Here is a 72,089-nt window from a genome sequence, read left to right as displayed (position 1 = left end):
CTCCCCGCTCACCTTTCCACAACCAGGGTACTCCCCGCTCACCTTTCCACAACCAGAGTACTTCCGTCACCTTTCCACAACCAGGGTACTCCCCGCTCACCTTCCACAACCAGGGTACTCCCGCTCACCTTTCCACAACCAGGGTACTTCCCGCTCACCTTTCCACAACCAGGGTACTCCCCGCTCACTTTTCCACAACCAGGGTACTCCCCGCTCACCTTTCCACAACCAGGGTACTTCCCGCTCACCTTTCCACAACCAGGGTACTTCCCGCTCACCTTTCCACAACCAGGGTACGTCCGCTCACCTTTCCACAACCAGGTACTCCCCGCTCACCTTTCCACAACCAGTACTTCCGCTCACTTTCCAAACCAGGTACTCCCCGCCACGTTCCAACATGGTACTCCCCGCTCACTTTCACAACCAGGGTACTTCCGCTCACCTTCCAAACCAGTACTCCCCGCTCACCTTCCACCACCAGGGACTCCCGCTCACCTTTCACAACAGGGTACTCCCGCTCACCTTTCACAACAGGGACTCCCGCTCACAACCAGGGTTGTGGAAAGTTTATTCTATATCTCTTCAACATACCATGATCCTCCTCATATCAGATCACTCATCTGTGAATAGCTTTGGAGGCAATTATCCAGAGATGTGACTATTTTATAAATCTATTGACCTGGACCATAATGGCCTATTTGATGGATAGAGAGAGGCTTGAAATGGACCTTAGAACTCATCCAGCTGATGCATCAGGATACCATAATCTTCCATCAACCCATAAAGAACATCAATAGCTATAAACAGCCATAATAAGGGTGAAATTAGCCATAGCCAGCGAATCAGGGCTAAGTCTGACACATCACAATACAGCCAGTCAGGAATAAGTGAGCAACGTAAATATCCAATCAAGGCCTAAATGTATACAATTAATAGCCAATGTCATTGTCAAAATCACAAATGTTAGTGATAGCTCATCAAAGCAGTATTGAGAGAGAGCAGTACACACAGACCCAATAGCAAAGACAAACAATATCAACACATAAGACAACACAGTACAGATAGCAGCCTGAGTCACACAGCTCTCCAAGCCAAGCTCAGAACTTAGCGCCGCTAAGCGCTGTGTGAAAAGCGCAGACTGTACTGTAGCAGACTGTGACAGTCTGACTGTCTAACTACAGTTGAAGTCGGAAGTTTACATACACCTTAGCCAAATAGCTTTAAACTCAGTTTTCACAATTCCTGACATTTAATCCAGGTCAAAATTCCCTGTCATAGGTCATTTAGGATGACCACTTTATTTTAAGAATGTGAAATGAGATATAGGAGAGAGAATTATTTATTTCAGCTTTTATTTCGTTCATCACATTCCCAGGGGGTCAGAAGTTTACATTACACTCAACTAGTATTTGGTAGCATTGCCTTTAAATTGTTTAACTTGGGTCAAACATTTTGGGTAGCCTTCCACAAGCTTCCACAAATAAGTTGTGGTGAATTTTGGCCCATACCTCCTGACAGAGCTGATGTACTGAGTCAGGTTTTGTAGCCTCCTTGCTAACACACACTTTTTCAGTTCGCCCACCAAATTTTCTAATAGGATTGAGGTCAGGGCTTTGTGATGGCCCACCCAATACCTTGACTTTTGTTGTCCTTGTGCCATTTGCTACAACTTTGGAAGTATGCTTGGGGTCATTGTCCATTTGGAAGACCCATTTGCGACCAAGCTTTAACTTCCTGACTGATGTCTTGAGATGTGTGTTCAAATATCCACACAATTTTCCATCCTGCATGATGCATCTATATTGTGAAGTGCAACCAGGTCCCTCCTGCAGCAAAGCACGCCCCACAATATGATGCTGCACCCCGTTGCTTCACGGATTGGAGGCTTGTTCTTCGCTTTGCAAGCATCCCCCTCTTCGTCCAAGCATATGGCCAAACAGTTCTAGTTTTGTTTCAGCAGACCAGAAGGAACATGTTTTCTCAAAAAGGACGATCTTTGTTCCCCATTGTGCAGTTGCTGGGTATTTTATGACGGTTTTGGAGCAGTGGCTTCTGCCTTTGCTGAGCGGCCTTTCAGGTTATGTCGATATAGGACTCGTTTACTGTGGATGTGATACATTTTTACTGTTTCCTCCAGCACTTCACAAGATCCTTTGCTGTTGGACGAGCTGTCGTGGTCCCATTGGTGTTTATACGTTGCGTAGTGTTTGTACAGTATGAAGCTGGTGAACTTTCAGGCGTTTGAATTCCAACAAAGGATGAACCAACTTTGTGGAGGGTCTACAATTAGTTTTTGAGGTTTTGCTGAATTTCTTTTGATTTTCCTATGATGTCAAGCAAAGAGGCACTGAGTTTTGAGTAGGCTTGAAATACATCCCAGAGTAAACCCCAATTGACTCAAAGTATGTCAATTAGGCTATCAGAAGCTTCTAAAGCCCTGACATCCATTTCTGGAATTTTTACAAGCTGTTAAAGGCATGAGTCAACTAAGTGTACGTAAATTACTGACCACTGGAAATTGTATACACGTGGAATTTAAGTGAAATAATCTGTTCTGATTAACAACTGTTGGAAAAATGACTTGTGTCATGCACAAAGTAAATGTCCTAAACTGACTTGCCAAAACTATAGTTTGTTAGAAGAAATTTGTGGAGTGGTTGAAAAACGAGTTTTAATGACTCCAACCTAAGTGTATGTAAACTTCTGACTTCAGCTGTATATGAGAGTCATCTGAAATGCCCAGCTTGTCTGAGCAAATCAAATCAAATGTATTTATATAGCCCTTCTTACATCAGCTGATATATCAAAGTGCTGTACAGAAACCCGCCTAAAACTCCAAACAGCAGTAGTTGTCGAGGGTGCAACAATGTCAGCACCTCAGGAGTAAATGTCATTTGGCTTTTCATAGCCGATCATTGAGGTATCTCGACTGTCCTGTGTCTCTAGAGAGTTGAAAACAGCAGGTCTGGGACAGGTAGCACGTCCGGTGACAGGTCAGGGTTCATAGCCGCAGGCAGAACAGTTGAAACTGGAGGCAGCAGCCGGCAGGTGGACTGGGACAGCAAGAGTCATCGTGCCAGGTAGTCCTGAGGCATGGTCCTAGGGCTCAGGTCCTCCGAAGAGAGAAGAAAGAAAGAGAGAAAGAGAGAAATTAGAGAGAGCATACTTAAATCACACCAGGAACACCGGATAAGAAAGGAGAAATACTCCAGATATAACAGACTGACCCTAGCCCCCCGACACATAAACTACTGCATCATAAATACTGGAGGCTGAGACAGGAGGGGTCAGGAGACACTGTGGCCCCATCTGATGATACCCCCGGACAGGGCCAAACAGGCAGGATATAACCCCACCCACTTTGCCAAAGCACAGCCCCCACACCACTAGAGGGATATCTTCAACCACCAACTTACCATCCTGAGACAAGGCCCACAAAGATCTCTGCCACGGCACAACCCAAGGGGGGGCACCAACCCAGACAGGAAGACCACGTCAGTGACTCAACCCACTCAAGTGACGCACCCCTCCTACTTTGAAATCAGCCCTTGCCTTAACAGGAAGCCAGCGTAGGGAGGCTAGCACTGGAGTAATATGATCCATTTTTTTGGTTCTAGCTAGATTTTTGCAATGTTACGTAGATGGAAAAAAGCTGTACTTGAAACAGTCTTGATATGTTCGTCAAAAGAGAGATCAGGGTCCAGAGTAACGCCGAGGTCTATCACAGTTTTATTTGAGACGACTGTACAACCATCAAGATGAATTGTCAGATTCAACAGAAGATCTCTTTGTTTCTTGGGACCTAGAACAAGCATCTCTGTTTTGTGCGAGTTTAAAAGTAGAACATTTGCAGCCATCCACTTCCTTATGTCTGAAACACAGGCTTCTAGCGAGGGCAATTTTGGGGCTTCACCATGTTCATTGAAATGTACAGCTGTGTGTCATCCGCATAGCAGTGAAAGTTAACATTATGTTTTCGAATGACATCCCCAAGAGGTAAAATATATAGTGAAAACAATAGTGGTCCTAAAACGGAACCTTGAGGAACACCGAAATTTACAGTTGATTTGTCAGAGGACAAACCATTCACAGAGACAAATTGATATCTTTCCGACAGATAATATCTAAACCAGGCCAGAACTTGTCCGTGTAGACCAATTTGGGTTTCCAATCTCTCCAAAAGAATGTGGTGATCGATGGTATCAAAAGCAGCACTAACGTCTAGGAACACGAGGACAGATGCAGAGCCACGGTCTGACGCCATTAAAAGGTAATTTACCACCTTCACAAGTGCAGTCTCAGTGCTATGATKGGGTCTGAAACCAGACTGAAGCATTTCGTATACATTGTTTGTCTTCAGGAAGGCAGTGAGTTGCTGCGCAACAGCTTTTCCTAAAATTTTAGAGAGGAATGGAAGATTCGATATAGGCCGATAGTTTTTTATATTTTCTGGGTCAAGGTTTGGCTTTTTCAAGAGAGGCTTTATTACTGCCACTTTTAGTGAGTTTGGTACACATCTGGTGGATAGAGAGCCGTTTATTATGTTCAACATGGGAGGGCCAAGCACAGGAAGTAGCTCTTTCAGTATTTTAGTTTGAATAGGGTCCAGTATGCAGCTTGAAGTTTTAGAGGCCATGATTATTTTAATCATTGTGTCAAGAGATATAGTACTAAAACACTTGAGTGTCTCCCTTGATCCTAGGTCCTGGCAGAGTTGTGCAGACTCAGGACAACTGAGCTTTGGAGGAATACGCAGATTTAAAGAGGAGTCCGTAATTTGCTTTCTAATGATCATGATCTTTTCCTCAAAGAAGTTCATGAATGTATTACTGCTGAAGTGAAAGCCATCCTCTCTTGGGGAATGCTGCCTTTTAGTTAGCTTTGCGACCGTATCAAAAATACATTTCGGATTGTTCTTATTTTCCTCAAATAAGTTGGAAAAATAGGATGATCGAGCAGCAGTGAGGGCTCTTCGATACTGCACGGTACTGTCTTTCCAAGCTAGACTTCCAGTTTGGTGTGGCGCCATTTCCGTTCCAATTTTCTGGAAGCTTGCTTTAGAGCTCGGGTATTTTCTGTATACCAGGGAGCTAGTTTCTTATGACAAATGTTTTTAGTTTTTAGGGGTGCAACTGCATCTACAGTATTGCGTAAGGTTAAATTGAGTTCCTCAGTTAGGTGGTTAACTGATTTTTGTCCTGTGACATCCTTGGGTAGGCAGAGGGAGTCTGGATGGGCATCAAGGAATCAAAGATAATGAATACAAGGTAAGATGATTACCACAAACACTCAGGCTTGGTTCCAATACTCCTTACCTTGTATCCTTTACTTTCATGGCCACCTAGAGTTAAGAAGGCTAGAGGGGTTTTAAACTATAGTGATATCACACATCATGTCAATTTGTATTTGTGATGACGTGGGAGAGCACACAATGAGAGATATACTGTAGCTTTTAAAATCCATTGAGACACAAACCAAGCTCAGATAGAGATTGTCAATGATCACTTAAAACCCAAGTACCTTTAGTTAAGAAGAAGTATTGATTCATGAGTGAGTGCTATCCATACTTCAAATGTAGTGCAACACGGGTGCATCTGAACATATTAGAGTGGGCCACAGACTCCCGACATGACCAGTGAGTGTAGCCAGCAGAGGTACACCTGAACGTTGGTCACATCAACTACCCACGGTCCAAAATCATAGTATGGAAATATGGTAATTATGTGTTGAAAAATAGTAATGTGGTTTCACTAAATATAAGCACTAATGCATACACATTCACACCTGCAGACTAATGAATATATGTGGGGAAAATGACCGATTTGAAGCCTTGTGTACGGTGAAAAATAAAACAAGTCAGCTTTGAGGATGTGGAGTGAGAGAAAGATAGAGGGGGAAGAGAGAGGAGTGAGAGGAGGGCTCAATTCACACAGAGCATTGATTATTGGATTTCTCTTAAGGAGAAGGGGACAGCGGGCAATTATATMTTTTGTCAGTTTAAGCACAAATGGGATTTTCAATAAATCCTTTTGAATTGAACCAGAGACAATATCTGTGAAATTTTCCCAAACAGATAATACAAGATTAGGCCTATGCACCTGACATAGACTACAAGATAATACTTACTAAGTCAGGGTTGTTCAAATAGACCAGAAAGAGAGCCAATAACCATATCTGGGGGGACAACACCATAACTGTGCCTGTTTTTCAAGCACAATGCAAAAACAAAACATTTTGACAGGTATGCCTGTGCAGGCTCTTAGAGACCATGAGAGATAAAGGGTGTGAAGTTAGTGAAGCTGAGTTATGTGCAGAATGATTAAGAAACACACACATCCTCCCAGATGTGAACCTGTCTTACTCCATCACTAACCATTAAGACCAGCTGGCCATAGACATAAACAGAAAATACATATATGACAGAATGTCAAAATGAAGTGTTAGGGCGATAACCTCTGATTAAGTAATGTACTTTGGCCTACATTAGCCCTCCATAACATAGAACATGCAATGAATAGATAGAAACCAATGTTGAATAAGTAATGTGACCTTTTACCCAGCATTACTGAAGGAGGAGGGAGGAACACAGCACATCCTAACTGATACTGTAGGATTTTGTGCCTTTGATGGACACAGTAGACGCCACAGAGAAGGATACAGGCAAGGCAGAAAGACCAGTACGAGGATGCAATTCAGCTCTTCAAAGGGATGAAGAACACAAAATAACTTTCATACTATACATTTTTCAGATAACGAACCTGTCTTTGAGTCTGTGCGTTCTCACGTGGGTTCGAACTCCAGCACGCTAGAATTGTGAGCGCCCGTCTTTATTATAACCCCACACGAGTTAGTTCAGTTTGGCACATCCAAACTGAAGTGCATTTGCCACGCAGCCGCTCGCCAGTGTAAGCACATCATCTGAAAGGGACCTATGCGTTCTTCCCCGGGCACTATGTTTGGAAAGAACTGGACGGATTTCTTGGAACCATGTGTTCCTCTCCGATCTCCCGCTATGGTTTCACGCACCATTAAATGGTAACGCAGCGTACTGACAAATATTTAAGTGGGAGATTATAAACTGAACCAAGACGAGAGGAGAGAGTAAGAAGACTTTTATGTGGGAAGTACGCCTCCCCAAAACCATGTGGAGAATTGCGACCCTTGATGCACCGAGCTCTCATCACGGAGAGAGGAGAATTTAAAACAGTAAGATATTTAGGCCTACATTTGGAAATCTCTGCCGATGAGGAACTGCAAGAAAAGGACATTTGGTAGAGAAGAAGTAAGTGCGATACCCACTCATTTTGAAATTCAGACGCATGATAAGTAGCCTAGGCTAGACTACTGTAGCCTACCGTGGGCTGATATTCAAATCGCATGTTGCGTGACTCACTCCCACCAGCTGGCCAGTCTACGGTGCCTTTCTCAGATCGTTTAGTATTATTCAGAAAACCGTTGCTTTGGAGGAAAAGACCATGCCCAGGTACAGTGAAACAATTGGTGGTGTCCTTTCGCGTGTCCAGTGTTTGGTGTTGTTCTATTGTTTAGTTTTGTTTTGGCAGACAATTATTTGACAATGAGAAAATCTGGGTTATTCAATGCGTAGCCTATTATTATATTCAATGGACCTATTCGATTTTAACCATATGCAATAGAGACAGTTAACCGATTAAAAACGACTCAAACTCAAAACATCAAGTGGATAGTTAGTTGTGCACAACGGACGTCATTGGGTGCTTTTCTAAAATCTTAAACGCATCAAGCTACCATATGCATGAGTGGGAAACCATTATGACAAGTAGATAATTCATTTTATTCACGAGATAATAGCCTACAGTATAGGCTACAATCGCCAAGAGACGTTTTCCTTGTTCCTTTGAAAAACCTTGTCGTTATGTATTAATACAGACTCGTAACGCTTGTTATCGGGTTGTCTGCCTTGTGTGAAATTGAGGATGTTTAATTTAACAMGAGATTAAAAATGCATGGGCGTATTTGTTAATAATGGCGAAACCACATTTGATGCACAATACAGATGATGCCCTTGTTTCAATCTTTGCTTTTCATTTTTTTTCTTCTAATGTTACATTTTTTGACATTACAGTGGGCCTAGGTCCTTTTCTGTCACGAATTACAGAGAGATAATCCTTCTTCTTCAGAAATAGAGCAAGTTTATCTTTGGTAATGTMCTTCTGATACATTTTATAATATGGTAAATGCATTTGTTTATGTAAATTGTTCAATTTAAATTGAATGGGGCGATCTTTAGTTGCTACAACCATTTTTGGACGTATAAATTAATTATATACTCATTGAGTCTTGAAGAATATAAGGCATACATGCCTCATGAGCCTAGTCCAACTGTCATACCCCGTCAGAACCCAAAATATAGGCCTAAACCTGTTTTACTCAAATGTTTGTAAACAATCTAAATCCAAACAACCACTGTATGGCCTAAAAACATAGTTACAACTATAATKTTGATATAATGGGTGGTCAATCCTTGCATCCATAGCATAGTCTATAGATTTGAGAGTGGTTGCATTTCTCCAGCCCCATCCCTCAGTTTTTTACTGAAACTGTGCCGAGGTGTGAATGTTAACGTTTCGATTAAGGGTTGACACTTTCAGGGATGGGGAATGGCATAGATGTAAATAACCTGGAAAGTATACTAATTGTAAGTCACTCTGGATAAAAGCGTCTGCTAAATGACAAAACATTTAAAGTAAAATGTACTCCTAGCAAACCAATGCCATTAGATAGCAAAGCAATGCCATTAGAACATTGATTTGTTTTGTCATTAATTAAGGATCGGCCCCCTTTTTAAATGTTTTGCCTAAAATGACATACCCAAATCTAAATGCCTGTAGCTCAAGCCATGAAGCAAGGATAGGCATTTTCTTTGTATCATTTGAAAGGAAACACTGAAGTTTGTGGAAATGTGAAAGGAATGTAGGAGAATATAACACATTASATCTGGTAAAAGATAATACCATCATTTTTTAATTGCAAGAGAAAGTCCATAATGTATTATTCCAGCCCAGGTGCAATTTAGATATTGGCCACTAGATGGCAGCAGTGTATGTGCAAAGTTTTAGTGTGATCCAATGAACCATTGTATTTCTGTTCAAACTTTTGTATCAAGACTGCCCAAATGTGCCTAATTTGTTTATTAATAACTTTTCATGTTCAAAACTGTGCACTCTCCTCAAACAATAGCATGGTATTCGTTCACTGTAATAGCTACTGTAAATTGGACAGTGCAGTTAGATTAACAAGAATTTAAGCTTTCTGACCATATCAGATATGTCTATGTCCTGGGAAACGTTCTTGTTACTTACAACCTTATGCTAATCGCATTAGCCTACGTTAGCTCAACCGTCCCGCAGGGGACACACCAATCCTGAAGAAGTTTTAAGAACCAACAATCCTTACCTTGGAGAAACTTCCGGCGCCGAAAAGAGATGGCCGCCTCGCTTCGCGTTCCTTGGAAAATATGCAGTATTTTGTTCTTTTATGTGTTATTTCTTACATCGGTACCCCAGGTAATCTTAGGTTTCATTACATACAGTCGGGAGGAACTACTGAATATACGATTAACGTCAACTCATCATCGTTCCTACCAGGAATATGACCTTTCCCGAAACGCATCCAGTGTTTTGCCTTCCACCCAATACAATGGATCTGATCCCAGCCGGCGACCCTGTGCGACGCCGAAAAAGGGGAAAACGAGGCGGTCTCGTGGTCAGGCTTCGAGACGGGCACATCGCGCCCCACTCCCTAGCATACTACTCGCCAATGTCCAGTCTCTTGACATAAGGTTGACGAAATCCCAGCACGGGTAGCATTCCAGAGAGACATCAGGGATTGCAACGTGCTCTGCTTCACGGAACATGGCTAACTCAAGAGACGCTAACGGAGTCGGTGCAGCCAGCTGGTTTCTTCATGCATCGCGCCGACAGAAACAAACATCTTTCCGGTAAGAAGGGGCGGGGGGTATGCCTTATGATTAACGAGACGGGTGTGATCATCATAACAACACACAGGAACTCAAGTCATTCTGTTCACCTGATCTAGAACTCCTCACAATCAAATGTCGACCGCATTATCTACCAAGGGAATTCTCTTCAATCATAATCACAGCCGTATATATTCCCCCCAAGCAGACACATCGATGGCCCTGAACGAACTTTATCTGACTCTTTGTAAACTGGAAACCACACACCCTGAGGCTGCATTCATCGTAGCTGGGATTTTAACAAGGCTAATCTAAAAACAAAACTCCCTAAATTCTATCAGCATATCGATTGTGCTACCAGGGCTGGAAAAACCCTAGATCATTGTTATACTAATTTCCGCGACGCATATAAGGCCCTCCCCCGCCCCCTTTCGGAAAAGCTGACCACGACTCAATTGTTGATTCCAGCCTACAAACAGAAACTCAAACAACAAGTCCCGGCTCAGGTCTTCAACGCTGTCCGACCAATCTGAATCCACGCTTCAAGACTGCTTCGATCCGGATTGGAATATGTTCCGCATTGCGTCCAACAACAATATTGACGAATATGCTGATTCGGTGGAGCGAGTTCATTAGGAAGTCTGTGACGATGTCGTACCCACAGCAACGATTAAAACATTCCCAAACCAGAAACCGTGGATTGACGGCAGCATTCGCGTGAAACTGAAAGCGCGAACCACTGCTTTTAACCAGGGCAAGGTGACCGGAAGCATGACCGAATACAAACAGTGTAGCTATTCTCTCCGCAAGGCAATCAAACAGGCTAAGTCCCAGTACAGAGACAAAATCGAGTCGCAATTCAACAGCTCAGACACAAGAGGTATGTGGCAGGGTCTACAGTCAATCACGGATTACAAAAAGAAAACCAGCCCCGTCGCGGACCAGGATGTCTTGCTCCCAGACAGGCTAAACAACTTTTTTGCCCGCTTTGAGGACAATACAGTGCCACTGACACGGCCCCCTACCAAAACCTGCGGGCTCTCCTTCACTGCAGCCGAGGTGAGTAAAACATTTAAACGTGTTAACCCTCGCAAGGCTGCAGCCCAGACGGCATTCCCAGCCGCGTCCTCAGAGCATGCGCAGACCAGCTGGCTGGTGTGTTACGGACATATTCAATCAATCCTTATCCCAGTCTGCTGTTCCCACATGCTTCAAGAGGGCCACCATTGTTCCTGTTCCCAAGAAAGCTAAGGTAACTGAGCTAAACGACTACCGCCCCGTAGCACTCATTCCGTCATCATGAAGTGCTTTGAGAGACTAGTCAAGGACCATTCACCTCCACCCTACCGGACACCCTAGAACCCACTCCAATTTGCTTACCGACCCAATAGGTCCACAGACGACGCAATCGCAACCACACTGCACACTGCCCTAACCCATCTGGACAAGGGAATACCCATGTGAGAATGCTGTTCATCGATTACAGCTCAGCATTTAACACCATAGTACCCTCCAAACTCGTCATCAAGCTCGAGACCCTGGGTCTCGACCCCGCCCTGTGCAACTGGGTCCTGGACTTCCTGACGGGCCGCCCCCAGGTGGTGAGGGTAGGTAACAACATCTCCACCCCGCTGATCCTCAACACTGGGCCCCACAAGGGTGCGTTCTGAGCCCTCTCCTGTACTCCCTGTTCACCCACGACTGCGTGGCCATGCACGCCTCCAACTCAATCATCAAGTTTGCGGATGACACTACAGTGGTAGGCTTGATTACCAACAACGACGAGACGGCCTACAGGGAGGAGGTGAGGGCCCTCGGGAGTGTGGTGTCAGGAAAATAACCTCACACTCAACGTCAACAAAACAAAGGAGATGATTGTGACTTCAGGAAACAGCAGAGGGAGCACCCCCCTATCCACATCGACGGGTCAGTAGTGAGAAGGTGGAAAGTTTAAGTTCCTCGGTGTACACATCACGGACAAACTGAATTGGTCCACCCACACAGACAGCGTTGTGAGAAGGCGCAGCAGCGCCTCTTCAACCTCAGGAGGCTGAAGAAATTCGGCTTGTCACCAAAAGCACTCACAAACTTCTACAGATGCACAATCGAGAGCATCCTGTCGGGCTGTATCACCGCCTGGTACGGCAACTGCTCCGCCCACAACCGTAAGGCTCTCCAGAGGGTAGTGAGGTCTGCAGAACGCATCACCGGGGGCAAACTACTGCCCTCCAGGACACCTACACCACCCGATGTCACAGGAAGGCCATAAAGATCATCAAGGACAACAACCACCCAAGCCACTGCCTGTTCACCCCGCTATCATCCAGAAGGCAGAGGTCAGTACAGGTGCATCAAAGCAGGGACCGAGAGACTGAAAAACAGCTTCTATCTCAAGGCCATCAGACTGTTAAACAGCCACCACTAACATTTAGCGGGCCGCTGCCAACATACTGACTCAACTCCAGCCACTTTAAAAATGGGAATTGATGGAATATATGTAAAATGTACCACTAGCCACTTTAAACAATGCCACTTAATATAATGTTTACATACCCTACATTACCCATCTCATATGTATATACTGTACTCTATATCATCTACTGCATCTTTCCATCTTTATGTAATACATGTACCACTAGCCACTTTAAACTATGCCACTTTATGTTTACATACCCTACAGTACTCATCTCATATGTATATTACCGTACTCTATACCATCTACTGCATCTTGCCATGCCGTTCTGTACCACCACTCATTCATATATCTTTATGTACATATTCTTTATCCCTTTACACTGTGTGTGTGTTATAAGGTAGTAGTTGTGGAATTGTTAGTTAGATTACTTGTTGTTATTACTGCATTGTCGGAACTAGAAGCACAAGCATTTCGCTACACTCGCATTAACATCTGCTAACCATGTGTATGTGACTAATAAAATTTGATTTGATTTGATTTGATTTACCAGTTGTAGCTGCTTTTAGCAACACTTATATTTACACACTAGCATTGCTAGGAATTAGCTTGCAAAAAAACAAGATGGTCAGCTAGAAGTTAAAGGTAGACTCAGTGAAATGACATTGCCATGAGTAGCACCATGAGATGCAAGACTTCAGTCTCACACAGTCACACAGTATCTGCGCATGGGCACAGGTTTGCTTCATGCTGTTCACAATGTGGTAGCCAGGGCACCAAAACATTGGAGAAGTTGAGCCTAGCGCTTCAACGCTCTTAATTGCTGCAGAAATGTATCCACTATGTTGTGTACTTTCTGCATCTATGGGGTTTCCTCTGACACGTTGGTGCGGCTGTGTGTCAAAAAGCATTGCGGCTTGACAGGGTCGTGTTTCGGAGGACGCATGGCTCTCGAACTTTGCTTCTCCCAAGTYTGTAGGGGAGTTGGAGCAATGGGACAATACTGTAACTACCAATTGGATATCACGAAATTGGGGAGAAGAAGGGTAAAAGTTGAAAAMCACATAAGAAAACACACAAAGCACATAGGCTTCATTATTTATAAAGGTCATGTTAACTGACTGATATTATCTAATAAGCCTGTGTTATTTTCAGACCTTATTTTCGGCGTTTATCCCAAAACCATATTCTTTCCCCATTCATTTTCCCCATAGGAATGGCTGAACCATCCAGAGGTAACACATTTTTTTGGTTTGAGGATTACAAGCTGGCGAGCTCTATTAAACAGACTTTCCAAATGTGGGTCTGTTGTAGACCCACTTCCTCTCTGCTTAGCTAATGTCAAAATACAATAACTGCATGTGTACCATACCTGCACAAAAAAAACAAGAACTTGTGTGGGACTTTTATTTTGATATGAGGTAAGCAGAGAGGAACTGGCCTCACTGAGGAACAGCATGGGTCTACAACAGACACGTTTGTACATTTTGTTTAATTATACGTTCCATTAGATGTTTTTTTTCTCAAATTCCCCCCTGCATAAGTACCAAACCTACAGACAATCGACAGAGCAAGTTTAAACTGAATTTTTGTTAACTTCTGGCYTCCAGCGGACTATTACTTTTTATGCAAGCTAATTTCCAGCAACGCTAGTGTGTAAATACTAGCGTTGCTAAAAGCAGCTATACCAATTGATGTACTAGCTGGATATCGATAACACAAATGGGATTATCTTCGTTGACAGGTCAAATGTTCTAAGGTGCAACTCACAGGTAGTCTAGTAGATCAGGATGCAGGAAAGAGTGTAACCTAGCCTAAAAAGCTACAAGTTCTAAAATCTGATGTAAGATAGTGCAATAATAAAACTGGTGTGTAACCGGACTTTGTTACTAGGATTGTTGAAACAATTGAGAGAAAATAGAAATGGGAGGCGTAAAATAATTATTTTATCAAGGTCGTGAACATCTAACAACAAGCAGTTGTCCTTCAACCGGAATTTACGTGATTCACATCACCTATCTTGGGAGATGTCCTCCTGCACCTGCATTCATGTCTGAGTACATTTACATTACATTTAAGTCATTTAGCAGACGCTCTTATCCAGAGCGACTTACAAATTACTGCTAAGGCCATAGATGATTGCAATTTGCAATTGCAAATATGGTTTAAGTAGCCTACATAATCACTTTTATCTTATGATTAGTTCCATCACCATAATGTAATAATGCTGTTGTTGCATCTTTAGCTAAGGCTTAACACAAAATATTGAACTTATCAGGTATCAAGGTAAGACCCAAGTGCAAACTGTGTGAAGTAACAGTGTTTATTGTAACATCAGGGGCAGGCAAACGACCAGTCAAGGCAGGCGGGGGTTGATAATCCAGAGTAGGAGCAAAGGTACAGGACGGCAGGCAGGCTCAGGGTCAGGGACAGGCAGAGTGGTCAGGCGGGCAGGTACAGGGTCAGGACAGGCAAGGGTCAAAAACCAGGAGGATGAGAAAAGACTGGAGCTGACAGGACAAATACTGGTAAGCTTGACAAACAAGACAAACTGGAACAGACAGACAGAAAACACAGGTATAAATCCACAGAGGGGAAGATGGGCGACACCTGGAGGGAGTGGAGACAAGCACAATTACAGGTGAAACAGATCAGGGCGTGACAGAACTTTAATTTACCAGTTTATCAGTTAAATGAAGTAAACCTTTTCATTAGAGAGATGGGTTTACAAGAGATGCCACAACAAAGTCATCAATGACCAATGATTATTGACATCCCAGTTAACTGCCAATGGTAATGATTCCGCTCCTACAGTGGCCCCACCTGATCTCCTTGACCCAAAGTCTGCCGCTCACAACTCCAAGCCACGCCTCTCCTTCTCGGCTGCCAAGCCGGTGGTCCTGAACTCCCCCGAGGACGAGTACGACACCATGCGCTTCACCGTCATGAGGTGGAAGACGGTATCAGTCATCTTCTTCCTGGTGGTGCTCTACCTTATTGTGGGAGCCCTGGTGTTCCGGGCGCTGGAGCAACCCCACGAGAGCCAACAGAAGCTGGCCATCCTGGCCGAGAAACTGGACTTCCTGTCGCTGCACGCCTGTGTCAACTCCTCCGAACTGGAGGACCTCGTCAAGGTGGGTCAAGACTCTACATCCTGTCCACAGAGCTACTGTGTAGACTAAAGTTATAGTACGAAAAACACTGGATTATTTCGTGGGGAAAATGCCCCTAGCTGATGTGCTAGTGTTTACATACAGTAATGAATGATAATGGTTTCAATTTATGTTCCTTTTTGCTGGAGTGTGATTGAGGGAAAAGCCTTACCCTTTTAGAGGAACACCCTAGCCGAAGTGATCACTTGCTATTGTCTATCCATAATAGAGATCACTGACAAAATCTCCCACTACTACCAATGCTGTGGCACCCACCTGGCTGGCTACCATGGCTTATCAATCTGGGGTAATAGACACTTTGCTGATGTGAACACCTGCTAATGTTTGAGTAGAGTAATAATGCCATTAATGTTTGAGCCTGCGCTGTGTTTCCTGATAGATTTTGTTTTGTAGACGGAGCATAAAAGCACACTGAACACAACAGCTGGGGGCTTGTGACACCAAAATAACTTTCAACTGAACTTTATTGAAGCCAAACTGTTTGAGGCTTGAATGGGGGTGGGAAGTTAGCCTCATACGAACCATCCTGATCTCGCAAGCTTTCATTCTGTTTCGCTAAACAGAATGTAAGCTTGCGAGATCAGGATGGTTTTATGAGGGGAGTAGGAGGTAAGGAACATGACTTCGCTCTCGCTAAGCCTCCCTAAGTGGGAAACTCCACAGCGATGGTGGCTCCTTCCATTAGTAGACATTAGTTAGCTGTTGCACCACTCCAGTAGGGCCTTCAGTGGGGTTAGTGCCAGGCACTACCTGGCTACTCGGATGATTTATTAATACACAAACACTCTTTTCTATCACAAACACATAGTCCCTCCACTTTCCCACACCTCTCTTTAATATGCACTGCTTTCATACACACATCGTGACTCTCTCACTCTCTCTCTCTCTCTCTCTCTCTCTCTCTCTCTCTCTCTCTCTCTCTCTCTCTCTCTCTCTCTCTCTCTCTCTCTCTCTCTCACTCACACCTTTTACCAAGCTCTCAGTATTCCAGAGCCCCTGGCTCTCCACCTCGCCAGATGAATGAACAGAGACATTCCCTCGAAGGGAGTAATTAAAAGCGTGTGTGTTATTGAAAGCCCGGCCGAGGGGGGATTCCAGCGTAGCGGCGACGAGGAGGAAGACACATTTGTTAATGCCAACAGAAAAGCATTCCATTGTGGGCCTCTTCTTATCCCCATTGTATGACTCCACAGGGTTAGAGTGAGAACAACTGGAAGTGAATGCTAAAACACTGCATTAATATGTGCATTAATATCTCTGCATGCCTTTGCTGGGAGACAAAGAGGAGACAGACATCCAGAGAGATGGAGCCAGCAGGCATATCAGAGTGGATGCTATGCTAAATGGAACCCAGAACAGTTCTACCTGGATCAAAAAAGGTTCTTACTTGAACCAAAAAGGGTTCTCCTATGGGGACAACCAAAGAACCCTTTTTTCTAAGAGTGTAGATAATGTCTACCCACCGTAGTCACAGCACTATCCTCCCTTATCTCTCACCTGTCACATGCKCCTGCTCCTCCACTCCATCAACCATGCCACAACCCCGCCCTCCCTCCCTACATTAATATGCCATCTCAGCTCTTTTAACATCACACTATAACACCGCTCTAATCACATTCAGCAGTAACAGTTTGGGTTAGCCAGAATTTAATTGAAAGTTTTGTCTCCCCTTCATTCACAGTGATGAATTGAAGCGGACAGCTCCTTGACTTTGCACCAACCCAGTTGCTACTCTACTGAAAGTCACTGGGGTAGTAGTAGCTGGGTTGTTCCACCAGTTTGGTGCCTTTAGAGATGTGTAACTTGGTGAAAAAAAACGTCTGATTTCACCTAATTTTAACATTCTGTCATAAATAGCACATGTTGAACTAAAAAACAAGTTTTCCCATATCAAAATGTTAATTTAAAAAATACTATAGTAAGCAAGCTAGTCAACTTTAGCCAGTTAGCTTGGGTGCTTGGTTGGGACAAGCATGCATTGGCTGCAAGCTGCAGAAGGATAAGTAGGCTACAATTCCCCATCGTTTTTCAGTGCAATTTTGACTGCCACCAAGCTGAAAAAGTTTGAGGGGGCTTATCTAATGTTCCTTCAATAGATTTTAGTTCATCTTGTTCTGGCTAGCATTAGTTGTTGGTCTTGTTGTTGTTGATGTGCATAAGAGATAAACCTACCATTTCATAGGACTGTAAAGTTCCCAAATATAAGAGTACTCCAGTTGTATTTACATATTTGCAGAATTCCATCCAGGTGTATTTTGTGACTTTTGGCGAATGTGTTTTAATGGTCTAAAATCACGCTGTTGCTACTGCCTGTAAACACACAGTTCAGTTCAAAGTGAGTGATGGCAAATGGCTTGTCTGCATAAAGGCCTATTGTAGCTCTGATTGGCTATGGCGCACCGGTCTGCGTAGACTCCGGTCCTGGACAAGACAGATGTTTTTTTAGGTTTTATTTACTGCAGTGTCTATTAATTGTCCAAACTCACGTCCGATTTCCCACTATATATTGCTGTAGAATTTTCACAAATGCCTTAGTATACTAATTCACCAAACATTCTTAGAATTTATGAAAACGTGAAAATCACCACATCTATGTGCGCGCTTGTCAGAAAATGTAAAATACAACTAAAGTGTTATATTCTTCCTGGGGATGTATATGAACAGATTTTAATAAGTTTTCATGTTGCTAAAACGCTGTCAGTTCCACTTTAAAATATCAAAGGAATGCAAAAGGCACACATTTCGTGGAACGACCTCAGTCCCGACACCCGAGACTCCAGCAAATATCAGATTTTCATTTATCTGCATGTCCAGCCCTTATATTTAGCCTCACAATGAAGTGTTTTACCATTTTATTTTCAGGACAATCAGGGCTTCAAGTAGAACACAAAACTATTTGACATGAATAGCATTCATGAGATTTATTGTAAAATGTATTTATTARTTTATGTGAATACTGTAAGTGCAGAAATTGTTTGCTCACCAGGAAATTAATATCCAACTAGTCAGTGACAACTGTGTGGAGTTTGGAGTTTGAGACAGCAACTATGTGAGCTTATTACAGTATTATAGATACTATGTCCTGGGATTTCTTATGATCTTCTATGTAGAAGAACCCCTTAGCTTCTAACGCCTCTTGTGTAGCTTGTGAGCCCTTCCCGGATCTGCCCTTGTCTCACAAACACCACTGTAGCTCAGCCCCCATTACTTACACAGACTAATATCTGATATATATGGATGCAGAAGAAATATACAAATCCAATGGTACAACCCATAAGTCTGTCGCTCAAACACACAATGTTTAAAATGGGTTAGAAGTCAGTGAGACTCGTTGGGTTAAACTCCTGTTACAAAGTGTTTGTGTGTGGTGTGTAGCCTAGCATGCAGCCTAGCCTGTGTAGGTGCTGATTGTGAAGGATCAGGACCATGGACAGTGCTCTGTGCTGTTTCCTATGCTGGGGTGTGTGGCCTGGCTTTAATGCTACAGTACATAATAATAGCAATGGAACACAGAGTCCCTGGTCTAGCTGCATGCTTCCTGCCTGCTTTGCAGTTTTGTCACCTTAATTTATTTATTCAAGTGCACATCTCAGATAAAATCAGATTTGAGATGAATGTGATATGATTGCAAGCAGGCAATCATAGAATGTGGGAGATGAAAGAAACCTCCCAATGTGCCTGTGAAGGACTTAAATCAGATCAAACATTTCATCTGAAGTCCTAATGATTTCCACCAGCTCACCAAATTGTCTCCTTTTTCTTTCTTTTGTCTTTCTGCTATGACTCTTTCTGCAGGACAGTGCCTTAGTACAACTAAGTTTGAGAATACCCGCTCTAGGACACATAATGACAAAATCCATTTAATCCAACAAAAGCAGCATTTAAGGCTCCAACTCTCAAAAGACTCAGATTGATGTTTATTTAAGTTATTGATTGGTTAACGGGACTGGTATGGAAGCAGTAGAGCTGTGTTTAGACTCCACTTGTCTTTCTATGTTTGCTCTGGGACACATGGATGCCCATGGATTATCAGTGACTGGGCGTTCGTTAATCCCTCTGGTTTCCTCTGTGTTTGTTACAGTGGTATTTCCCTCCTGGACACACACAAGGATGTCCAGACATGTTTGTTAGAGCAGGGCTAAACCCACTAATGAGATATGTTAGGATTACAGAGTATTGTCGCCATCTAACATTTCGAGCTGTTTTAGGGGGATTATAGGGTATGAAGCATGCTCTGACTCCACTGGCGCTGGCTGAAACGTTATGGACGTCTGAAGGAGTTGTGAGTGTGCTTGACAAAGCTTTGACTTTAGCTCAACCTATGCATGACCACAATTTCTCACCCGACAGCACATTCTCCTTAGATCCTCAAAATTTCTGTCTGTCTGTCTGTCTTCGTCTGCTCTGTGTGTGTGTGTGTGGTGTGTGTGTGTGTGTGTTGTGTGTGTGTGTGTGTGTGTGTGTGTGTGTGTGTGTGTGTGTGTGTGTGTGTGTGTGTGTGTGTGTGTGTGTGGTGTGTGGTGTGTGTGTGTGTGTGTTCTGTCTCCATCAGATGACTTCCCTCTCTATCTCTCCTGAGATAAGACTAGTGTTCTGAGTGAGTTTCCGCTCTGCTGCTCTATTCCTTATGCAACAGGCTGGGATCTGACAGGACAGTCACGCACAAAAACTACTGGGAGTTTCCAGTCACAGCTAACACACACACACACACACACACACACACACACACACACACACACACACACACACACTAGCGGCTGCGGGGCCATATGCGCAGCGTGTAGTCTGAGTGCAGGAAGAGGCGGCTCTGGTAGTGATTGAATGCAGAATGAAAAGGCTTGTTTCCCAGCATGTGGTGCATCTACCATAAGAGCAGACTCATGCACACACGTGCACACCAGATCCTGCACACACATGTGCTCTACTGTACACATACACAAACGCAATAATGCATGCAGACACACACACACACACACACACACATTAGGAGGTATTATCCTACTTGAGTGGAGTGTGTTTATATTAATGTTTGTGTTTGTGTAAGTATGTGTGTGACCCTTAACCCTAAGCTGCTGTTCTCTGTCTCCTCAGCAAGTGATCTCTGCCATCAGAGCGGGCGTCAACCCATCAGCAAACTCATCCAATCAGACAAGTCTGTGGGACCTAAGCTCCTCCTTTTTCTTCGCTGGCACTGTCATCACCACTATTGGTGAGTTTGATCAATAATCAGTACTCTCTGATCCATAATCAACCATCAGCCAGACTTATATGTTATCAATGCTGTGTCAACGCTATATACATTTTTCGACTGGTAACCTTCAGCCAGGCTGTTAAAGCAGTGGTACTTTCATAATAAATCAATCAGAATATCCAAATAAAATAAAATTGTATTGGTTGCATACACATATTGAGCAGATGTTATTGCGGGTGTAACAAAATGTTTGTGTTCCTAGCTCTAACAGTGCAGTTATACACTGTATATACTGTATATGTATACTCCGGACTCCGACATTGCTCATCCTAATATTTCTTAATTCCATTATTTTAATTTTTAGATTTGTGTGTATATATACAGTACATATATATATATATATATATATATTTACTGTATACAGTGGCTTGCAAAAGTATTCACCTCCCTTGGCGTTTTTCCTATTTTGTTGCCTTACAACCTGGAATTAAAATGGATTTTGGGGGGGTTTGTATCATTTGATTTACACAACATGTATACCACTTTGAAGATGCAAAATATTTTTTATTGTGGAACAAACAAGAAATACGACAAAAAAAAACTGAAAACTTGAGCGTGCATAACTATTCACCCCACCAAAGACAATACTTTGTAGAGCTATTACAGCTGCAAGTCTCTTGTAGTATCTCTCTATAAGCTTAGCACATCTAGCCACTGGGATTTTTGCCCATTCTTCAAGGCAAAACTGCTCCAGCTCCTTCAAGTTGGATGGGTTCCGCTGGTGTACAGCAATCTTTAAGTCATACATTTACATTACATTTAAGTCATTTAGCAGACGCTCTTATCCAGAGCGACTTACAAATTGGTGCATTCACCTTATGATATCCAGATTCTCAATTGGATTGAGGTCTGGGCTTTGACTAGGCCATTCCAAGACATTTAAATGTTTCCCCTTAAACCACTTGAGTGTTGCTTTTGCAGTATGCTTAGGGTCATTGTCTCCCTTCTCAAATCTCTGAAACAGGTTTCCGTCAAGAATTTCACTGTATTTAGCGCCATCCATCATTCCTTCAATTCTGACCAGTTTCCCAGTCCCTGCCAATGAAAAACATCCCCACAGCATGACGCTGCCAACACCATGCTTCACTGTGGGGATGGTATCTCGGGGTGATGAGAGGTGTTAGGTTTGCGCCAGACATAGCGTTTTCCTTGATGGCCAAAAAGCTCAATTTTACTCTCATCTGACCAGTGTACCTTCTTCCATATGTTTGGGGAGTCTCCCACATGCCCTTTGGCGAACACCAAACGTGTTTGCTTATTATTTTCTTTAAGCAATGGCTTTTTTCTGGACACTCTTCCATAAAGCCCAGCTCTGTGGAGTGTACAGCTTAATGTGGTCCTATGGAAAGATACTCCAATCTCTCTCTGTTATCTTCTGTCTCTTTGTTACCTCTCTGATTAATCTCCTCCTTGCCTGGTCCGTGAGTTTTGGTGGGCGGCCCTCTCCTGGCAGGTTTGTTGTGGTGCCATATTCTTTCCATTTTTTAATAATGGATGTTCAAAGTTTCTGATATTTTTTTTATAACCCAACCCTGATCTTTACTTCTCCACAACTTTGTCCCTGACCTGTTTGGAGAGCTCCTTGGTTATCATAGTACCGCTTGCTTGGTGGTGCCCCTTGCTTAGTGGTGTTGCAGACTTTCAGAACAGGTGTATATATACTGAGATCATGTGACAGATCATATGACACTTAGATTGCACACAGGTGAACTTTATTTAACTAATTATGTGACTTCTGAAGGTAATTGGTTGCACCAGATCTTATTTAGGGGCTTCATAGCAAAGGGGGTGAATACATATGCACGCACCACTTTTCATTAAAAACATTTTTAAAATAGTTTCACATGTGTATGTMCATTACATGAAATCCAAATAAAAATCTATTTAAATTACAAGTTGTAATGCAACAATATAGGAAAAACGCCAAGGGGGTGAATTCTTTCGCAAGGCACTGTATATATACAAAAGTATGTGGACACCCCTTCAAATTAGTGGATTCGGCTATTTCAGCCACACCCGTTGCTGACAGGTGTATAAAATTGAGCACACAGACATGGAATCTCCATAGACAAACATTGGCAGTAGAATGGCCTTACTGAGGGGCTCAGTGACTTTGAACGTGGCACCGTCATAGGATGCCAATTTTCCAACAAGTCAGTTCATAAAATTTCTGCCATGCTAGAGCTGCCCCGGTCAAGTGCTGTTATTTTGAAGTGGAAACGTAAAAATTGTCTGTCCTCGGTAGCAACACTCACTACCGAATTCCAAACTGCCTCTGGAAGCAACGTTAGCACAATAACTGTTCGTCTGGAGCTTCATGAAATGGGTTTCCATGGCCAAGCAGCCGCACACAAGCCTAAGATTACCATGCGCAATGCCAAACGTGGGCTGTAGTGGAAAGCTTGCCGCCATTTGACTCTGGAGCAGTGGAAACGCGTTCTTTGGAGTGATGAATCACGTTTCACCATCTGGCAGTCCGACGGACTAATCTAGGTTTGGCGAATGCCAGGAGAATGCTACCTGACCGAATGCATAGTGCCAACTGTAAAATTTGTCACTATGAGGAGGGATAATGGTCCGGGGCTGTTTTTCATGGTTTGGGCTAGTTTGGTTTGGGCCCCTTAGTTCCAGTGAAGGGAAATCTTAACGCTACAGCATACAATGACATTCTAGACATTTCTGTGCTTCAAATTTTGTGGCAACAGTTTGGGAAAGGCCCTTTCCTGTTTCAGCATGACAATGCCCCTGTGCACAAAGCAATGTCCATAGAGAAATGGTTTGTCGAGATCGGTGTGGAAGAACTTGACTGGTCTGCACAGAGCCCTGACCTCAACCTCATGGAACACCGTTGGGATGAATTGAAACGCCGACTGCGAGCCAGGCCTAATCGCCCAACATCAGTGCCCGACCTCACAAATGCTCTTGTGGCTGAATGGAAGCTTTGATGCACTGGTACTGACCTCGCCTTCTGGATGGTAGTGGGGTGAACAGGCCGTGGCTCGGGTGGCTGAGGTCCTTTGAACGTTTTGGCCTTCCTGTGACACCGAGTGCTGTAAATGTCAAGGAGGGCAGGCAGTGTGCCCCCGGTGATGCATTGGACATACCTCACCACCCTCTGGAGAGCCCTGCGGTTGAGGGGGGTGATACAGCTCTACAGGATGCCCACAATGGTGCATCTGTAAAAGTCAAATATCTTCAGTCTCCTGGGGTTGAAGAGGCGCTGTTGCACCTTCTTCATCACACTGTCTGTATGGGTCGACCATTTCAGATTGTTAGAGATGTGTAAGCTGAGGAACTTGAAGCTTTTTGCCTTCTCCACTGCGGTCTACCATTGTTATGTCATCTGGAAACTTGATGATTGAGTTGGGGATATGCGGGGCCATGCAGTCATGGGTGAACAGGGAGCACAGGAGGGGGCTAAGCATGCACCTTTGTGGGGCCCCTGTGTGTTGTTGCCTACCTTCACCACCTGGGGGCGGCCCGTCAAGAAGTCCAGGACCCAGTTGCACAGGGCAGGGTTCAGACCCAGGGCCTCAAGCTTAATGATGAGCTTGAGGGTATTATGGTGTTGAAGGCTGAGCTGTAGACAATGAACAGCATTCTTACATAGGTATTCCTCTTTTCCAGATGGGATAGAGCAGTGTGCAGTGCGATGGCGATTGCGTCATCCGTGGATCTATTGGGGCGGTAAGCAAATTGCAGTGGATATGATCCTTAACTAGCCTCTCAAAGCACTTCATGACAGAAGTGAGTGCCACGGGCGATATTCATTTAGTTTAGTTACCTTCACTTTCTTGGGTACATGAACAATTGTGGACATGTTGAGGCAAGTGGGGACAGCAGACTGGGATAGGGAGAGATTGAATATGTCTGTAAAGACTCCAGCCAGCTGGTCTGCGCATGCTCAGAGGACGCGGCTAGGGATGCCATCTGGGCCGGCAGCCTTGCAAAGGTTAACACGCTTAAATTTCTTACTCACTTCGGCCACAGAGAACAAGAGCTCACAGTCCTTGGAAGTGGCAGTCGCCCACGTCGGCGGCACTGTGTTTTTCTCGAAGTGGATGAAGAAGGTGTTTAGTTTGTCTGGTAGAAAGACGTCAGTGTCCGCGACGTGTCTGATTTTCCCTTTATAACACGTGATTGTCTGGAGTCCCTGCCACATACGTCTTGTGTGTGAGCCGTAGAATTGCAACTCCACTTTGTCTCTGTTCTGACGTTTTGCCTGTTTGATTGCCTTATGGAGGGCGTAACTGGACTGTTTGTACTGAACCATATTCTCAGTCACCTTGCCGTGTTTAAATGCAATGGTTCGCACTTTCAGTTTTGCGCGTATGCTGCCATCTATCCATGGTTTGTGGTTCGGATAGGTTTTAATCGACACGGTGGGAACAACATTCTCTATACACTTCCTGATGAACTCAGTCACCGTGTCAGTGTATATATTATTCTCAGAGGCAACCCGGAACATATCCCGTGATCAAAACAATCTTGAAGCATGGATTCCGATTGGTCAGACCAGTGTTGAACAGGCCTATAGGAAGTGAAAGGTAGAATGGAGGCGTGATCTGATTTGCCCGAAGGGCGGGGGAGGGCCTTGTAGCCATCCCGGAAGGGAGAGTAGGAATGGTCAAGAATTTTTGATGCGCGAGTATTCTAGTGTGGATTCATGAATAATGGGGGTTCACTGAAGTGCGTAGTACTAACTGAGTGTAATTTCTAATCAACACCATACATACTAAGGGATTGTCATAAATCGCAAAGGTGGGTATGAGTCTGAATGTTTATATCTCTTCACAGCTTTGGCATCCCTCTTCCCGTCACTTTACTTGTCAGCTCCAGCTGTAAGAGCTTAGCTGCAGAAGGGAAAAAAGTGTGACACACACACACACAGACACACGGAGCCGCCGCTAGTCTGATAGCTTGTCTGGAACGTGTGTCTGCTGGGCTCGGTTCCAAACCTTTTCCTAGGCACTTGACTTTGCGTCTTTAAATCAACATAAACATTCACCTTCAATGTGCTGTTTGTGTACCCACTAAGGGGAATGGTGGGAGAGAGTCAGATCTATAGTACCCTCCATTCATGCTTTTCTGACATTTGATGATAGTCATCTGGGATGTGAGAACGACCTTCACTGCAGCACAAGTCTTGTGTATGCATGTTTGAGATTGCTGTTTGTTGGAACCAGGCAATGGTGTTCACTGACATAAGACTTCTAGATTTCCAACTAAAACTGCTCTAGTTTGAATGTTTTTTTATCTGCAGGACAGTTTTGTTCTTTCAAGCTGTTTGATTTTGGATCTCTGTCTGACTAAACAACATCATGAAAGGCTTTTTTCTCTGTTTTTCTATACAAATGTTTGTGAACTGCTTTGATGTTGTTTTGACTGCCTTTGTTTTCAAGGGGTTATCCACAGGTAATGTTACATATGCTTTAACTAGGGGAACTTCCTGTGAACTTGACAGACATAACACCACTTTAATGCTTTAACAATTAGTTTGTATAAAATGGTCACACTTTGTCTAGCCATTTAGACAATCTTCCCTGCCAACTGCTGCTTTTGCATATATGCAGCCATTGCTTAGTTCATTGAATAGAGGAGAGGTACAGTAGAAAGAATATAACACACAATTGGGTGATTCATTTTCTCCCATTATCTTTTTCATCCCACTGCCCAGAAACAAAAGACTAGACTGGCAGACTTTCTCCAACAACGAAATGGCTCACAGTTCATCTCCACTATAACAATTAAAGCCGTTTGGTTAAATCATGTTTATAACTAACCTTCTTCTATCTCTTTCTCTTTCTCTCTGCTGCAGTTGCTTCTTTGAATCAATTAGAGGTGGTTGAACAGAATCCTCTCTGATTAATTTACCTTATAATGATTAGTTTGGGAGATGTGGGGGTAGAAGAGGTCTAATTGGTTATCACGCTCTCTGGCTTCGCCTGGATTTCAATCTATCCAGGAAGTGAATTGAAACAACTCTGGATTGTATTGTTTTCTCTCTCTTTCTCTGTCTTTGCCATCTATATCTGTCAGTGGGGCAGAGGCAAACAATGCAATTCATCACAATGGGCTTTTCTCCTGGGAACCCTCATTTAGTCCTCCTCCTATAGCCTGTCTCTCCTGTGAAGGCTGCATCTCCATGGTGTGAAAATCAAACACCTCTCAGAGGATTTATCCCATCCTTAGGCACAGAGCTGGTAAATGAGAGAGGTAGTTAACGTTGAAGGGTTAATAGTTCATTACAGTGTTCTGTTCTGGTGTTGTATCTAACGCTGCTTCTCCCCCAGATCTTGTACCCCCAAGTACTGTACACCAGAGACGAGAGGGTGAATTATCCACTTTAAGATAAATAATGGATACATAAATAATGGAACTTTTGGTATCTACATGGTGCCCACAAACATCATGAATCTTGAACCAAGTTTGCTGAACTCAGTATACAGTTACAGTAACTAGGCCATGGTATATCTGTTGTCACGCCATCCATAGGGGTTAAAATGTGTCTCAATAAAGCCTAACGAGCCTGTTCCCACTGTAAAGGCTAATGAAGCGGCTCACCTTAATAACGTTTTAGATCCTGCATCTCAAAGTGCATTAATTTCTAGAGCAGTGACGTCCTTAAGCTTTTATTGTCCATTTTCAGTCCCACTGGTCCCACTGAGAGGGGCTAGGGGCTACGACAGGTTGCTATGTGTGTTATTGCATACACTGTATTTTCTTGTTAATTATGCAAGTCCAAGGCCTCCCGGGTGGCGCAGTGGTCTAGAGCACTGCATCGCAGTGCTATGCTGCGCCACCAGAGTCTGGGTTCGCGCCCAGGCTCTGTCGCAGCCGGCCGCGACCGGGAGGTCCGTGGGGCGACGCACAATTGGCTTAGCGTCGTCCGGGTAAGGGAGGGTTTGGCCGGTAGGGATATCCTTGTCTCATCGCGCTCCAGCGACTCCTGTGGCGGGCCGGGCGCAGTGCGCGCTAACCGAGGGGGGCGGGTGCACGGTGTTTCCTCCGACACATTGGTGCGGCTGGCTTCCGGGTTGGAGGCGCGCTGTGTTAAGAAGCAGTGCGGCTTGGTTTGGTTGTGCTTCGGAGGACGCATGACTTTCGACCTTCGTCTCTCCCGAGCCCGTACGGGAGTTGTAGCGATGAGACAAGATAGTAATTACTAGCGATTGGATACCACGAAAATTGGGGAGAAAAGGGGTTAAATTTAAAAATAAATAATGCAAGTCCAAACATTAACGTTAGCACGTTGCTATTGCATGACTTGATGAATGATAACCTATTACAGTACAGATGTAGGATCTTAATTCTATCAACCTGTTGAAGAAGAACTCAGGAGAACTCTCCTGCAATGCTGGACATTTCAAATGTGTAGTGTAATTGAGGTTTAAAAAAGCTTCTGAAGTTTTTAATTCCCACTTTGAAATTTCAGACTTGATTTTTCCTTATGAAAAAATGTATCAATCCCTGTAAAAATGTGAATGTTATTATAATCCACATAATAATTCACAATTCCTGTTGCTGCAGGATTATTTTCCAGCTGTAGCAAACTGGCTCAAATGAAGATGCTACATCTGTATGTGTGATGACACACTGTACTTGATGTGGAGTATGTGTGGATAATGGAGGTGGAGGTCTTGTCAGGTKTCATCACAGTTCTCACACACAGTGCACACACTGCCTCTTTAAGGCCTGAACACATTTTAATTGGTGATGTACTTTATTCAGTGTTAAGAATCTGAAGCCTCATTTAAAAACCCACAGTAAGCTATGCTCTAATATTCCAGCTTTAGCTTGTCAGACATGTCTATTGCTTTCTACCGCTCTCATTTTCTCTCTCTCAATTAAACATAATTTAATTGAAATGACGTGGAAACAACATTGATTCAACCAGTGTGTGCCCAGTGGGTAAGGATTATAGCTTTACACTCTACACTACTCTCCCATCAAATGTCGTTGATACAGAGAGCAGAGGGTTACTCTTCAGTTGTACAGAAGTCAGTGACTGACAGCCTATAGTAATGTTTCACAATTTCCTCGCCATCTCCGGTGCTAAAAGGGTTTTCTCCTTCAGAAACTCTCCTGATTTCCTCCTCTCCTCCACTTTCCTCCACTCTCTGCCCATGTAGTCCTCTCTTTCATCCCATGAAAGGAGCCCTGCCTCCTGGGTAATGACAATAGCTACTGACCCTGGAAATGGGCTTCTCTCTCTCTCTCTCTCTCTCTCTCTCTGTCTCTCTCTCTCTCTCTCTCTCTCTTCTCTCTTCTCTCTGTCTCTCTCTCTCTCTCTCTCTCTTCTCTGTCTCTCTCTGTCTCTCTGTCTCTCTCTCTCTCTCTCTCTCTCTCTCTCTCTCTCTCTCTCTCTCTCTCTCTCTCTCTCTCTCTCTCTCTCTCTCTCTCTCTCTCTCTCTCTCTCTCTCTCTCTCTCTCTCTCTCTCTCTCTCTCTCTCTCTCTCTCTCTCTCTCTGTGTCTCTCTGTGTCTCTCTCTGTGTGTGTCTCGTTAGATTCAATCAGACAGAGGAAATCTTAACCAGAGATTTTGCTGATGCTGAGAACAGGAAGTGTCAGCAAGTGCAATGATACAACACGTCTATTGGTTATTTCATTCAACATGCCAGACAGTGCTGATTGGCATTTGTCTCAAATAAATAAATAAATAATGCATTTTTTTAAAGACAAATTTAAGACATGAAGTTAAAAAGCGAGATCAATATCTATCCTCCTCACCACATGCATGTGGTGTAATGACTAATGTTGTGTCCTGTTGAGTTCTGATTGTTTGAGTGCAGCAATTAATGAGGCGTGATTGGTGTGTGTGTGGCATGTGACTGTCTGTCAGGAAGTGAAGCCACAGAGCCATTAGACTCTGCCCTGCAGGCACTTCCTGTCCTGTCCTGGCTCAGGAGACTACAGTCTAAACAGGTGGAATTGGCTGATGGAATTGGCTCAGTTGGATGTAGCCTAAAGGGGGWTTGGCTTTTGGGAAATCTACTCATTTTAATGTAAAGTGGTGTAATAAAAAAAWATATATATTGTCCAAATATACAGTAGTTCCTTTACTATCTATTGAAATTCCAATGGCAATTGGATTTAGATTTTGTTACATCCACTGACTGTACATACAGTATTTAATGAGGAGAGTGATTCAGTGCTTTGAATGATAGTGTTAATGTGTCGTTCAGATTTTTGTAATTACTATAAGCTGTTTCAGACCAATGGGATTTTGAATGGCGCTGTTGTAGTACATGAAGGGATTTGTGAATGAGCGTTCAATTTGTTTAGTGCTAAGGGTTTTTTGAATGGGAATCATAATGGGGTTTGCCTGATATATGCATTTCTTACTGCAATGAGAAGGTGGATTTTCAATGGGGATCATTCACCACACTGAATACAGTAGTGCAGCCTAATTGGTTAAGTAAGTGTGTGCCTGTAGGGCCTTCCGAGTGGCGCAGCAGTCTAAGACACTGCATCACAGTGCTACCTGTGCCACTAGAGATCCTGGATTAGAGTCCAGGATGTGTTGCATCCGGCCGCAACCGGGAGACCCATGGGGCGGTGCACAATTGGCCCAGCGTCGTCCGGGTTAGGGGAGGGTTTGGCTGGCAGGGATATTCTTGTCCCATCGCGCACTAGCGATTCCTGTGGAGGGCCGGGCGCAGTGCACGCTGACACGTTCGCAAGGTGTACAGTGTTTCCTCTGACACAATGGTGCGGCTTCCAGCTTCCTGGTTAAGTGGGCATTGTGTCAAGAAGCAGTGCAGCTTGGTTGGGTTGGATTGTGTTTCGGAGGACGCATGGCTCTCGACCTTCGACTCTCCTGAGGCCATACGGGAGTTGCAGTGGTGAGACAAGACTGTAACTACCAATTGGATACCATGAAATTGGGGAGAAAAAAGGCGTGTATGTGTGTAATGCACTGAGCACAGGTCTGCAGTGTGAGCTCCTGGAGGAGAAATGAGAGGAGGGTGTATGTGAATTATAGATGTGGCACTGGCTTGCTGATCCTTGTGATTAGGCTCTCTCTACCCCTCTCAGCCAGTTAGTGTAAAAGTCTACTCATTCTCTCAGACTGGTTAATGCCAGCTTTCAGTTGACATGATCATGATCTGCTTTGTCTTCACATCCTAAATCACACAGTTCCTGTTGCAATTGCTTGAATGAGTTTTTGTCAAAACATGGATGTTTTTAAGTCAAGGCACTGGAGCACTCAAAAATCATGCTGGGATTATGAGGTATTCATGATTCTTTCAAGATATTTTCCTGATCCGAAAATTTAAGGGTCAGACAGGACTGTCGTTTCGTCATCACCTGACGTCCCCCTAAAAGTGGTATTTTAATGGAATCTTAACTGACAGATTYACACTGAGTGTACAAAACATTAGGCACACCTTCCTATTATTGAGTTGCACCCACTTTTGCCCTCAGAACAGTCTCAATTTGTCAGGGCATGGACTCTACAAGATTTCGAAGCATTCCACAGGGAAGCGGGCCCATGTTGACTCCAATGCTTCCCACAGTTGTGTCAAGTTGGCTGGTTGTCCTTTGGGTTGTGGACCATTCTTGATACACACAGGAAACTGTTGAGCGTGAAAAACCCAGCATCGTTGCAGTTCTTGACACACTCCAACCGATGCGCCTGGCACATTCACCCTCTGAATGGCACACATACACAATCCGTCTCAATTGTCTCAAGGCTTAAAATAATTATTTAACTGGTCTCCTCATATCTACACTGATTGAAGGGGATTTAACAAGTGACATCAATAAGGGATCATAGCTTTCAGCTGGATTCACTTGATCAGTCTTCACCTGGTCACAGAGCGTTTTGTACACTCAGTGTGTATTTTAATCCGTTTTWCTTCACGCCTATCCTATAGAATCACTGTGTGTGCTGAATTTCACCCCAGCTGAGCAGCAAATATAGAATATATTAATTAGTAGCTCCTCTTGGTTAAGGGAAACCAATTAACTGAAATACACTCAATTCAATCCTCAGTAGGTCACACGGCAAGATCTGAATAGTTCATTTAAATTGTTTCTTGGAATACTTCATATACTTTAGAAACAATTTGTCCGTTTGGTTCAGTCTTGGTAATGAGAATAATTGGCTGGAATATAAAAACCTGCTGCCGGTGCCCAGGACTGCATGGAGCTGAGAATCCATTGTCTAATTCAGGGTTTCCCAAACTCTGTCCTGGCCCCTACACACTACACAGCTGATTCAAACAACCAACTCATCATCAAGCTTTGATTATTTTAATCAGCTTTGTAGTGTGAGGGCAAAAAACTAAAACGGGGGGGCAGGACCGAGTTTAAGAACCCCTGGTCTAGTTAACCTCTTCCTGTGTGTTTGTGTGTGGGTGTGGGTGTATGATCGCTCCTCTCTCTAGGCTTTGGGAACATCGCTCCCCACACGGAGGGGGGACGTATCTTCTGTATCATCTATGCCCTCCTGGGAATCCCCCTCTTTGGCTTCCTGTTGGCTGGTGTTGGAGACCAGCTTGGAACCATCTTTGGGAAAGGCATCAACAGAGTGGAGAAGATAGTTGGGGTGAGTTTTAAATGTTTCATATCTGTTTGTGTCTCAGTCCTGGCATCCATAGCTCCGTCTATGAATTTGTGGGTGGTTACATTCCCCTATGCTCATCTCTCAGCTTACCAAACAAAGTGACAGTTGCAAGATATGTTGTGTGCAGACAACCCATAATAATGGACATGCATACAGTCAGGTCCAAAATGATTGGCATCCTTGATAAAGATGAGCAAAACATATTGTGTAAAACAAGTAATACAGATTCTGAGCTATATTGTATGCTTAATGTTTTTTGAATATTACATTATTTTATACTAAGGCTCAGAGAAAGAGATTTTGTGGTATTTTTTCTCTCAAAAAGCAGATGTAATGCAGATGTAAAAATTATTGGCACCCTGTTTTCAATACCTTTCAATACCTCACCTTGCGAGGATAACAGCACTGAGCCTTTTTCTAAAATGTTTTATGAGATTGGAGAACACATTGGGAGGGATCTTGACCATTCCTCCATACAGAATCTTTGAATCCTTCGTTCCAGACCCTTGATGTCCTTTTTCTGCTCTTATGGACTGCCCTCTTCTATTCAAACCACAGATTTTCAATGGGGTTCAAGTCCAGAGACTGWGATGGTCATTGCAAAATGTTGATTGGCAGAGGCAACCAGGTTTTTGTAAAAAATTGTCCTGGTACTGGATAAAGTTTATGATGCTGTTGACCTTAACAAGGGCCTTAGGACCAGTGGAAGCAAAATAGCCCCATAACATCAAAGATCCACCACCCTATTTTACAGTAGGTATAGGGTTATTTTCTTCTTATGCATCCTTATTTCGACGCCAAACTCACCACTGGTGTGCATGGCCAAAGGGTTATATTAACATGTCATCTGACCATAGCACCGGTTCCAATCCAAGTGCCAATGCCGTTTTAGCAAGTCATCCATTTTTGTTGGATGACATGAAAATGAGAGTTCTTTGTCCACACACACACACTAGTGGTTGAGTATTTGTKTTTACCTAACCAGCTTCTACACCCCCCCAGTTAATTTCCAATGCATAAGGAGATTTTCAATGCAGAAGTAGTTTGACCATCGCTGTCCATCACTGAGCTGCGTGTTCTTGARCTGATAAAAGAAAAATGCATTATTTAGGTTGCCATGACAATGGCTTCTGGAGACCACGTTTACAATACAGACTATTTGAGTGGTTACCAAGCTCACATGAGGATATGGATTTTTTTTACCATACATATAGTATCTCTCCCTCTGGACTGAATATTAACAGCAATACTACAAGAGTCAAAAGAAGAGCTTGGGTGTGTTGCTGTAGCAAACATGTACAGCCTTTATTAATGACAGTAAGGAGAGTCTTTCCCTCACTGGAGGAGACCTATCACCAAGGTACTCTGCTCTTACTGTTAACTGCAAACACACACAGTGTGATTCGAGAGGACCATTTCTCAGCCAGGAAGACACATACTCTATAAACGGAACAAGAGCACAGTTTTATAGTGAGTCATTCATCTTCCCCTCCCTGCCCACCTACAACGACTCACAACGAGGTACAGTGAGCCGCACCAATCCAAAACCAGCCACAAGGAGGGGCATGTAAACCTGGGCTATCAAACACGTCGTAGTCAGGCACCAGCCAACACAGAACTCACTGAGACAGCCACAATAGCTGTTTGATGATTTCTCTGTCCTTGTTGGAACTATTACATTGACTGCATAGTAGTTTTTCATTTGTTGCTACCTTGCTAGGCAGAAATTAAAATCTATATTTTCCCCGGGCTGGGCCTATAGCTTCTTTGTTTATTAGTTACAGTAGCCATCTAATAGACCGCTCTCTTTAATTCTTTAATTGAAGGCTCTATAAGATGAGCTTTGATTGATGTGTTTCTCTGCTAGTGTTGCCCATAGGGAGCAACAGAGTAGTACGGTAGTACAGCATCCAGCAGGAGAGCCACTGTGAGTCTAAGCCCTTGGTTCGCGATAACTACTAAGCTAACCATGGGTCATTTAGCTATTTGATTTGAATTTTAGGACCCCTGTAGGTATAAAAACATGTATTTATTTATTATTTGATAGATTATTGAATTTGGCCTTTACTGCTATAGTCCATAGAAACCCATTGAATAACACATTCATAAATGGCAAAACAGACAGTCAAAAAAGAAATCACGAGGAAGAAGGTTTTGAAGTGTCTGTCCTATATCTAGGAGATATAAGATTTTTTTTTAGACCCATATTAAGTCACTTTGGTTACCGTAAAACTTCAATTGAACACAGTCTCAAATAGCCGCAAATAGGGCAATGGCACACATTTCATCACATAAACTCTGAGTCTAAATGAATTGTTAACGAGGTTACCATGAATTGTTTACGAAGTTTAATGTTTGATTTGTTACATTAAATAATTCAGTAAAAAAACTGCTCGCCATTGGCTGCTTACAKCTAACTGATAAGCACAAAAATAGTCCACAACTTCGGGAGTAAAGACCTCCAGATATTGTCTGATCGCCCTCTAGTGGCAAAATTATAAACTACCGAAAATGCACAGTCAAAGTGGAGAATAATTATAATAATTACGTTTTTTTTCTTCTCCTAAATAGAGGCATACTAAGACTAAAGAAACATGACACACACTGCAAAAGCTGTTTGCATTAAGGAAATAGATGCCTGGCTCAAATAGAAGCCTGTCACTAATATGCGCCTGTGGTGTTCAGTGATTCAAGCAAATTAACGCCCAGGCTCTTAATTTAAGTTTTACGATTTGGCACTTTTTTCTATTCACTTTTGTGTCGTTTTTACAGTGTGGTACTTGGTCACCTTCTAACAACTCCCCTAATGCTTGTGTGTGTTGAATGGCAAACAAGTGAGTTCTAATGTTACCTGTCGATGTTGGTGACTTATTCGTTTGTAGCTCGGTCTGGACAGTCACTTTTGTGAGAAGACATCTTTGAAATTATTACGTGGACGCCCACGTACTAAAGCTTGTGGGAATTTGTGAGATTCTCCTCTTCGAAGGTGGGGAATTATGAGTTGCTAGCTTAAACGGTTTGAGTTTTACAGACAATTCCTTTGTCCGGATCCTGTTTCACAAGCCAATGTTGGAATAGGCAGAAAGAGGGGATTGAGCTACAGCCACTGCAAGCCATTTTTTACTCTTGACATAATCCTAGTCGCTCTGGATAAGATCTTAAGTGCCCAGATTTTTCACCTAGTTGGCTTAGGATTCAAACCAGCGATCTTCCAGTTACTGGCTCAACGCTCTTAACCGCTAAACTACCAGCTGCCCCCTGAGAAACAGTAAGTCTCATTAAAAACACAGGAGCTATTCAATGTTTTAGAATTATATCACGTGTGACGCGTGGGCACGTCAATCGACTCTAGGGGGTTTTAAAAATGGCAATGAGCTGTGAAATATATATTATGCTTGGCAAGCGGCTATGGTCCATTCATCATCATTATTCCCTCCATATCAATATTTATTGTCAGGGTCCGAGGCTGGATTCAGTCCTGACTCTGACCTCTCTCTCTCTCTGGCCTCTAGCTGCTGTGCACTGTAAAACACAGTGGAACACATCACTGATGAGCTGATCTGAGGATGACCCTTCTTTAAGTTTCAGTCCCAGGGTCCCTGTTCTCATTCTTGTGTAACCCACTGTCTAGGGAAGGACAAGGCCAAGGACTCTATCATGGAGTGTACACTTCAGTGTATTAAGAAGGTTTACTAGTGCTACAGACTGTCATACCCCTGTTACACCTGTGTTTCTATGGGTTTGAATGAAACTTTGTCCGGCGATTGTGATGTTTGTGTTGCGATGTAGCCTACTGATGTAAGCCCACAGTGTTCCACTGCATCTCAGTGCAAGACGCGTCACTACAGTCCCTGGTTCGATTCCAGGCTGTATCACATCCGGCCGTGATTGGGAGTCCCATAGGGTGGCGCACAATTGGCCCAACATCGTCCGGGTTTGGCCAGGGTAGGCCGTCATTGTAAATAAGAATTTGTTCTTAACTGACTTGCCTAGTTAAATAAAAGTAAAAAAATAAAATAGCCTGATGGCCTGATGGCATACAGTGGAGCACAGCATGACTTGATCTGTAAGGGACATGAGGTCAGTAAATCTCATTGGCCGACCCACTGAGTGTGTGACATTCAAAAAACACTGGATATATATTCCAGGAAAAAGGCCAACACAAGGAAATGACTCATGTCATTGTGAAGTGACTGGAGAAAGGCCTTGTTAAAGCCTGAGGGCTCTATTTTCGGCTGGCGTTAAGGAGGTGCTAGTGTCAAATACACGCTCCTTGGAAATTTCGACATGTAAAAGCCAGAGCTTTGCTATTTTCCAACCCTGGCGCCAGGGATAGTAATTTACCTGTCTTATATCAGCTCGTTTGCGCTGAGGTGGGAAAGGCGGAAATATTTTAGCTGTGTCCGTAGATACATGTGCCAATTTCAAGCAGTGCTACTGGTGATATTAAGACTCACCAAAAGCTGGTCTTTGCAGTAACGCAATTGGTTATGGCATCAATTTTGCCTAATCAATAGCCTATAACCAATCTTTTATTGAAATATGACGAGCAGCTAAACAGTGAACAGACATTCCTGCTTTTTCTTTATATCGGACATTATTTTTGTCCATGCAGCTCCTTTGAAAAGTTGGGATGTGCATAAAACCCTCCATAGTCTAAGTTGCCTTGTCTGTATTATATGCCCATGGGAAGCAATTATGGTGCCTGTTACTGTATTTAGACATAGCCTATTTAAAACAAGTTGTTTCATTTTATTAGAATTTGATAAGAATTATACATTGTCTTTTTTCATCAATAGCCTAGTGAATTGAATCATGCCTATTGACTACATTTGGCATGTCTATGTCCAGACTGAAAATTACAGTAGGCCTAGCCCCTATATCAGCGTGAAGGCTATAGCCCATGTTTAACAATGTATTTCCATACTGAAGCAATGCAATAAGAACAATGTGGACTGAAAACATGTTCAACATATTTAGCAAATATGGGGCAGGCTATTTAAAGAACTGCATTTGGTTTGTTAAAATAGAGCCCAGGATGTTTTTATAATGTTTTTCAAATGTTAAATTCCTTACCTAATTATGTCATGCATAATTCATTTGAGGATTGTTTTTAGACCTTAAGTGTTGGCGTCTGCTGATTTAAAAGAAAATATGCCGAAATTAAATTGCACAATACTGACACCCGCAGACATAATAGATACAGCCATTCAAAAACAGAATACTCTAAGATACAGATATGCCCTAAAAAAATTGTTTTTTAAATGTATAAAAAATATGCTCACACAAACACATATACATACACTGCAGCGCCATTATAATCCAACTGTTTTGTTAGTATTCATAGCCTCCTCTTCACCTCTTCCCCCCTCCCTGCTTGTTGGTACTTGCTGTCTTTCAAACCTCTGCAGTCTTCCCACGTTCCATTGCCATGTTTATTTATTAATATCTTTATCCATCTCTTTATTCATTTGTTTATCTATTCTACCCTGCCTCCCAGTCTCTCCCTCAAAAGTGGAAAGTGAGCCAGACCAAGATCAGGGTGATCTCCACCGTGATCTTCATCCTGTTTGGCTGTGTCCTCTTCGTGGCGTTGCCGGCGGTCATCTTTAAACACATAGAGGGCTGGAGCACGCTGGAATCCATCTACTTTGTGGTCATCACCCTCACCACCATCGGCTTCGGCGACTTTGTGGCCGGTGAAAAAGGTCTTGAAAAAGGTATTTAAGAGCTGTCTTTTCTGACTATGTTGTATGTTCTTCCTCTGTTATCGCGCCTTCTGTGTCTTAGAAAGAGTTTGTTTGAAATCACACGTGTGCTTAATCTACTGAGACAAAACGTGATTTCTGTACCCTTCTTCACAATAGAAGATCAATAATCAATACTCTGTGTGACATAGCCTCTCTCTCCTTCACTCTCTTTCTGCTCTCTGGCTAGAGGTGTGATATCACTAAAAGCTTGTATAGTCTTTATTAGATGTGTGTCTGTCTCCTCCCAATAGGTGGTTCTGAAATAGAGTATCTGGACTACTACAAGCCTGTGGTGTGGTTCTGGATCCTGATTGGTCTAGCCTACTTTGCTGCCGTGCTCAGTATGATAGGAGACTGGTTCAGAGTAATCTCCAAGAAAACCAAGGAGGAGGTACGTGATGTGTGTGGAAAACACTGCACCAAACCACAATACACAGTCACAGATACTTCCTATAGATAATTTCAGAAGCTATACTATAGGTATCCTATACCATAAGTATCTGTGGTACACTGGTAATCACTGCATGTTGAAATGTGGAAGGGAACCAAGATGGGAAGATCACAGCTAAGAACAAACGTTCCCAGAACTTTAGAGAGCATTCCCTTAAGTCTCATTAGGTCATTTCACAGACATGTTTCCATGATGTGCAAGGAATGTTTCCAAGAGACCATTTTTTTTATGTCAAATGTTCTCAGAACATAAGATATTAATCAAATCAAATCACATTTTATTTGTCACATGCGCCGAACACAACAGGTGTAGACCTTACAGTGAAATGCTTACTTACAAGTCCTTAAAAACTTCTTAAAGCATTGTTGKTTAARAAAAAAAAGTGTTAAGTAAAAAATAGACAATAAAAGTAACAAATAATTAAAGAGCAGCAGTAAGAATAACAATAGCGAGGCTATATACAGGGGGTACCGGTACAGAGTCAATGTGCAGGGGCACCAGTTAGTCAAGCTAATTGAGGTAATATGTACATGTAGGTAGAGTAGCAGCAGCAAAAAAGAGGGGTCTGGGTAGCCCTTTGATTAGCTGTTCAGGAGTCTTATGGCTTGGGGGTAGAAGCTGTTAAGAAGCCTTTTGGACCTAGACTTGGCGCTCTGGTACCGCTTGCCGTRCGGTAGCAGAGAGAACAGTCTATGACTAGGGTGGCTGGAGACAATTTTTAGGGCCTTCCTCTGACACCGCCTGGTATAGAGGTCCTGGATGGCAGGAAGCTTGGCCTCAGTGATGTACCGGGCCGTACACACTACCCTCTGTAGTGCCTTGCGGTCGGAAGCAGAGCAGTTGACATACCAGGCAGTGATGCAACCAGTCAGGATGCTCTCGATGGTGCAGCTGTAGAATCTTTTGAGAATCTGGGGACCCATGCCAAATATATTTTGTCTCATGATGGGGAATAGGCTTTGTCGTGCCCTCTTCACGACTGTCTTAGTGTGTTTGGACCATGTTAGTTTGTTGGTGATGTGGACACTCTCAACCCAGGTTGAGAGCTTCAAGGAACTTGAAGCTCTCAACCTGCTCCACTGCAGCCCCGTCAATGAGAAAGAGGGCGTGCTCGGTCCTCCTTTTCTGTAGTCCACAATCATCCTTTTTGTCTTGATCACATTGAGGGAGAGGTTGTTGTCCTGGCACCAACAAGCCAGGTCTCTGATCCTCCCTATAGGCTGTCTCATCATTGTTGGTGATCAGGCCTACCACTGCTGTGTCATCGTCAAACTTGATGATGGTGTTGGAGTCATGCCTGGCCATGCAGTCATTGTGAACAGGGAGTACAAGAGGGGAATGAGACAGCACCCCTGGGGGCCCCGGTGTTGAGGATCAGCGGGGATGTATTGTTACTACTGTTAAGAATTATGTTCTCAATGTTCATAAACTGAACTTCAATTAACTACTCAGTCTGCAACCCAGAATTTGTAAGATACTGGTTGAAATGAAAACGACAGAGGCCAGCCTACAATAGTCAAATGTTTATTCACGAGAGGCTCCCCGTTGTACAAACCATCTTTTATACTGGCTCCTTACGCACATACCTTCCCACAAAAACAGTAGGTATCCTACGCACATACTGTTATACTACCAAGTCTCTCAGAGGCCTAGCTGACGAGACCTTGAGAAATCCTCCTGTCCTCCTAAGTTTTCTGTTCTCGGTATCTTTTCGCCCCCCCCCCCCATACAAGTTCAAATCCTGAGCTACGCCTTGCTCAGACAGTCTGGGTTTTTCCACTATACAGATACTTGCTTTTTCATCGTCTCCTGACTAAAACTACACACATCATCAGAATATAATTTTAGAATTCTAATCAATTTCATACAATTATATGGTTTCAGGGTGGAATATTCTAATCATTAATTTAAACATATAAATTCCATTATCACCTACCTTTACCACCTGGGGGCGGCCTGTCAGGAGGTTCAGGATCCAGTTGCAGAGTGAGGTGTTTAGGCTCAGGGTCCTTAGCTTAGTGATGAGCTTTGAGGGCACTATGGTGTTGAACGCTGAGCTGTAGTCAATGAATAGCATTCTCACATAGGTTTTCCTTTTGTCCAGGTTGGGAAAGGGCAATGTTGAGTGCATTAGAGATTGCATCATCTGTGTATCTTTTGGGGCAGTATGCAAATTGGAGTGTGTCTAGGGTTTCTGGGATACTGGTGATGATGTGAGCCATGACCACCATCCTTTCAAAGCACTTCATGGCTACAGACGTGAGTGCTACAGGTTGGTAGTCTTTTAGGCAGGTTACCTTAGTCTTCTTGCGCACAGGGACTATGGTGGTCTGCTTGAACCATGTTGGTATTAAAGACTCAGTCAGGGACCGGTTGAAAATGTCAGTGAAGACACTTGCCAGTTGGTCAGCGCATGCTCGGAGTACACGTCCTGGTAATCCGTCTGACTCTGTGGCCTTGTGAATGTTGACCTGTTTTAAAGGTCTTACTCACATCAGCTACGGATAGCGTAGCGTAGCTGGTAGGCTCGTGTCACTGGGCAGCTCTCGGCTGTGCTTCCCTTTGTAGTCTGTAATAGTTTGCAAGACCTGCCACATTCGACGAGCATCGGAGCCATTGTAGTACGATTCAATCTTAGTCCTGTATTGATGCTTTGCCTGTTTGTTGGTTGTTCGTCAGAGGGCATAGTGGGATTTTTTAGAAGCTTCCGGGTTAGAGTCCCGCTCCTTGAAAGCGGCAGCTCTAMCTTTTAGCTCAGTGCGGATGTTGCCTGTAATCCATGGCTTCTGGTTGGGGTATGTACGTACGGTCACTGTGGGGATGATGTCATCGATGCACTTATTGATGAAGCCAGTGACTGATGTGGTGTAGCCCTCAATGCCATCGGARGAATCCCGGAACATTTTCCAGTCTGTGCYAGCAAAATAGTCATGTAGCTTAGCATCTGCTTCATCTGACCACTTTCTTATTGACCGAGTCACTGGTGCTTCCTGCTTTAGTTTTTGCTTGTAAGCAGGAATCAGGAGGATAGAATTATGGTCAGATTTGTCAAATGGAGGGCGAGGGAGAGCTTTGTACGCGTCTCTGTGTGTGGAGTAAAGGTGGTCTAAAGTTTTTTTCCCCTCTGGTTGCACTACCTCTTGACGCTAGGGGTCAGATTTTTTATTTTTTTTAAATAACGTCCCCAAGGTAAACAGACTATTTCTCAGGTCCAGATCGTAGAATATGCATATAATTTACAGATTAGGATAGAAAACACTCCAAAGTTTCCAAAACTGTCAAAATATTGTCTGTGAGTATAACAAAACTGATTCTGCAGGCGAAAACCTGAGAAAATCTCATCCGGAAGTGATTTTTTATATTTTTTATAATCTGTGTTTCCTGGCACGTCTTTCTTCCATTTAAAGGGGTATCAACCAGATTCCTTTTCCAATGGCTTCCTCAGGCTGTGACCAGGCTTTAGACATAGTTTCAGGCTTTTATTTTGAAAAATTAGCGAGATATTTCAAAACTAGTCAGGTGTCCTCTGATTAGTTCCTGCGCGCGAGAGGGGTAGCTCTCCATTTTCTTTTTCTCTCTTATTCAACCGGTCCGGTTGAAATATTATCGATTATGTTTGTTAAAAACAACCTGAGGATTGATTATAAAAAACATTTGACATGTTTCTACGACCATTACGGATACTTTTTGGAATTTTCGTCGAACGGAACGAGGCTTTGGTTTTCTGAACATAAAGCGCAACCCAAATGGCGTTTTTTTGTTATAAAAGTAATATTTATCGAACAAAAATAACATTTTTTGTGTAACTGGGAGTCTCGTGAGTGCAAACATCCGAAGATTATCAAAGGTAAGCGATTCATTTTATTGCTTGTCTGACTTTCGTGACCATGCTAATTTGGGGCTAGCTGTTGTAGCATTGATTGATACACTCACAAAAGCTTGGATTGCTTTCGCTGCAAAGCATATTTTCAAAATCTGACACGATAGGTGGATTAACAACAAGCTAAGCTGTGTTTTGGTATATTTCACTTGTGATTGCATGATTATAAATATTATTAGTAATATTTTGCGCCCTGCAATTCAGCGGTTGTTTAGGAAAATGATCCCGCTAAAGGGATCTGTAGCGCAGAGAAGTTAACATGCTGGTAGAAATTAGGTAAAATGGATTTGAGTTTTTTCCCGGCAACTGGGAGCACCACCTCTGGATGAGCATTTTCCTGTTTGCTTATGGCGGAATACAGCTCATTGAGTGTGGTTTTAGTTMCAGCATTGGTTAGTTGTGGGACATAGACAGCTACGAAAAATACAGATGAAAACTCTCTTGGTAAATAGTGTGGTCTACAGCTTATGATGAGATACTCTACTGTAAGACATCCTTAGATTTCGTGCACCAGCTGTTGTTTACAAATACACATAGACCGTCACCCCGTCTTACCAGAGGCTGCTGTTCTATACTGCCGAAAAAGCTTTAAACCAGCCAGCTGTATGTTATTCATGTCGTCGTTCAGCCACGACTCKGTGAAACATAAGATATTACAGTTTTTTATGTCCCGTTGGTAGGATGTACGTGATCGTAGTACGTCTATTTAATTATCGATAGATTGTACGTTGGCTAATAGGACCGATGGTAAAGGTTGATTACCCTCTCGGCGACGGATCCTCACAAGGCACCCTGACCTTCGTCCACGATGCCTCCGTATCTTCCTCCTGTGAATGAYGGGGATTAGGGTCTTGTTGGGTGTCTGAAATAAATCCTTCCCGTCTGTCTCGTTGAAGAAAAACTATTCCTCCAGTACGGGGTGAGTAATCGCTGTCCTGATATCCAGAAGCTCTTTTCGRTCATAAGACACAGTGGCAGAAACATTATGTACAAAATAATTTACATATAAYGCAAAAAAACATACACAATAGCACAATTGGTTACGGGGTTGTAAAACGGCAGCCATCTCCATCGGCACCATTCTCTATTAATGTTCTAGACGCGTTAAATGTAAATGTTGCAGGAACATTCATGTGTCAAATCAAATCAAATTTTGTTGGTCACATACACATATTTAGCAAATGTTATTGTGGGTGTAGCTAAATGCTACAACATTGCAGTAGTATCTAACAATTCACAATAATACACACAAATCTAAAAGTAAAAGAATGTATAAATATTAGATCGAGCAATGATCTAAAATACARYAGAATAGAATACAGTATATACATGAGATGAGTAAAGCAGTATGTAAACATTATTTAAACATTATGAAAGTGACTAGGGTTCCATTATTAAAGTGACCAGTGATTTCTATGTATGGAAGCTGGCTAGTGATGGCTCTTTAACAGTCTGATGGCCTTGAGATAGAAGCTGTTTTTCAGTCTCTCGGTCCCAGCTTTGATGCACCTGTACTGACCTTGCCTTCCGGATGATAACGGGGTGAACAGGCCGTGGCTCGGGTGTTTGATGTCCTTGATGATCTTTTTGGCCTTCCTGTGACATTGGGTGCTGGAGGTGTCCTGGAGGGCAGGTAGTTTGTACCCAGTGATGTGTTGGGCAAACCGCACCACCCTCTGGAGAGCCCTGCAGTTGAGGACGGTGCAGTTGACGTACCAGGCGGTGATACAGCCCGATAAGATGCTCTCAATTGTGGGTTTTAGGGACCAAGCCAAATTCAGCTTCCTGAGGTTGAAGAGGCACTGTTGCGCCTTCTTCACCACACTGTCTGTGTGGGTGGACCATTTCAGATCGTCAGTGATGTGTATGCAGAGGAACTTGAAGTGTTCCACCTTCTCCACTGCGGTCCCGTCAATGTGGATAGGGGCGTGCTCCCTCTGCTGTTTCCTGAAGTCCACGATCAGCTCCCTTGTTTTGTTGACATTGAGTGAGAGGTTATATTCCCGGCACCACTCTCTCTTGTTGGTAATCAGGCCTACTACTGTTGTGTGGTCTGCAAACTTAATGATTRAGTTGGAGGCATGTGTGGCCACGCTGTCATGGGTGAACAAGGAGTACAGGAGGGGGCTGCGCATGCACCCTTGTGGGACCCCCGAGTTGAGGATCAGAGAAGTGTAGTTGTTGTTTCCTACCTTCACCACCTGAGCGCKGCCCGTCAGGAAGTGCAGGACCCAGTTGCACAGGGCCGGGTTCAGACCCAGGGCCCCGAGCTTAATGATGAGCTTGGAGGGTACTATGGTGTTGAATGCTGATAGTCTGGGGTGGAAGCCTTGCGAKSGTTAACATGCTTAAATGACTCACTCACATCGGCCACGGAGAGCCTACAGTCCTTGGTAGCGGGCGGCATCAGTGGCACTGTGTTATCCTGAAAGCGGGCGAAGAAGAWKTTTAGCTTGTCCGGAAACAAGACGTCAGTGTCCACGATGTGGCTGATTTTCCCTTTGTAGWCTGTGATTGTCTGTAGACCCTGCCACACGTCTCGTGTCTGAGCCATTGAATTGCGACTCCACTTTGTCTCTGTACTTACGTTTTGCCTGTTTGATTGCCTTACAAACAGTGTAGTTATTCCATCTGTATTTGGCCAAATTCCCAGTCATCTTGCCATGGTTAAATGTGGTGGTTTGCGTTTTCAGTTTTACGAGAATGCTTCCATCTGTCCATGATTTCTGRTTTGGGTAGGTTTTAATAGTCAAAGTGGGTAGAACATCTCCTATACACTTTCTGATGAACTCAGTCACCATATCCGTGTATTCGTCAATGTTATTCTCAGAGGTTACATGGAACATATCCCAGTCCGTGTGATCAATACAATCTTGAAGCATGGATTTCGATTGGTCAGACCAGCATTGAATAGACCTTAGCACAGGTACTTCCTGTTTGAGTTTCTGCCTATAGGAAGGGAGGAGCAAAATGGAGTCGTGATCAGATTTGCCGAAGGGAGGGCGGGGGAGGGCCTTGTAGACATTTCGACAAGTTGAGTAGCAGTGGTCCAATGTTTTCCCAGCGCGAGTACTACAGTCAATGTKTTGGTAGAACTTCAGAAGCATTTTCCTCAAATTTCTTTGTTAAAATTCCCAGCTACAATAAATGTGGCCTCAGGATATGTGGTTTCCAGTTTGCATAAAGTCCAGTGTAGTTCTTTGAGGGCCATCGTGGTAACGGCTTGAGAGGGAATATACACGGCTGTGACTACTGTGACTATAACCGAAGAGAATTCTCTTGGGAGGTAATGCAGTCGGCATCTGACTAAGCTATTCTAGGTCGGGTGAACAAAAGGACTTGAGTTTCTGTATGTTATCACACCATGAGTAGTTAATAATGAAACATACACCCCCGCCTTTCTTCTTCCCGGAGAGTTCTTTATTCCTGTCTGCAGAATGTACTGAGAACCCAGCTGGCTGTATGGACRGATAAAGTATATCCCGAGAGAGCCATGTTTCCATGAAACAGAGTATGTTACAATCCCTGATGTCTCTCTGGAGGGAGATCCTCGCCCTGAGCTCATCTACTTTATTATCCAGAGACTGAACATTAGCCAGTAATATACTCGGAAGTGGTGGATGGTGTGCACGCATCCTGAGTCGGACTCGAAGTTCACTTCGAATACCTCTTCTCCGCCGGTGGTGTTTTGGAGCAGCCTCTGGAATAAGTTCAATTGCCCTGGGGGATACAAACAAAAGATCCACTTCAGGAAAGTCGTATTCCTGGTCATAATGTTTGTGAGTTACCACCGCTCTGATATCCAAAAGTTAATTACGGCTGTACGTAATAACACAAAAAAAATCTGGGCTAATAATGTAAAAAATAACATAYAAAAAACAAAACACTGCAAAGTTGCTTAGKAGCTAGAAGCAGAGCTGCCATATGTCGGCTTCATCTACACACTTTATTATCTATTTTTCTGTGGGTTAGGAGTATATTCCATCAACGTCCCATCAAACATACACAGACCATGATTGTCATTTTCTCAGAACAAAAGATATTAACAGAACTGAGATTTACTTCGAAGTGCAGWTACTCTATTGCTTACACCTATCAAGTTGTTTCAGTTCTACACAAGTGCCTAGGGTGGAGGGTTTCTTGACAGGGCCTAGCTATACTGGCCAATAAGGACATGCCCTAGAGATGTCCTTTATTCGGACAGTGGTTAGGGCATTCATCATTGGTGCTTGTGGTCTGGGTTCGAGAACTGCTAGGGAAGTCGTCCTCCTMTCACATTCTTAGCAATATATTAATGTCATTATTGCCGTTTGGAATTGCTTTTATCAGACATTTCGAATGTTCATATGGAAATATAATTTATGTTTATTATAATTGTATAGATTTCTCCTTTTTCACGCATTTCTAGAACATTAGGTAACAGCTTTGTTTCTTTCTGCACGACCTCCAGATGCTTTTTCAGGTTTGATGTAGTGTTTCTGGACGAAGAGATCAATGCACCCTTTGCAGAGTTTGCATTTGACTAAAATTGTTGTTCTCTTTTTCCTCGATTAACTCAAATTAATGGGAGCATTTCCACAGGGAAAGGGTTAGGGTTAGGGACAACAACTGAGCTGCTATGTTTCTTTGATTTTCAGCTTTACGATAGCCAATTGTAAACAAGTTAGCCTACAGTATGAATTCCGTTAGCATGAGACAAGGCTTTAAAAAATGGGTTACTTGAAAACGTAACTAATAATATTACAATATCTCAGATGATGAGCAAATCCCTGATTTAGATTTTTTTTTTATTCATTGAATCAGACATTGTAGACTATTCTGAAACGGTGATCAACAGTGTTGTTGTCATGGAAGAAGTTGACAAAGTTTTGAAATCAGTGGAATGCCCGGTGGAAGCAGAGTATGAAAGCTAAGGACATGGAGAAAATGCTGCCGTTTGATTGCAAATATGTGGATGGAGTCGAAAAGAGAACACACAGAAGGCTGTTGTATAAAACACCTGTCTCTGGATTACATCTTCAAACTAAGGACAACAATGGCATCCGTGACAGAGGGAGAAACATTCATCCTTGTATACAGGTAAGAGAGTCTAGCTAGCTACATTTTCAGATATTATACATTTCTAATTTGGCAAGAAAGTCATTTTCATTGCAAGTTAAAGTGTACTGTTAGCTAGTATGATCTGTAGTAATATTATTCCTATCTCAGAAATYMATTTGCATTGCTAGTTATAGCCTATGTTAGCTAGCTAGCTAACATTGAACCTAGTTGGTTAGCTTTCGCTACCTGCAGATTCATGCATGGTAATAGCGTTATAAATTATGGTTCATGTCCAAACAAAAGATTCCACTATGCAAGTAACTATTTCACTGTACCATTTACATCTTCTGTATCCTGTGCATGTGACAAAAAAATTGCTTTTATTTGATATAGTGTGTGTTTACCAGAGATGTGAAGAACAACATGACCTGCACCAAGTCAAATTAGAATTTTCATGTCGATAGACGTAGTATAAACCAGCCTTTAGTCTAGAAATCTCTKGTTGTTTAATACACTACCGTACTCACTCTGTTTAGCACATGGCCTCAGATGTGAATCCTTAAAGAGATGGGTGGGGATAAGGCATAAGACAGTGTGAACGATGCTGAATGGGTGTAGACAAAGACGAGCTCTCCAGTAGGTGTACCAAAACATGCAAGGTCCATTTTCTCAAAAGTGGGGTTACAAGTTTATCAACTTTCAAAGCAGAATTACTTTCCCATTGTTCCTCAACTGTAGTGTATGATATACCATTTTCTAGCTCTGAGTCTCTACTTTTATCCAATGTAAAAAACACTGTTTAAAATTATTTTGCTACTTAAGACTGACTAGAGCCGATCGGTCACATATATTACGGTAATATATTAGTGTAAGTAATTATTACCCCAAACACTGGTCCCAAGTGATTCTGTTGCAATTTGTCTTTTTTTCCACATAAAAACTTGAAGATGGAACTGTGTTTTGTTTTGTTTTGGTATAACTGGCATCATCATTCCTTATTAAATGTCAAATGTGAGAAAGTACAGACATACTACTGTAAATATACACATTCCTAATCATCTGAGAATATGGCAACCATGTTCTGAGTTTGTTTCTATCGGCAACAAATCAGGAATGTTACAAATAGAAATGCAATGACTAGAGCTGATGTTATTGCTTATARGAGACACATGTTTGTTCTACATGGTATATGTGGTGTGGATTTCAAAAAGACAACAGAGTTCACTTTGAGATGCTCTGTTACAGTTTAAGTCGGAAGTTTACATACACCTTAGCCAAAAACATTTAAACACMGTTTTTCACAATTCCTGACATTTAATCCTAGTAAAAATTGTTTTAAGTCAGTTAGGATCACCACTTTATTTTAAGAATGTGAAATGTCATAGTATTAGTAGAGAGAATGATTTATTTCAGCTTTTATTTCTTTCATCACATTCCCAGTGGGTCAGAGCGTTTTACAATACTCTCAATTAGTATTTGGTAGCATTGCCTTTAAATTGTTTCACTTGGCTCAAAAGTTTCAGGTAGCCTTCCACAAGCTTCCCACAATAAGTTGGGTGAATTTTGGCCATTCCTCCTGACAGAGCTGGTGTAACTGAGTCAGTTTTTAGGCCTCGATGCTTGACACGCTTTTTCAGTTCTGCCCACAAATTGTCTTTAGGATTGAGGTCAGGGCTTTGTGATGGCCACCCCAATACCTTGACTTTGTTGTCCATAAGCCATTTTGTAAGTATGCTTGGGTCATTATCCATTTGGAAGACCCATTTGTGACCAAGCTTTAACTTCCTGGCTGATGTCTTGAGATGTTGCTTCAATATAATCTACATAATTTTTCACCCTCATGATGCCATCTATTTTGTGAAGTGCACCAGTCCCTCCTACACAAAGCACCCCCACAACACGATGCTGCACCCCCGTGCTTCATGGTTGGGATGGTGTTCTTCGGCTTGCAAGCATCCCCTTTTGTCCTCCAAACATAACGATGGACATTATGGCCAACAGTTCTATTTTTGTTCATCAGACCAGAGGACATTAATCCAAAAAGTACGATCTTTGTCCCCATGTGCAGTAGCAAAGTAGGCTTTTTTATGGAGGTTTTGGAGCAGTGGCTTCTTCCTTGCTGAGCGGCCTTTCAGGTTATGTCGGTATAGGACTCGTTTTACTGTGGATATAGGTCCTTTGCTGTTGTTCTGGGATTGAATTGCACTTTTCGCACCAAAGTACGTTCATCTCTAGGAGACAGAACGCGTCTCCTTCCTGAGCGGTATGACTGCTGCATGGTCCCATGGTGTTTATACTTGCGTACTATTGTTTGTACAGATGAACGTAGTACCTTCAGGCGTTTGGAAATTGCTCCCAAGGATGAACCAGACTTGTGGAGGTCTACAATAATTTTTCTGAGGTCTTGGCTGATTTCTTTTGAATTTTCCCATGATGTCAAGCAAAGAGGCACTGAGTTAAGGTAGGCCTTGAAGTACATCCACAGGTACACCTCCAATTGACTCAAATTATGTCAATTAGCCTATCAGAAGCTTCTAAAGCCATGACATCATTTTCTGGAATTTTCCAAGCTGTTTAAAGGCACATTCAACTTAGTGTATGTAAACTTTTGACCCACTGGAATTGTGATACAGTGAATTTTAAGTGAAATAATCTGTCTGTAAACAATTAGGCCATGTCAAGAATTAGGCCTGTCAAGAACAAAACCTAACCCCTCCTGCCTAGGCACTGAAACAACCTAGATCTGAAACAACTTGATAGGTGTAAGCAATAGGGTGAATGCACTTTGAAGTAAATCTCAGCTTTGTTAAAAGTACACTCAAGAAAAAAACATACTTATATCAGTGATTCAGGAGTATCATTAAAATAGTTAAAATGCCCCTAGAGTCGATTGAGACACTGTTGCGTCAATCTAAGTTACATAACAAATAAATTCCCATCAAAAATTATCAGTTTCAGCTAGAGATATTGAGGTTTTTGCATTGGCTGCGTATCAATCCACCGCATCCGTCAGTGTCGTACTACCGAAAAGTGGCAGCTGGTTGAAGAGAATGCAAAGAGTGTGCAAAGCTGTCGTCAAGGCAAAAGGTGGCTACTTTGAAGTATATCAAAATATATTAGATTTGTTTAACACTTTTTTGGTTCCTACATGATTACATGTGTTATTTCATAGTTTGATGTCTTTACATATTATACAATGTAAAAAACAGTAAAATAAGAAAGCCCTGGAATGAGTAGGCGTGTCCAATTTCTTGAACTTGGTACTTTAGACAGGCACTTCAAAACCTTTCATTCTTAATGTATTTCATTTTTTTACTGTCCTTTTTGCCATTTATGAAATGTTTATTATATGCCAAAATTCAATATTAATCCCCCAAAAAATTATAAAAAAAATTCTTTATACGTTAAAGGCGGTCTTACAATTTCAAATCAAAATAAGCTAAATTCCATAGTTCATGACCATCTTAAAAAAAAACAATTCCATATGTCAGCCTTAGCACCCCCCCAACATCTTAGACTCTAATTAATTTATATGCCTCCACCCATATTTGACAACTATACAGAAAACCCTTAAATTGTTGAAATAAGTAAATCAAATCAATAAGAGAATAGTCAAATGAACTGATAAGTGACACAGACATGGTGGCATGGCAACAAGATCTGAATACTGTGCACCAAGAGGTTGTGAGTTCAAATCCCAGATGAGGACATGTTGAAGAATAATTACTGTGTAAATGACCATGCAYAATATAATCATGTATCTCAAAGTGCATCACATATGTAAGTTGAAAACATTATGTTAAAAGCAGTATGAGTATCCCTTGCCAACAGGCAAAAATAGTTGTGAATGGATCAGTGGTTCACCAATCAGGGCCTTGATGGGCAACAGTAACAAGGTGTGATGTGTAATGAAACATGTTTTGTGGAGAACATTTCTTTGGGACCATCAGGCGGGTCCTGACAAATGATACACAAAAATGTTCTTGAAACGTGTATATAACATTACTATCTTACATTCTGATAACATAGCAACCATGTTCTGTGTATGTTTGGTGGGACGTTGATGGAATATTCTCCTAACCCTCCTAATTCTCCTAAAACTGGACACGAATGTTCTTGCAACGTCCCATAAAACAAATCAATAACATTAATGTTGTATATTCTGAGAACATTGTAACCACGTTATAGATAAGTTCTGCTTGACATTAAGGCAATGTTCTGCTAACTTTAACACCAAAACATCCAAAGGTTTTTGCTAGCATACAATGTTCCCCATACTAACGAAAAACTGGTCTCTCAAACAATAGGGGAACATTACAAAAACATTCTCTCTCCCTAGAATTGTTAGCTGGAATGTAGCTGTGAATTCACCCAATCACAGCACAACAAGTTGTGACCATATATCAAATCCCCAAACAGGGTGAGGCAAAGTGTTTACTAGAGTATTCGACCACGACCTGGCATATTCAACACCGACCTAAAACGGATTACTTCAAAATAAACCAACCTTTTAGATCAGATGTATAGTATATCTTCTTAACCATTTTACACTGAGTGTACAAAACATTAGGAACACCTTGCTAATATTGTGTTGCATCTCCTTATGCCCTCAAAACAGCCTCAATTCGTCAGGGCATGGACTATAACAGTGGCAGGTAACCCTGTTCTTCGCGTGCCGTAGATACTGCAGGATTTTGGTCCAACTAGGGACAACACCTGACCAACTGAGTTAATTTATCAGTGATTACCTAAATTAAACACACCTGGTGTTCCAGGACAAAAACATGAAGTGGGGCTGCCTACCCCTGGACTACAAGGTGTTGAAAGCATTCCACAGGGATGCTGGCCCATATTGACTCCAATGCTTCCCACAGTTGTGTCAAGTTGTCTGGATGTCCTTTGGGTGGTGGACAATTCTTGATACACACAGGTAACTGTTGAGCGTGAAAAMCCCAGCAGTGTTGCAGTTCTTGACACACTCAAACCAGTGCACCTACAACCATACACCGTTCAAAGTCACTTCAGTCTTTTGTCTTGCCCATTCAACCTCTGTATGGCAAACACACAATCCATGTCTAAATTGCTTAAAAATAATTATTTACCCTGTCTCCTCCCCTTCATCTACACTATATTGGAAGTAGGATTTAACAGGTGACATCAATAAGGGATCATAGCTTCTGTCACGTTTCCTGACCTGTTTTCTCTTGTTTTGTATGTGTTTAGTTGGTCAGGGCGTGAGCTGGGTGGGAATTCTATGTTGTGGTGTCTAGTTTGTCCTTTTCTATGTCAGCCTAGTGTGGGTTCTCAATCAGAGGCAGATGGGTAGTCGTTGTCTCTGATTGAGGACTCATATATAGGAGGCTTGTTTTTGTGTTGGGAGTTTGTGGGTGTTTGGTTTCCTGTCTCTGTGATTGTCTGCCAGATAGGTCTGTCTCGGTTTTCACGGTTTGTTATTTTGTAGATTGTTTGTAGTGTTCACTTGTTCTTATAATTAAACATGTTGAGCACTGGCTACGCTGCATTTTGGTCCTCTCCTTCACCCCAGGAAGAACCTTTACAGAAACACCCACCAAACCCGGACCAAGCAGCGTGGCAACGGGCAGCAGCAACAGCAGCAGCAGTACAAGGAGGAATGGACATGGGAGGAGATTCTGGACGGAGAGGGACCCTGGGCAGAGCCAGAGGAGTGTCGCCGTCCCAAAGCGGAGCTGGAGGCATCAAAAGCGGAGAGGCGGCATTATGAGGCGCTTGCAAGGCAGAGTGGCTGGAAACCCGAGAGGCTCACCCAAAGATTTTATTGGGGGGGGCTAAAGGGGAGTGTGGCGAAGCCGGGTTGGATACCTGAGCCAACTCCCCGGGCTTACGTGGAGTGAGAGGGCGTCGTACTGGTCAGACACCGTGTTATGCGGTAAAGCGCACGGTGTCCCCAGTACGCGTGCTTAGCCCAGTGCGGGCTATTCCACCTTGCCGCACCTGGGAGGGCTAGGTTGCATCGAGCTGGATGTCATGAAGCCGGCCCAACGTATCTGGCCTCCAGTACGTCTCCTCGCCGGCGTACATGGCACCAGCCTTACAGGTGGTGTCCCGGTTCGCCTGCATAGCCAGTGCGGGCTATTCCACTCGCCGCACTGGCAGGGCTATGGGGACCATTCAACCTGGTAAGGTTGGAGAGGCTCGGTGCTCAAGAGCCACGTGTCCTCCTTCACGGTCCCGGTATATCCGGCGCCACCTTCCCGCCCAGCCCAGTGCCTCAGTTCCGGCACCACGCACCAGCCTCCTGTGCGTCTCCCAGAGCCCTGTACACACTGTTCCTTCTCCCCGCACTCGCCCTGAGGGTGCGTGCCCTCAGCCGCGGTACCTCCTGTTCCGGCACCACGCATCAGGCCTATAGTGCGTCTCAGCCGGCCAGAGTCCGCCGTCTGCCCAGCGGCGCCTGAACTGCCCGTCTGCCCAGCGGCGTCTGAACTGTCCGTCTGCCCAACGCCTTCTGCACTGCCTGTCTGCCCAGCTCCGTCTGAGCCATCTGTCTGCCCAGCGCCGTCTGAGCCATCTGTCTGCCCAGCGCCGTCTGAGCCATCTGTCTGCCCAGCGCCGTCTGAGCCATCTGTCTGCCGCAGCGCCGTCTGAGCCATCTGTCTGCCCAGCGCCGTCTGAGCCATCTGTCTGCCCAGCGCCGTCTGAGCCATCTGTCTGCCCAGCGCCGTCTGGCCATCTGTCTGCCCAGCGCCGTCTGAGCCATCTGTCTGCCCACCGCCGTCTGAGCCATCTGTCTGCCAGCGCCGTCTGAGCCATCTGTCTGCCCAGCGCCGTCTGAGCCATCCCGTCTGCCCAGCGCCGTCTGAGCCATCGCTCTGCCCAGCGCCGTCGAGCCTCCGTCTGCCAGCGCCGTGAGCCATCCGTCTGCCCAGCGCCGTCTGAGCCATCCGTCTGCCCAGCGCCGTCTGAGCCATCCGTCTGCCCAGCGCCGTTGAGCGCATCCGTCTGCCAGCGCCTTCTGAGCCATCCGTCTGCCCAGCGCCTTCTGAGCCATCCGTCTGCCCAGCGCCTTCTGAGCCATCCGTCTGCCCAGCGCCTTCTGAGCCATCCGTCTGCCCAGCGCCTTCTGAGCCATCCGTCTGCCAGCGCCTCTGAGCGCCCGTCTGTCCCGAGCCGTTAGAGCCGTCAGTCAGGAGCCGCCAGAGCCGTCCGTCAGTCATGGAGGGCTTCCAGAGCCGCCAGCCAGTCAGGAGCTGCCAGAGCCGCCAGCCAGTCAGGAGCTGCCAGAGCCGCCAGCCAGTCAGGAGCTGCCAAGAGCCCGCCAGCCAGTCAGGAGCTGCACAGAGCCGCCAGCCAGTCAGGAGCTGCCAGAGCCGCCAGCCAGTCAGGAGCTGCAGGCCCAGTCAGCTCAGCCGAGCCAGCCAGTCAGGAGCTGCCAGAGCCGCCAGCCAGTCAGGAGCTGCCAGAGCCGCCCAGTCAGAAGCTGCCAGAGCCGCCAGCCAGTCAGGAGCTGCCAGAGCCGCGCCAGTCAGGAGCTGCCAGAGCCGCCAGCCAGTCAGGAGCTGCCAGAGCCGCCAGCCCAGTCAGAGCTGCCAGAGCGCCAGCCAGTCAGGAGCCGCGCGCCGTCAGAGCCGCCAGCCAGTCAGGAGCCGCCAGCCAGTCAGGAGCCGCCAGCCAGTCAGGAGCCGCCCTACAGTCATGAGCCGCTACAGTCATGAGCCGCCCTACAGTCTGAGCCGCCTACAGTCATGAGCCGCCCTAACATCCATGAGCCGCCCTACAGTCATGAGCCGCCCTACAGTCATGAGCCCGCCTACAGTCATGAGCCGCCCTACAGTCATGAGCCGCCCTACAGTCATGAGCCGCCCTACAGTCATGAGCCGCCCTACAGTCATGAGCCGCCTACAGTCATGAGCCGCCTACAGTCATGAGCCGCCCTACATCCGGAGCCGCCCTACAGTCATGAGCTGCCCTACAGTCATGAGCTGCCCTACAGTCCGGAGCTGCCCTACAGTCCGGAGCTGCCCTACAGTCCGGAGCTGCCCTACAGTCCGGAGCTGCCACCCAGTCCGGAGCTGCCACCCAGTCCGGAGCTGCCATTAGTACAGAGTTGTCCTCTGTCCTAAGCTATCCCTCTGTCCTAAGCTATCCCTCTGTCCTAAGCTATCCCTCTGTCCGGAGCTACCTCTCTGTCCGGAGCTACCTCTCTGTCCGGAGCTACCTCTCTGTCCTGAGCTACTCTCTGTCCGGAGCTACCTCTCTGTCCGGAGCTACCTCTCTGTCCGGAGCTACCTCTCTGTCCGGAGCTACCTCTCTGTCCGGAGCTACTCTCTGTTCCTGAGCTACCTCTCTGTCCTGAGTTGTCTCCTCTATTGTAGAGGGGAGTTGGTGAAGGTTCCTGGACCATGGTCGGGGGCGAGGGTCGCCATCAAGGGACGCTAAGGAGGTGGACAAAGACAATGGTGGAGTGGTGCCCTGTCCACCGCCGGAGCCGCCACCGCGGACAGATGCCCACCCAGACCCTCCCCTTGAGTTTTTAGGGGTGCGCCCGGAGTTCGCACCTTGAGGGGGGGGTTCTGTCACGTTCCTGACCTGTTTTCTCTTGTTTTGTATGTGTTTAGTTGGTCAGGACGTGAGCTGGGTGGGAATTCTATGTTGTGTGTCTAGTTTGTCTGTTTTCATGTCAGCCTAGTGTGGGTTCTCAATCAGAGGCAGATGGTAGTCGTTGTCTCTGATTGAGACTCATATATAGGAGGCTTGTTTTGTGTTGGGAGTTTGTGGGTGTTTGTTTCCTGTCTCTGTGATTGTCTGCACCAGATAGGTCTGTCTCGGTTTTCACGGTTTGTTATTTTGTAGATTGTTTGTAGTGTTCACTTTGTTCTTATATTAAACATGTTGAGCACTGGCTACGCTGCATTTTGGTCCTCTCCTTCACCCCAGGAAGAAAACTTTAACACATTCACCTGTATGTCATGGCATTCACCACCTACCCTCCTCCCTAGCAGTGTGCTTAATTCTACTTCAACCCCCTAGTTTACCCTTTAAACGTGGATGGATTTCCCTGATTAATTAAGTTGTAGCATGTATTTTTAAAGGATGATTAATACAGTTAAATTCCAATCGCAAATTAATCATGGGACATCTTACCGCTCTGTCATGTTCATTCTTTTAGCTTAAGTAGATGAAGGAGAACACACACATGCAAGGGTCTGTAACACACACACACACACACACACACACACACACACACACACACACACACTCACACACACAGAGAGAGACACACACACTCACACACAGAGACACACACAAACACAAGTGAACGCTGACAGGCACAAACCTCCTCCAAATTAATCTCCATTCATTATCCGATATAAAAGTAAATCCCATTACAAAGGGAGAGATACTGTATGTGTGACTCTGCCGTGTGAATACACACACACTCACACACAGAGACACACACAAACACAAGTGAACGCTGACAGGCACAAACCTCCTCCAAATTAATCTCCATTCATTATCCGATATAAAAGTAAATCCCATTACAAAGGGAGAGATACTGTATGTGTGACTCTGCCGTGTGAATACTTGCATCATTAGGAGTGTGAGTGTGAGCCCTTTTACATAGAAACCTATTACTAAGAGCGAGGGAGACAGTGAGAGAACAAGAGAGTGTGTGGCGGAGAAGTGAGAATGAGAGGGTAAGAGTGGGTAGTGAAGGAAGAGAGGGAGGAATGGAAATGTGGACAAAAGATGAAGAGGGGGAGGGAAGCAGAAGAGCACACATGCAGACTCACAAATCTTAGCTTGGGGGTCTTCGATCCAGTAGCCCAAGACAGCTCATCTCAGCTTATTGWATAAGAAAATACCCTAGAGGTATTCATGCTATATTTTATGAAAATAATCAATAACTTCATCCCCCTTCTTCCATTTTTCCCCAATCTCTTTTTCTCTTCCTCTCTGTAACCATGAAAACGCCCTGCATCCCATTGTATCTTATAAAGCACGTTCTCGTGTAGTGAACGGATAGTTCTGGGTAGAAACTTCATTCAAAGGGGAAAAGGCAATCGGTCCCTTTTGTCAAAAGGATGTATATATATCAGTGGAGGCTGCTGAAGTGAGAACGGCTCATAACAAGAGCAAATGGAATGGCATCAAACCATGTGTCAAACCAACGGTATCAAATATGGCGCAGGAGAAGATTAAGACATTTTACTTGCCCACAGCCGATTTTGTTTTTTTGTTTGCTTATTTGCGTTGTTTGTAACTTGTTTTTTAAACTTATTTTGTACATAATGTTGCCGCAACCATCTCTTATGAGCGAAAAAAAAACTTCTAGACATCAGGACTGCGATTATTCACCACGGACTAGCAGAATCCTCTTTTTCCTTTCACGACTCTGACGAGCCCGACGCGAAGGATACRCTGCTTCCTCGGGAACAGGCCCCGATCCCCGTGATCTGCGTGAAGAGGAGGCGGAGAAAGAGTGGCCGAAGGTCCGGCTGCCTTCTGAGAATTCGCAGGTGATCAAATAAACCCCCACTTCYCTCCATTCTGCTAGCAAACATGCAATCTTTGGACAATAAAATTTACGAGTTTACGGGGAAGATTAAACTACCAACGGGACATWAAAAACTGTAACATCTTATGCTTCACGGAGTCGTGGCTGAACGACGACAACATCAACATACAACTGGCTGGTTATACGATGTACCGGCAGGATAGAACAGCGGGGTCTGGTAAGACAAGGGGCTGCGGTCTATGTATTTTTGTAAACAACAGCCGGTGCACGATAGGAAGTCTTGAGCTATTGCTAAGACAGCATTGAATGAGCTGTATTCCGCCATAAGCAAACAAGAAAACGCTCGCCCAGAGGCGGCGCTATTAGTAGCTGGGGACTTTAATGCAGGGAAACTTAAAKCMGTTTTTACCAAATTTCTATCAGCATGTTAAATGTGCAACCAGAGGAATAATAACTCTGGACCACCTACACTCCACAAACAGAGACGCATACAAAGCTCTCCCTCGCCCTCCATTTGGCAAATCTGACCATAATTCTATCCTCCTGATTCCTGCTTAAAAAAAATATTTAAGCAGGAAGCACCAGTGACTGGATCAATAAAAAAGTGGTCAGATGAAGCAGATGCTAAGCTACAGGACTGTTTTGCTAGCACAGACTGGAATATGTTCCGGGATTCCTCCGATGGCATTGAGGAGTACACCACATCAGTCATTGGCTTCATCAATAAGTGCATCGATGACGTCGTCCCCACAATGACCGTTCGTACATACCCCAACCAGAAGCCATGGATTACAGGCAGCATCCTCACTGAGTTAAAGGCTAGAGCTGCCGCTTTCAAGGAGCGGGACTCTAACCCGGAAGCTTATAAGAAATTMCGCTATGCCCTCCAACGAACCATCAAACAGGCAAAGCATCAATACAGGACTAAGATCGAATCGTACTACACCGGCTCTGACGTTCGTCGGATGTGGCAGGGCTTGCAACCCATTACAGACTACAAGGAGAAGCACAGCCGAGAGCTGCCCAGTGACATGAGCCTACCAGACGAGCTAAACACATACATGAGAGCACCAGCTGTTTCGGAAGACAGTGTGATCACGCTCTCCGCAGTCGATGTATGTGAGTAAGACCTTTAAACAGGTCAACATTCCCAAGGCCGCAGGGCCAGACGGATTACCAGGACGTGTGCTGCGGGCATGCACTGATCAACTGGCAAGTGTCTTCACTGAGATTTTCAACCTCTCCCTGTCCGAGTCTGTAATACCAACATGTTTTAAGCAGACCCTCATARTCCCTGTGCCCAAGAACACTAAGGTAACCTGCCTAAACGACTACTGACCYGTAGCACTCACATCTGTAGCCATGCAGTGCCTTGAAAGGCTGGTCATGGCTCACATCAATACCATCATCCCGGAAACCCTAGACCCACTCCAATTTGCATACCACCCCAAGAGATCCACAGATKATGCATTCTCCACAATKCCCTTTCCCACCTGGACAAAAAGGAACACCTATGTGAGAATGCTATTCATTGACTACAGCTCAGCGTTCAACATTATAGTACCCTCAAAGCTCATCAATAAGCTAAGGACCCTGGGACTAAACACCTCCCTCTGCAACTGGATCCTTGACTTCCTGACGGGCCGCCCCAGGTGGTAAGGGTAGGTAACAACACATCCGCCACACTGATCCACAACACAGGTGCCCCTCCGGGGTACGTGCTCAGTCCCCTCCTGTACTCCCTGTTCACTCATGACTGCACGGCCAGGTACCACTCCAACACCATCATTTAAATTTGCCGATGACACAACAGTGGTAGGCCTGATCAACGACAAGACAGCCTATAGGGAGGAGGTCAGAGACCTGGCCATGTGGTGCCAGGACAACAACCTCTCCCTCAACGTGATCAAAACAAAGAAGATGATTGTGGACTACAGGAAAAAGAGGACCGAGCATTGCCATTTCCATCGACGGGGCTGCAGTGGAGCAGGTTGAGAGCTTCAAGTTCCTTGGTGTCCACATCACCAACAAACTATCATTGTCCAAGCACACCAAGACAGTTGTGAAGAGGACACGACAAAACCTATTCCCCCTCAGGAGACTGAAAAGATTTGGCATGGGTCCTTAGATCCTCAAAAGGTTCTACAGCTGCACCATCGAGAGCATCCTGACTGGTTGCATCACTGCCTGTCCGACCGCAAGGCACTACAGAGGGTAGTGCGAACAGCCCAGTACATCACTGGGGCCAAGTTTCCTGCCATCCAGGACCTCTATACCAGGCGGTGTCAGAGGAAGGCCCTACAAATAGTCAATGACTCCAGCCACCCTAGTCATAGACTGTTCACTCTGCTACCGCACGGCAAGTGGTAGGGGAGCGCCAAGTCTAGGTCCAAGATGCTTCTAAACAGCTTCTACCCCCAAGCAATAAGACTCCTGAACATCTAGTCAAATGGCTACCCAGCCCCCCACCCCCCACCCCCTCTTTACACCACTGCTACTCTCTGTTGTCATCTTTAATAACTCTACCTACATGTACATACTACCTCACATAACCGGTGCCGCGCACATTCACTGTGTATCGGTACCCCCCTGTATATAGCCTCGCTGTTGTTATTTTACTGCTGCTCTTTAATTACTTGTTACTTTTATCTCTTATTCTTATCTGTATTTTTTGAAACTACATTGTTGGTTAGGGGCTCGTAAGTAAGCATTTCACTGTAAGGTCTACACCTGTTGTATTCGGCGCATGTGAAATAATTACATTTGATTTGATTTGACTAATTCCGCTCCAGCCATTACCAAAAGCCCATCCTCCCAATTAAGGTGCACCAACCTCCTGTGATATATATATACAGTACCAGTCAAAAGTTTGGACACACCTACTCATTCCAGGGTTTTTCTTATTTTTACTATTTTCTAGATTGTTGATTAATAGTGAAGACATCAAAACTATGAAATAACACATAAGGAATCATGTAGGACCAAAAAAGTGTTAAACAAATCAAAATATATGTTATATTTGCGATTCTTCAAAGTAGCCACTCTTGCCTTGATAACAGCTTTGCACACTCTTGGCATTCTCTCTAACAGCTTCATGGGGTAGTCATCTGGAATGCATTTCAATTAACAGGTGTGCCTTGCTAATTTGTGGAATTTCTTTCCTTCTTAATGCATTTGAGCCAATCAGTTGTGTTGTGACAAGGTAGAGGTGGTAACAGAATATAGCCCTATTTGGTAAAAGACCAAGTCCATATTACGGCAAGAACAGCTCAAATAAGCAGAGAACGACAGTCCATCATTACTTTAAGACATGAAGGTCAGTATTCCAGAAAATGTTAAGAACTTTTAAAGTTTTCTCAAGTGCAGTCGCAACAACCGTCAAGCGCTATGATGAAACTGGCTCTCATGAGGACTGCCACAGGAAAGGAAGACCCCGAGTTACCTCTGCTGCAGAGGATAAGTTCATTAGAGTTACCATCTTCAGAAATTGCAGCCCAAAKAAATGCTTCACAGAGTTCAAGTAACAGACACATCTCAACATCAATTGTTCAGARGAGACAGTGTGAATCATGCCTTTATGGTCGAATTCCTGCAAAGAAACCACTACTAAAGGACACCAATAATAAGAAGCGACTTGCTTGGGCCAAGAAACATGAGCAATGGATATTAGACGGGTGGAAATCTGTCCTTTTGATCTGATGAGTCCAAATATGAGATTTTTGGTTCCAAACGCTGTGTCTTTGTGACCGCATGTGTGGTTCCCACTGTGAAGCATGGAGGAGGAGTTGTGATGGTGTGGGGGTGCTTTGCTGGTGACACTGTCKGTGATTTATTTAGAATTCAAGGTACACTTAACCAGCAGCGATACACCATCCCATCTGGTTTGTGTTTAGTGGGACTATMATTTGTTTTTCAACAGGATAATGACCCAACACACTGTGTAAGGGCTATTTGACCAAGAAGGAGAGTGAGGGGGTGCTGCATCAGATGACCTGGCCTCCACAATCACCCGACCTCAACCCAATTGAGATAGTTTGGKATGAGTTGGACCACAGTGAAAGAAAGAATTCCAAGAGTGTGCAAAGCTGTCATCAAGGAAAWGGGTGGCTACTTTGAAGAATGTAAAATCCAAAATGTATTTTGATTTGTTTAACACTTTTTTGGTTACTACCTGATTCCATATGTTTTATTTCATAATTTTGATGTCTTCACTATTATTCTACAATCTAGAAAATAGTAAAAATGAAGAAAAACCTTTGAATGAGTAGGTATGTCCAAACTTTTGACTGGTACTGTGTATATAAAGAGTATTTGAATAGGTCAAATACATCAGGAATTCTTGATGAATCTGGGGGAAATTCTCCTCCCTCTCTATCTCTTTCTCTCTTTCTTTCTTTATCTTTCTGTAGGTAGGGGAGTTCCGGATCCACGCAGCAGAGTGGACGGCAAACGTGTCGGCTGAGTTCAAGGAGACGCGGCGTCGCCTGAGCGTAGACATCTCRAACAAGTTTGAGCGTGCCGCCTCCATTAAGCGTCGACTGTCCTCAGAGCTGGGCCTCAACCCCATCACCCAGGAGATGACCCCGGGCAGGAGGACGCTGTCCGTGAACCTGGGGCCAGGGGATGAGAGGGAGGCCTACCCCAACCTGACTCTCTCCCTCACTCCTGTACCTGGAGCCCTGGCCCGCAATGGCAGTGGACTCTACCTGAACGGACTCAGTCCGGACTACGCTGAGGTAGCCATCATAGAGAGCCTCTAGTGATGAGACACCGGGGTTGTGGAAGGAACATGGAGGTGAGACACATTTATGGTCATCAGTGGAGATCATTAAGTGAGACTAGCACACACACGCTTGTGTGTTYATGCTCACACTTGTGTGTTCATGCTCACACTTGTGCTCATTGGTTAAGAGGCTGGTTGGAGAGACAGATAGACACTTCAAGTTGAGATCTCAGGCATACTGTAGGTGAGTTTTCAGACATACACACATGCACACACGYATGTTCGTCAAAGGTGATGAGATACAAACACACACTAGGCTGTGCAGTGATCGATTGAGTGCTGTGAGGGAGAGAGACACTGGTCGATCATCACTTACAGTAGATCGATCATCACACACAAATACAAACACACACACTAATTGATGGAGCTTGTGGAGAGACACACGCATTAATGCTCCCACTCCACCTGAATACACAGAGAGGCTCTGAAGTCTGCATCAGATGAAGAGGTTCTTCACTGTCCAACACTGTATCATCCAAGATGAAACTTTCTCTAAGGCCTTTTACCCAACAAGTGTTAGGTTCTCACCAGGAGGCAACAATAATCACCAAACTTACGGAGCATGAAGTTGATGTATTTCCAAGATTGTGTCTTTTTTCGTTTCAGTTGACACTTTTGTATGGTTCGTGTATTCAGACTACTAGGGCAGCATTTATTTAATGCCTTGCTTTCAGTAATGACACCGCTTACAGTTTTAAAGCAGAATGTTTGGATCATTTTTTTACCTTCAAGAAGGACATGCAGCTTTTTACCTAAGGAATATTCCAAGTGCCTTAAATATTGGAAGAACACTTTGAACAGTGTTTTGGATTGCCGGTGCATGTTGGACTGAGTCTTATCTATCTGGTTCGTTATCAAGTCTTAATTCTTACTTAAGCAATCCTTGAGAATATTTGTACATTATTTATGCGTCTTTTAGAGAACACAGCAACACATCAAGTAACAAGGAGAAGGTGCATGGAAGGATATGAACTTTGACYTTTTGAAGTGGAGATTTAACAGAAGACAAAGCATACAAGCATATTTCCGATTGGAGCTGGACTGACTGGGATATTTCTGACCTCTTTGTCTGTGTGTGTCAACCATTTTGTCCCTGTTACTGTCCCATTGTCCCCTGCATGCAATGGTGACTTTGTCATTCAGGCGCATTACTGATAGAATGTCACTCTCTTCCTCCTACTCCTCCTGTTCCCCTCCTCTCCTCTTCATCCCTCCTCCTCTCCTCCCACTCATAGACAAACGTAGACACTCTATTTATCAAAGAGAGAAATGGTCCTACAGAAGCATATCAACCATTCACCTCTATGGTTGCCTTCAATAACTCTGTATCCCAACAACTCATCCATGTATGTGGAAATAGTAAGGTAAGATATGTATTTATCTCAATGTTAAGTCCATCAAAAGCAGAAGTGATCTGCACACATAGTACAAAGACTCTAAGATTCTTCTTTTGCCATCTTTGGTTGGTTTTCTTAACGCAGCAGGGGGRGGGAGAGGGGGTGTTAAACACAGAGGTTTTGGCTAATGCTTCGTCATTTAGTCCCTCACTTGGTCTGCACATCACTATTTCTGGGGTTAAACAGAATACTCATCATAAAAAACCCTCTTCCTGTGTCCACCTGTGAATAACAGTATGCTATCTAAGCAAAGCTCGAGGAAGACAGGGCTTATATCATGGAGTTCCATATTGATGAATACTTCTCAATGGGTGGTGGATGTAGAAGGCAGATTAGGGAAATAGCTTGGTAGCCTCAAGGTTTAATCCGGCTTCTCTCCTCTGACAGGCTATTCATCATGTTGGATAGAAATATATTTGGGACATACATATATTGTATTTTCTTATACAAATCAGGCCCATTTTATGCATTTTACTCACTGTTTATTTTGATTGGGTGTGTGGGTAATGGGCATGGTTATTGGCATGGTTATGGGCTTGGTTATGCAATGTGTTATAAGGCTGAGGGGAGACGCAATGAAGAAATGACTTGGATTGTTACTTCAATGAAGGGGGATGCAATGAAGAAATGACTTGGATTGTTACTTCAATGAAGGGGGATGCAATGAAGAAATGACTTGGATTGTTACTTCAATGAAGGGGGATGCAATGAAGAAATGACTTGGATTGTTACTTTAATGTGTCTTTAATGTGTCTTTAACTTTAATTATTTTTTCTGTGCTTTCTTATTTCCAATCACGTTTTTAATGTCATATCTTGCCAAAACATCACACATGTACCTCTCATGTGCATCATACAATACAGAACAAAGTGTCTTACAAATGCCCATTTCATCAAGAAACAGGTTTACATTCAATTTTTGAACAGAGTAATGGTTGTTAACTGAAAGTATGAATGTTTGAATGGTGAGAAAGCAGCCAGGTCACCTGTGATACAAATCAGTATTTGAAATCCATCCATTTTTTTTTATTTAACCTTTATTTAACTAGGCAAGTCAGTTAAGAACAATTAAGAACAAATTCTTATTTACAATGACGSCTTACACCAGCCAAACCCAGATGACGCTGGGCCAATTGTGCACCGCCCTATGGGACTCCCAATCACAGCCAGTTGTGATACAGCCTGGATTCAAACCAGGGTGTCTATAGTGACGCCTACTAGCACTGAGATGCAGCGCCTTAGACTGCTGCACCACTCGGGAGCCCATGTCTGCAGATTTGGGAGATGACATGGAAACCGGGCATTAGGGGCAACAGTGAGGGCTGTAACCAAGTAGTTTTCGGGTTTGCTAGGGCATTGTGGACAGGGATGGTGGATGGGTGTAAGCAGCTGCCTCTAGTGCTAACGGTTGCATGTTTGAATCCAGCAATAGAAAGTTGTTTTTGAGATTTGGTATAGGCTTAAAACAAAAATCTATTTCATCCATCTGCTTCCAGTGCCAAAGGTTGCATATTAGAATCCAGAGATAGAAAGTAGTTTTGTAGATTTTTGTTTTAAACCTATCCGAAACCTTAACCCTTACCTTAACCATTCAGAGTTAATGCCTAACTTTAAGATTCCGGAGTTAATGCCTAAACGTAACCTTTAAACACTTCGAAATGTGACYTTTGGAACTACTTTGAATTTTGACGTTTGAGTAACATGGATGAACGTCTAATGTGAGAGCATGTTGGAGAAACAAATGTTTATTTACAGTACAAATCTGAGCAGGCATCATTGCCATCACGGCACTATTTTATGTGTACAGTACAGTATAAAAGTGAATCATGTGTTACTGGGGGGGAAAGAAATCCAATGACAGGTTTGTCCTATTTCCAAGAAGTGTCAAGAAGTGTCCTAATACTCTTAAATGGTGTATTTTCCTTGTCTCCTTAGCATTCCTTTATGACCCCCGATGTCAAATGACTGCATAGGTTTTCTCCCATAGCTATAATCTGCCATATCCTATCAAATCAAGTGATCATGACGAACAAGGAGACGAGGATAGAGTAGAAAGCTATTTATTAGTATTGGGACAGTCCATTATCAGTGTGGTTATGAGGGAGAATGCTCACACAGTTTAGAGCAGAGGCCCATGGGAGTTCACTCGTACGACTTCTGCCCGGGCTGTTGTATGATGGACAGGCACTGTAAGGAGTTCTGTCACCACCAGAGAAAAACTAGCGCATCACGTTATATAAGCATATCTACAGCCCACAGGGGGATTCAGAGAGAGAGAGAGAGAGAGAGAGAGAGAGAGCGTGTGTGAGCGTGTGTGTGTGTGTGTGTGTGTGTGTGTGTGTGTGTGTGTGTGTGTGTGTGTGCGTGCGTGTGCGTGTGCATGCGTGCGTGCGCATACATGTAGTATATGTGATCATCACTAATCATTTTCCATCCCCCCCTGAAGGATCTTGGTAGTGTCACATAATTTTTCAAGGTTAAAGACATGTCATGATCACGTCTGTGGTTTGCATCAATGTCCAGACTCAAGCATTTTGAAATTTTCTCAGCCTTTTATATAGAAATGGATATTGAGAGTCATTATGAATGTAAACATGCTCATGATCTAACATTGTGATGTATGTGTGCCCAGAAGCATTCAAGTTGTCTCGATGATTACAACGTATATCAAGAGAAAAGAACAGTTAGTTCTTTCATTTATTTCTAATAAACGGATGTGTATATAACACCATTTTGCATGTTATTTACTACTTCCAGTGTTTGTAAATGCATATATATTTCCAGCTGTGCTTTGCTTCCAATAAGAGGTTTGGAYGACAATTTTTCCATTTATCATGAAATTAAAAAAAAGTCTGTGTGAATTCTTCAGACCMCGACAACCTTAAAGTATTTTTATATGAAGTACTCTCAAGATCAATGCTTTGTTCCTGCACAGAAAGCAACACTCAGAGCCAGAAGAATGCAATTAACAGGAGAAGGAAACGTGAATGTGACTCAATGTACAGACTGACAGTATACTGTACCAAGCTTTCACTCTCTAGACCTTGACCAGACACAATACAATACATAAAAGGTTGTTATTGCAGATTGCTAGATGGCATTACGTAATGTCAGTTGTAAATGCAATAACTAATGCTTGTGATTCTAACCCCAGCTGGTTGTCCTTTGTTCTGTATAAATCCTTTCTGAAAATGGCCGTGCCTCAAAATGCAGAAGAACATAGACCCTACTGTAGCTTTGACCGAACTGCTATAAGCTTTAAGACTCCCTCAGATATCATTGTGAGTGGGGAAGGCAATCCTCAATAAGATTATGTAATTATTATCTAATGAAAGGTTTGGGTTTCTGAATCACAGGTGTGTGAAGCGGGAGAACATGTTCTATGTGACCTCACAGGTACAGTGTACAGAGCCTAATCATCCAATCATTGCATCAGAACAGTGAAAAAAAAGAACATTGCATTAGCAGAACACTTGAGATGTTCRCCCTGGCCCTGTCCACAGAGACAGGTCTAATCAGACACAGATGCTCAACCTCAGCTGCCTTACTGTACAGTATACAAATGTAATAAAAATWAAAAACAGAAATACCTTATCTTCTTATRGCTGCATCCCGCTACCGGGATCGATATGACAACAGCCAGTGAACGTGCAGGGCGCCAAATTCAAACAACAGAAATCTCATAATTAAAATTCCTCAAACATACATGTGTCTGATATCATTTTAAAGGTAATCTTGTATTTAATCCCACCAAAGTGTCCGATTTCAAATATGCTTTTCAGCGAAAGCACTACAAACGGTTATGTTAGGTCACCACAAAACCACAATAAGCACAGCCATTTTTCCAGCGAAAGATAGCAGTCAGAAAAAGCAGAAATAGAGATAAAAYTWATCACTAACCTTTGATTATCTTCATCAGATGACACTCATAGGACTTCATGTTACACAATACATGCATGTTTTGTTTGATAAAGTTCATATTTATAACAAAAAATTGGAGTTTACATTGGCGCGTTACATTCACTAGTTCCAAAAACATCAAGGGATTTTGCATAGCCACATTGTTTCAACAGAAATACTCATCATAAATGTAGATGATAATACAAGTTATACACATGGAATTATAGATATACCTCTCCTTAATGCAACCGCTGTGTCAGATTTCAGAAAAACTTTACGGAAAAAGCAAATCATGCAATAATCTGAGACGRAGCTCAGAACAATAGCCAAATTAGCCGCCATGTTGGGGTCAACAGAAACCAGAAAATACATGATAAATGTTTCCTTACCTTTGATGCACTTCATCAGAATGCAGTCCTAGGAATCCCAGGTCCACAATAAATGCTTGATTTGTTCGATAATGTCCGTTATTTATGTCCAGAAAGCTACTTTGGTTAGTGCCTTTGGTAAACAATTCCAAAGTCACAAAGCGCCTCCACTATAACGTGACGAAATGTCCAAAAGTTCCGTAACAGTCAGTAGAAACATGTCAAACGATGTACTGAATCAATCTTTAGAATGTTGTTAACATACATCTTGAATAACATTCCAACCGGAGAATTAGATTGACTTCAGAAGAGCGGTGGAACGGAGGTACTCCTCATGTGAAGGCGCATGGTGAAAGCATGCTCAGCTCGTGGCAGTGATTACTCATTCCTGTCTCCTTCGGCCCCCTTCACATTAGAGTCATCAGACAAAGTTCTATTGACTGTTGACATCTAGTGGAAGCCGTAGGAAGTGAAAACTCATCAATATCTCGCTGTAATTTCATTGAGAGCTTGGTTGAAAATCTGCCACCTCAGAAAAAATTCAAACAGGAAGTGGAAMTTCTCAGGTTTTTGCCTGCCATATGAGTTCTGTTATACTCACAGACATAATTCAAACAGTTTTAGAAATGTCAGAGTGTTTTCTATCCAATACGAATAATAATATGCATATATTAGCAACTGGGACTGAGGAGCAGGCAGTTTACTATGGGCACCTCTGTGCACCTTTCATCCAAGCTACTCAATACTGCCCCTGCAGCCATAAGAAGTTATATACTGTAACTATTCAGACCATTTGCTATGAGACTCGAAATTAAACTAAGGTACATCTTGTTTCCGTTGATTATCCTTGAGATGTTTCAACAACTTGATTGGAGTTCACCTGTGGTAAATTCAAATGATAGGTGTGTGACTTTCCAAATCATACCCAATCTATATAAGGTCCCMCAGTTGACAGTGCATGTCAGAGCTCCGAGATAGGATTGTGTCAAGGCACATACCTGAGGAAAGGTACCAAATCATTTCTGCAGCATTGAAGGTCCCAAAGAACACAGTGGCCTCCATCATTCTTAAATGGAAGAAGTTTGGAAACACCAAGACTTTTCCTAGAGCTGGTCGCCCAGCCAAACTGAGCAATCGGGGGAGAAGGGCCTTGGTCAGGGAGGTGACCAAGAACCCAATGGTCTCTCTGACAGAGCTCCAGAGTTCCTCTGTATAGATGGGAGAACCTTCCAGAAGGACAACCATCTCTGCAGCATTCCACCAATCAGAACTTTATGGTAAAGTGGCCAGACGGAAGCCACTCCTCAGTAAAAGGCACATGACAGCCCGCTTGGAGTTTGCYAAAAGACACCTAAAGACACTCAGACCACRAGAAACAAGATTCTCTGGTCTGATGAAACCAAGATTGAACTCTTTGGCCTGAWTGCCAAGCGTCACGTCTGGAGGAAACATGGCACCATCCYTATGGTGAAGCATGGTGGTGGCAGCATTATGCTGTGGGGATGTTTTTCAGCGGCAGGGACTGTGAAACTAGTCAGGATTGAGGGAAACATGAACAGAGCAAAGTACAGAGAGATCCTTGATAAAAACCTGCTTCAGAGCGCTCAGGACCTCAGAATGGGGGCGAAGGTTCACTTTCCAACAGGACAACGACCCTAAGCAAACAGCCAAGACAAWGCAGGAGTGGCTTCGGGACAAGTTTCTGAATGTCCTTGAGTGGCCCAGCTAGAGCCTGGGCTTGAACCCGATCGAACATCTCTGGAGAGACCTGARAATAGCTGTGCAGCGACGCTCCCCATCCAACCTGACAGAGCTTGAGAGGATCTGTAGAGAAGAATGGGAGAAACTTCCCAAATACAAGTGTGCCAAGCTTGTAGCATCATAACCAAGAAGACTCAAGGCTGTAATCACTGTCAAAGGTGGTTCAACGAAGTACTGAGTAAAGGGTCTGAATACTTATGTAAATGTGATATTTCAGTTTTATAGAAAACAGTTTTTGCTTTGTCATTATGGGATATTGTGTGTAGATTGACGTGGGGGRAAAACGATTTAATCTATTTTAGAATAAGGCTGTAACGTAACAAAATGTGGAAAAAGTCAAGGGGTCTGAATACTTTCCGAATGCACTGTATGTACACTACCTTTCAAAAGTCAATTTGAAATGTCCTTGTTTTTGAAAGAAAAGCTAATTTTTTTGWCCATTAAAATAACATCAAATTGATCAGAAATACAGTGTAGACATWGTTAATGTTGTAAATGACTATTGTAGCTGGAAACTGCTGGAAAACCTATATAGGCGTACAGAGGCCCATTATCAGCAACCATCACTTCTGTGTTCCAATGGCACGTTGTGTTAGCTAATCCAAGTTTATCATTTTAAAAGGCTAATTGATAATTAGAAAACCATTTTGCCATTATGTTAGCACAGCTGAAAACTGTTGTTCTAATTAAAGAAACAATAAAACTGGCCTTCATGAGACTAAATTTACTTTTTTTTCAAAAACAAGGACATTTCTAAGTGACCTCCAACTTTTGAATGGTAGTGTATATGCAACTGCCAGAATAATAGAAACACCAACATAAAGTGTTTTAATAGGGAGTTGGGCCGCCACAAGCCTCCAGAACAGCTTCAATGCGCCTATGCATAGATTCTACAAGTGTCTGGAACTCTTTTGGAGGTATAACACATTCTTCCAAGAGAAATTCTATCATCTGGTGTTTTGTTGGTGGTGGAAAACGCTGTCTCAGGCGCCACTCCAGAATCTCCCATAAGTGATCAATTGGGTTGAGATCTGGTCACTGAGACGGCCATGGCATATGGTTTACATCGTTTTCATGCTCATAAAAACCATTCAGTGACCACTCGTGCACCGTGGATGTGGGCATTGTCATCCACTATCAAGATAAGGTGATCAGTCAGAATGGCTGTGTATTTACTGTCGTTTACCTTGCCCTCTAAGGGGTTAAGTAGACCTAAACCATGCCAGAAAAATACACCCACACCACAACAGAGCTGCCAGAACCCTCAATTACTCAAGTCTTTCCATTCTTTTTGGCAGTTACCTGTATTTTACAATGACCTACATACTTGACATAACTCACTACATGACAATCCACACACGCACGCACACACGAACCAAGCCTTTATTTCCTGTCTAGACATGATTGAATGACTGATTGAAGGATTGACTGATTGACTGAGTTCTTAATGYGTTTGTACTCTGTCACATCAGACTGAAAAGGATGTGTCAGGCTCAGTCAGACAGGGATCATCTGAGGACRAGTCAAGACAAGCTGGTGTTAGATTGAGAGATGCTAGAGCTGTGTGTGGTTGTGCGTGTGGGGGGGGGCATAGAGGAGGAAGGTTTGATCTGATTTCTACATCACTGAGAGTCTTTTAAAACATTATTATTCTGTTCATTATTGTACACTTGGATTTTGTTCTTTAACTTTTACCTCCTTTAGTSATGAGATAAGCCTCTGCTAAGCTAGATGCTGTCCATTGATTTAAAGCATTTCCCAGCCACTGCTTCCAAACCTAGAGGAGGCAATGTACGAAAAATGCTAGCACTGTGACACTTGCTATTGCCAAACTGCCTCGTTAGGAAAATGYAATACCATGCAGTCATGTATAGCAAAAGCAACAGAGCATCTC

General features: G+C 43.6%; 1 protein-coding gene across 1 annotated transcript; it reads left to right on the top strand.

Moving 5' to 3' along the window:
- The first annotated feature begins 15,190 nt into the window (after window positions 1–15,190).
- On the top strand, window positions 15,191–66,896 carry LOC111972626 (potassium channel subfamily K member 2-like). Its single transcript, XM_023999639.2, has 6 exons — window positions 15,191–15,505; window positions 20,636–20,753; window positions 32,190–32,350; window positions 37,869–38,088; window positions 38,370–38,509; window positions 62,397–66,896. Exons 1-6 carry the CDS (start codon window positions 15,302–15,304, stop codon window positions 62,745–62,747), a joined length of 1,194 nt encoding a protein of 397 aa, XP_023855407.1. The 5' UTR covers window positions 15,191–15,301; the 3' UTR covers window positions 62,748–66,896.
- Window positions 66,897–72,089: the final 5,193 nt, after the last annotated feature.

The sequence above is a fragment of the Salvelinus sp. IW2-2015 genome, linkage group LG14, assembly GCF_002910315.2.
Source record: "Salvelinus sp. IW2-2015 linkage group LG14, ASM291031v2, whole genome shotgun sequence".
NCBI classification, from domain to species: Eukaryota; Metazoa; Chordata; class Actinopteri; order Salmoniformes; family Salmonidae; genus Salvelinus; species Salvelinus sp. IW2-2015.
This window is presented reverse-complemented; position numbering and strand designations above follow the sequence as displayed.